The sequence below is a fragment of the Mirounga angustirostris genome, unplaced genomic scaffold, assembly GCF_029215605.1.
Source record: "Mirounga angustirostris isolate CCGP_5_RB_7025 unplaced genomic scaffold, mMirAng1.0.hap1 SCAF_16, whole genome shotgun sequence".
In the NCBI taxonomy this organism is placed as follows: domain Eukaryota; kingdom Metazoa; phylum Chordata; class Mammalia; order Carnivora; family Phocidae; genus Mirounga; species Mirounga angustirostris.
The window spans coordinates 54447165-54513853 of NW_026991724.1; the positions used below are offsets into that span (position 1 = coordinate 54447165).

At 55.5% G+C, this 66689-nt stretch overlaps 7 protein-coding genes and 1 long non-coding RNA gene across 11 annotated transcripts; 2 read left to right on the plus strand and 6 right to left on the minus strand.

Moving 5' to 3' along the window:
- Positions 1-3463: 3463 nt before the first annotated feature.
- On the plus strand, positions 3464-18859 carry IGLON5 (IgLON family member 5). 2 transcript variants are annotated; one of them, XM_045892027.3, is made up of 8 exons: positions 3473-3625; positions 11930-12008; positions 12665-12897; positions 14276-14395; positions 15761-15895; positions 16052-16172; positions 16706-16860; positions 17891-18126. In XM_045892027.3, the coding sequence occupies exons 1-8, from the start codon at positions 3547-3549 to the stop codon at positions 17977-17979; spliced, it is 1011 nt and encodes a 336-aa protein (XP_045747983.1). In that variant the 5' UTR covers positions 3473-3546; the 3' UTR covers positions 17980-18126. The 2 variants fall into 2 exon arrangements, with proteins under 2 accessions (XP_064437890.1, XP_045747983.1); XM_064581820.1 differs by lacking the exon at positions 16706-16860 and having other exon boundaries at positions 3464-3625; positions 17891-18859.
- A 2375-nt stretch (positions 18860-21234) lies between these two features.
- VSIG10L (V-set and immunoglobulin domain containing 10 like) lies at positions 21235-29201 on the minus strand. The gene is made up of 10 exons (XM_045892010.3): positions 28700-29201; positions 27774-28619; positions 27093-27386; positions 26657-26941; positions 25805-26059; positions 24851-25129; positions 24314-24610; positions 23339-23452; positions 22985-23139; positions 21235-22505 (listed from the first exon to the last, which is right to left on the minus strand). The coding sequence occupies exons 1-10, from the start codon at positions 29199-29201 to the stop codon at positions 22434-22436; spliced, it is 3099 nt and encodes a 1032-aa protein (XP_045747966.3). The 3' UTR covers positions 21235-22433.
- Positions 29202-31431: 2230 nt separating this feature from the next.
- ETFB (electron transfer flavoprotein subunit beta) lies at positions 31432-45238 on the minus strand. The gene is made up of 6 exons (XM_045892045.2): positions 45099-45238; positions 36691-36849; positions 36411-36569; positions 34305-34367; positions 32307-32465; positions 31432-31645 (listed from the first exon to the last, which is right to left on the minus strand). The coding sequence occupies exons 1-6, from the start codon at positions 45153-45155 to the stop codon at positions 31475-31477; spliced, it is 768 nt and encodes a 255-aa protein (XP_045748001.1). The 5' UTR covers positions 45156-45238; the 3' UTR covers positions 31432-31474.
- A 704-nt stretch (positions 45239-45942) lies between these two features.
- On the minus strand, positions 45943-47295 carry CLDND2 (claudin domain containing 2). The gene is made up of 2 exons (XM_064581887.1): positions 46625-47295; positions 45943-46398 (listed from the first exon to the last, which is right to left on the minus strand). The coding sequence occupies exons 1-2, from the start codon at positions 47235-47237 to the stop codon at positions 45980-45982; spliced, it is 1032 nt and encodes a 343-aa protein (XP_064437957.1). The 5' UTR covers positions 47238-47295; the 3' UTR covers positions 45943-45979.
- Positions 47296-49168: 1873 nt separating this feature from the next.
- NKG7 (natural killer cell granule protein 7) lies at positions 49169-49967 on the minus strand. The gene is made up of 4 exons (XM_045892056.3): positions 49811-49967; positions 49585-49731; positions 49366-49500; positions 49169-49274 (listed from the first exon to the last, which is right to left on the minus strand). Exons 1-4 carry the CDS (start codon positions 49965-49967, stop codon positions 49216-49218), a joined length of 498 nt encoding a protein of 165 aa, XP_045748012.1. The 3' UTR covers positions 49169-49215.
- A 53-nt stretch (positions 49968-50020) lies between these two features.
- LOC123855940 (uncharacterized) lies at positions 50021-53977 on the plus strand. Of its 3 annotated transcripts, none has more exons than XR_008507360.1 (3): positions 50021-51079; positions 52769-52976; positions 53254-53977. It is a non-coding gene; the product is annotated as an uncharacterized LOC123855940 (long non-coding RNA). The 3 variants fall into 3 exon arrangements; XR_006793600.2 differs by having other exon boundaries at positions 50021-50305; positions 50825-51079; positions 52769-53977; XR_008507359.1 differs by having other exon boundaries at positions 52769-53977.
- A 1450-nt stretch (positions 53978-55427) lies between these two features.
- LIM2 (lens intrinsic membrane protein 2) lies at positions 55428-60998 on the minus strand. The gene is given in 5 exon segments (XM_054511533.2): positions 55428-55719; positions 55931-56065; positions 57101-57263; positions 60713-60785; positions 60787-60998. Coding segments are annotated over 5 exon segments (645 nt in total). The 3' UTR covers positions 55428-55657.
- Positions 60999-61555: 557 nt separating this feature from the next.
- On the minus strand, positions 61556-66661 carry CUNH19orf84 (chromosome unknown C19orf84 homolog). The gene is made up of 3 exons (XM_045892054.2): positions 66361-66661; positions 63644-63754; positions 61556-62744 (listed from the first exon to the last, which is right to left on the minus strand). Exons 2-3 carry the CDS (start codon positions 63676-63678, stop codon positions 62225-62227), a joined length of 555 nt encoding a protein of 184 aa, XP_045748010.1. The 5' UTR covers positions 63679-63754; positions 66361-66661; the 3' UTR covers positions 61556-62224.
- Positions 66662-66689: the final 28 nt, after the last annotated feature.

The following is a 66689-nucleotide window of genomic DNA, read 5'->3' on the forward strand; positions in this document are numbered from 1 at the left end:
ATCATGGAACACTTCATCTAAAACTAATGATGTAATGTATGGGGATTAACATAAGAATAAAAAAAAAAGTGCTCAGAAAGATGCCAGCACGTAGTAAGCACTCCTGTTGTCATCAGGCCTGGCATGGGCCAATCCAGGAAGAGGAATCCTGTCCTCATCCCAAGTTTGGATGGTCCTGAGTTCAAGGGGAGGAATAAATGGTCTTTTGCCAGGGCCACAGCAGATTCTGTACAGTGGCATACTGATACAATGACCCTCCAGAAAAAAGCTCTGATTCGTAGCGGTCGCTAGTTGCCATGGTGTAAGTACTCCCTTCATGGCCGATTTCAATCTAACAATGGTTTAACATCCAGCCTGCAAAATTACTGGAAATCTAGCAGTCTGTTCTCCGGAGCCAGTGCAAGTCATCTTCTGTGTACCCCCAGCTCCCGTACCACCAGGTTGGGTTAACTTAGGTGGATCTCCTCCTCTCTGTGGATCTTCGTCCCTTCCACCTGTCTAAATGGGGCAAGTCATCCAACTCATTCATGCAGTACCGATTTAGTGAGCACCTTCTTTTTTTTTTTTTTTTAAGATTTTATTTATTTATTCATGAGAGACAGAGAGAGAGAGAGAGAGGCAGAGGGAGAAGCAGGCTCCCAAGGAGCAGGGAGCCTGATGTGGGACTCGATCCCAGGACCCTGGGATCATGACCTGAGCTGAAGGCAGACGCTTAACCATCTGAGCCACCCAGGCGCCCCTAGTGAGCACCTTCTATGTCAGTCACTGGGCTTGGCTCTGGAGATGCAGACTTGAGCAAAAGCAAAGAAGACCCTCCCTAGCAAAGATATTCTGAAGGTAGGGGCGGTGGAGGGGGGTAGGGTAATGACTGAAAATAAATAAGCAAGCACATGAAATCAGGGAATTATAAGATCTACGGAGAAAACAAAGCGAGTATGACAGCTCTTGTGTTGGCAGGGGGTTTACTTTGGCTAGCATGATTGACAAAGCATTCTTAAAGGTGACACCTGATATGGGGCGCCTCCGTGGCTCAGTCGGTTAAGCATCTGCCTTCAGCTCAGGTCATGATCTCAGGGGCCTGGGATCTAGCCCTGCATCTGGCTCCCTGCTCAGCTGAGAGTCTGCTTCTCCCTTTTCCTCTGCCCCTCCTCCCGCTCTCTCTCTCTCTCTCTCTCTCAAATAAATAAATAAATAAAATCTTTAAAAAATAAAGGTGACCCCTGATAAAGAGTCTGGTACCAATCTGGTGGGAAGAGCATTCCAGCAGAGGGAACAGCCAGTGCAACAAAGACCTGTGGCTGCGACAAGTTCGGCTTGTTTGAGGAACAGAATGAAAGCCAGAGCAGCTGGAGCTGAGTGAATGAGGCCGGGCAGGGGCATCGGCTGGTTTACGCGTTCAGTGGTTGTGCATTTGAACGCAGAAGCAAAGGTAGACCAGGACACTGGCGGGTGTAGTCAGAGCAGTCCTACAGGGGGCGATGGTGGCGGCTGAGACCGGTGAGAGTACCCAGGACAGGGAGGAGTGGACAGAGTAGAGACCCTGTTTTAAAGGCAGAGCAGGCTGCTCTTGCAGACAGACTAGATGTGGGGGGAAGAAGGGAGGATGTGTTTGTGAGGTAGACTTCAGAAGCTCCTGCCTGCAACTTCCGCAGACATGGAGTAGGTTGAGACTTCTCTTGCTTCAGAGGTCAATACGGGAGACGGGGACAGGGACACCTCAGGCGGGCCCGGAGGGAGGGCCCTACCTGGTGGTGTAGGAAAGACGTTAGGGCTCGAAGCTGACGGCCGAGAAAGAATTCTTGAGACGTCTTTGGTGCAAAAAAAGTGGTTTTATTACAGCACAGGGACAGGACCCATGGGCAGAAAGAACTGCCCTGGGGTCGTGAAGAGTGGCTCATTATATACTTTCAAGTTGGGAGGGGCTTAGGGATAGCGTAAGGCTCCCAGGTATTTTGGAAACAAGGTTTCCAGGATCCTGAAGGGGGCTAGCGGTTAGGAAAAGGTCATTTATTACTGTTTAGTAAAAACTCAGTCATGAGACCCTTCAGATGTATATAGGTGGGTCATATGCTTGGGGGATGGGTTGTCAACATGTCTCTTGAGGGGTGTAGGGGGTAGAGAAAAAGGAAGTTTCCAAAAGAATTTTTATATGTTAAAGTAGATTTACAGGATCCTGGGGATCGGGCTAAGATTGCCTTTTGCCCTTAGCAAAGTATTAACATCAAGGCAGCTGAGTTCTTAAAGGAATGTCACTTTGCCTGTTTTGAGGACTTGTCAGTGGGCTGTAGACAGTAAGGAAACTTAATAATTTTTCTTCTGCCTTTGTTTCCCACATCACATAGCAAGTGGGTGCCTGGTGGGACCAAGAGGAAAGAACTAACCACAGGTTGTTGGGATACTGGGCAGAGCCAGCAGTTTCCCCAGGATCTCTCTTCTCTTCTCAATAACCTTGGGAAATAGAGATGATTCCCTCTTGCGGGGCAGACAGGGAGGTTCTGGGAAGAGAAGTGACTTGTCTAAGGTCACACAGCCAAATAAGTGAAAGAATGGGGAGTCCAGATTTTCTGTGCCTTACCATCTCCTCCCCACTCCCACGACCAGGTCCCTGGTCCTGCCCCATTCCCCCTGTTATCCTGAGGAGGAGGACTGGAGTAAAGAGAAAAAGGAAATTTTACTCCAAGAGGCAGTGTTATTCATGAAAGTAGATAGAGAAGCTGAACTGTGTCCTGCAAGAAAAGGAACTGGAATCCTAGACTCCTGGGTCTGAGAGAAGAGGGACTGAGAGCCTGGACACCTGGGTCTGAGGGAGGAGGGGGCTGGGGGGTTGGGGGCCTGGATTCCTGGGTCTCAGGGAAGAAGGGGCTGGGGGCAGGACTCCTGAGTCTGAGGGGAGAGGGGGCTGGGGGGTTGGGGGCCTGGATTCCTGGGTCTGAGGGAGGATGGGGCTGGGGTCCTGGACTCCTGGGTCTCAGGGAAGAAGGGGCTAGGGGCAGGACTCCTGGGTCTGAGGGAGGATGGGGCTGGGGGCTAGACTCCCGGGTCTGATGGAGGAGGGGCTGGGGGCCGGGACTCCTGGGTCTATGGGAGGAGGGGGCTGGGGACCGGGACTTCTGGGTCTGAGGGAGGATGCTATTGGGACCCAAAGCAGAAGGGAGGTGGGCTCAGGAAGTGTCCCCGACCCAGGGTTCTGGGGATCCGAGATGGGAAGACGTGGGGACGCCCGGGGCGGGAGGGGGTAGGGGCCGGGCCGCAGTAACAAAGGCCTCTCCCTCCAACAAGCAACCCCCCCTCGGCCCCGCCTCCCCGGCCCCCCGCCTCCCCTGATTGGTCGGCCTTCCTGCCCGTCAGCGCCGCCCCCCTCCCCGGGTCTGCAGCAGCTCCGGCCGCCTCGTCGCACCCCCCCAGCCCCCTCCCCCCGCCCCCGCCGCCCCCCGGGCCGGTGCAGCCGCAGGCGGGGTCCCCCTCCCCCTCCCCCTCTTCCCCCGGCCTCGCGCGCCCCGGACCGGCCCCCCCTTTCCCCTCCCCCTTCGCGCCGCCGCTTCCGCGATGCCCCCCCCTGCGCCCGGGGCCCGGCTCCGGCTTCTCGTCGCCGCCGCCCTGGCCGGCCTGGCCGTCATCAGCCGAGGTACCGCAGCGTCGGGGGCGGGGGGGGTCGGCCGGGACACCGGGGTCCCGAGCCGGGATTGGGGGTGGGGGGCTGCATCCCGGGCGGAGAAGGGGGGGCCCTCCGGGCGCTGAGGTCTGGGCCCCGGGGCGGGGGCTGCATCCCCTGGCTGGGAAGGGGGTCTCGGACGTCTGGATTCGTGCCCGGGGGCAGGGTTCCGCGTCCGGGGGCTCGAGCCTGGGCCTAGGGCCGGAGGTCGGCTTCTCCGGGCGGGCGAGAGGGTCGCGGACACCTGATCCCGGCCTGGGGGCGGGAGTCTGCGGCTCGGGATCTGGGAGGGGGATCAAACGCTAAAGTAAGGGTCCCTGGGCAGGATCTCTGAACTGAGTTGGGGTGTGGAGGGGAAGTAGGATGCCCCGTCGGGGGTCTTCATCTCTGAGTGGTGACAGTCCCTGAGGGGGTCCTGGCCTGAGGGCTGGGGTGGGCCTTTCTGGGCAAAGGTGGGGGGATGGTGTCTTCCCAGGGTCTGTAAGAGAAGGCGGCAGGGGTATCCACAGACTTCCATCCCAGGGCCAGGAAAAGAAGAGGGGCTCTGGCCTCCCAGCTGGGTCACCTAGGTGGGGAGAAAGTGTTGGTGTTTGGGAGGTTGCAGTTATGTAGGGGAATGGAGCTGGTGATCCAGGAAGTTGGGGGTGCCGGGCTGGGGACTCAGATGTGGGAAGCTCTGGCTGAATAGCAGGGTTCAGAGGCTGGACTGAGGATGAGAGGAGGCAGATTAAGAAGGGAGGGAAGGGAAGGGTTAACACGGGGTCAAAGGGTTAATCTCAGCCCTGCTGAGATTGGGGATGAGTGGGGCTGGGGGCTGGTGTGTGGAGTGCAGAAGGGGAACCTGGGCAGCCTCTGGAGAGAGGATGTGGATGTCTCCTGGACCCTGTGTCTCCCCGGGGCCCCGGCATGGTCCAGGATGTGCCCCCTGAGGAGAGGAGGAGAGAGCAAGAAGGCAGGAGGCGGGGATCAGGGTTAACTCAGTGCTTCTGGAGGATTCCCCCAGGTCCTGCCCTGAACCAAGGATTACAGTCAGGGACACACGATCAGGGACAACCTAGAGTCTTCACCAGTCTCAAGGAGGCAGCCACTCTCAGCCTCCCACCCACACACACCAGGTCACCCACAGACACATAAATACCCGTCCCCGAGTCTGACCCAGAGCCGCACTCGACGACACCCAGTCACACAAACGCAGCCCCGTGCACGCAGGACCCCCGCCCCAGGGCCTCGGCAGGCTGGAGGGCAGGCTGGAGCCTCAGCGGGTTGGCGGCTTCTCCAGCCTGACCCGTCTGAATCACCGTCTGACACTCGGACTGCCTGTCTGCCTCTCTGTCTCTGTCACTCGTCTCTTTAGGTCATTTCCAGAGGCTCCCTAGCTCTAGGGGACATCCCATTTGTCTCTGTCTCTGGGTCTCTGTCTCTCCATCCCTGCTGGCCTCAGCACAATTTCACATCTGTCCCTCCCTGCCTCAGGAACTGCTTCTCATCGTCACACGGGTGTGCCTGTCCCCCTCGTTCCTAGCCCTCTAGCCCTCTCAGTCCTCGCTCCTTTCACTCCTGGGAATTCACGTCCCATCATGGTCACCGACACCTCCCATTTTTGCCCTTGTCCTTTCCTTGTCTCTCATCTTCTCCTTCTCCTTCCCCCGCTCCTCATACTCTTGGGAGCCCCGTCCTTTCTCGCCTCTCCCTTCACCAACCCTTCTCTTCCTTCAGTCTCAAGATAACTTCCCACTTTCCACTTTGAATCTTCCAGATCCCAGAAACTGCTCTGGTACACACATCCTGGGCTGGGAGCTTCTTGGAGTCAGGAAGCGGCCTGCGACCTAGGTCAAGTCCTCTCCCACTCCTGGGCCTTGGGTTCCCCATGGGCGATCTGGGAGCAAGAGGGAATGGGGCCGGGGGGGGGGGCGGGTGGCCTGAGACAGACCTAGGTGGCAGCATGACAACCCCACCTGCCGACAGTTGGTGCGTTCTGAAAAAAACCCGGGGGGGCGGGGAAGGGGGGCTGGGCCCATATACAAAATTGCATTTTCTCTCCTCTCTGATTCATTTGCTCTTTTCCAAATTCCAGAAGGAATGCATGCAAGTGAGCAATCCTCTACAAATATGTATTAGAGCAGATCCCAGTTTGTCCCGGCCCCACCCCTCCCAAAACGCCCTCGCTGCACTCTCTTGGGAGAGCCCGGGTCACGGCTTTCCCTCACTCAAAGTCAGGCACGCAGAGTTGAACATATGTAAGGTATTGGTCTGTTGGTGGATGTTTTCCCTGAGATAGAAACAAAATAAGCCCATTTCTCTGCAACTGGCTTTTTTTTTTGTTTTTTTCCACTTAACTTTAGCTCCCCGGCATCCAGAGATATGATTCTATCTTTAGTTTCTTTTCTAAATTCTTTATGCCAACACTCACACTCACACTCACACTCACACTCACACTCACATACATATATATTCACTTACAGAGGTTGCTGCCACAAGCTGTCTAGGGTGGCTGCTTTGCTCCCTGGCCGGCCGGCGAGGGGTGTTGGACGGATTGGGGCAGGCAGAACGGGGCGGGCCGGCCACTGGCCACGGCCCTCTGGGCACCCGGTCTGTCCGGACTGGATACTTGACAAATATTTCCTGAGCACAGAGTCTCTGTTCTGGGCACTGGGGATCTATATATACGCGGCCGTGAGCAAGCCAGATGAATCAAGGAGCTCTCAAGGAGCTTCTATCCTAGTGGGATGGAGAGAGATCACAACCTAAAAACAGGCAAATAAGTAAACGGGTAATTTCAGAGAGTGACAGTGAGTAGTGTAAAGAAATTAAGAGTGACTTCAGGGACGAGCTGACCATGGGAGCTCTGGGGGTTTGAGAGAGCCCTCTCTGAGCTGCAGGGAGCGGAGTTCAGACTGAAAGGAGAGAAGTCGACCTTTAAAAGATCCTGAGGAAACAGTGAAGGCAAAGGTCCTGAGGTGGGAACCAGCAGAAGGGAGTAGCCAGCATGTGATGGAAACTGCCAGGGCTCTTGGCTCAGCGTCTGGAGTCCAGGCATCTGTCCTGGGAAGGCCCCTACACTTGGAGGCCAGCAGAGAGGAAGGGGGCTCGGAGGGTTCCAGCCCCTTCTCACCAGCTCTCCCCTGCCAGAGCCACACCCCTCCCCATGCATTCCCCACCCCTCCCTGGGTCCAGCCTCACTTCAGCCTCAGCTTCCCCTCGGTGGGTTCCAGAACTGTGGAATCCAAGCCTTCCCTCGTTGGAGGGTCCCAGCTTCACCGAAGTTCCCCCTCTGAGGGGTAGCAGGAGGTGCTTATCTCTAACCCAAGGCCCTCCATCTTGTGAGAAATCTCTTTCTCTCTGAACGGGAGGAACCTCACCTACCAGTGACCTTCATGCCTTGACTTACCAAGCAGGTGTGAGGGCTACTAGTAGACTGACAGGGACCCAAGTGGTCCTTCTTGTCACCACTGGCCCCCCAGACCAGCTGGGGCACCTGCCACATCATCATCCCTTCAGCCAGCGCACGAGAGGGCTGTTGGCAAGCGCTCAGCTAGCAGGCTCTGCGTTGAACCTGTTGCTTCGGTGACCTCTTTTCATCCTCCCCGCCACCCACAGCGTGGTGCGGGAGGCCCAACGATCGTCCGCATTCACACAGGGAGAAACTTGAGTCCCAGGGAGGTGAAGGAAGTTGTGCAACTAACGGGCAGCGCGGGACTCGAACCCTGGCAGCCCGGGGCCCCAGTCTGTTCTTTCAGCGGCCCGGTTATGCTCGCTTGGTGGTGTCAGAGCAGATGTGGACAGGGCACCAGGACAGGACATGGGTCGCCGACTCAACGCCGGCGGGTGCAGCGCACAGAGCAACGGATGCCCCGCCCCCACCCCAGGGGACTGACACCGAACCAGGGATAGCAATAGATGTTTCTTAAAAAAGAAGGAACAGCTAACATTTATTGGACCCTTTCTGCATGCTAAGCGCTGAGCTAAACATTTTGCTTGCATCTTCTCATGGACTCCCTCACAAAACCCTCAGAGGGAAGGACTGGTTTTTTTTTTTTCTCCTTTTAATAGATGGGGAAACTGAGGCTCAGACTGTCCGGGGTTCACCCAGCCAGGAAATGGTGGGGCAGACATCTGACCTCCTAGCACAGATTCCTCCTGGCTTTCTTATCCAGTCTCTCAAGAGCATTCATTCTCCCTACAAACACTTCCCTGTTCTGGGCTAAGCCCAGCTCTGGGGGACACAGCTAAGATTCAGGCCGGGGGGGCACCCCTGAACACTGTCCCAGCTGAGTCAGAGGGTATCCAGCAGAAAGCGTTGAGACTCTCTGTCTTGAACAGTCAGGGAGGCCCTCCTGGAGGAGGGGGCACTTGAGTTTGGGTCTTGAAGAATGAGTAGGAGTTCAAGAGTTGAAGACATGTGTTGTAGGTATCTATTTACATTCACTCTTTCAACAGATATTTCCCAAGGTCTCCAGCATCAGGCCATATGCTGGGAGATGCTGAGGATACAGACCTGAGTCAGCCCCAGGGTCTGCCCTCAAGAAACTTCTAGTCTGAAGGGGCAGACACAGATGGCCACCACGGTGTGATGTGAGCTCTAATGGAGGTAGTCCAGGCATTGTGGGAATACAGACCAGGCTTAGAGGGGGTAGGGAGGGCTTCCCAGTATTAAGGGAGAGTTTTCCAAACAGAATTCCTACAGAGTGGCTCTCACGAGCCCCAGCTTATTTATTTATACATTAAACATCTTTCGAGGCCTCCTGTGGGCCAGGCCCAGAGCCAGCAATGCTGGAACCCTGGAGGGGGGTCAGACCCTCGCCCCTCCCTGAGGGGCTCCCATCTGGTGAGGGAAGCAGGCTCAGACAGGATCCGGGGAAGAGCTGTGCTCAGGGACAGAGTGGGTGATGGAATGACTAACCTGACCCGTACCTCCACTTACTGAAGCCCAGAAAAGGGAAGGGACTTGCCCAAGGTCACACAGCAGGGAGGGGGGGGGTCTTGATCCTGGAGCCTGGGAATTGTGTGAGACAGGCATGCAGACTCATGACATCCAAATGTATAGACACAGGGCCCAAGAATCCAAGACCCGCCAGAGACGTGGATTCCTTCATCACTTATCTCCTGGGACTGCCCTCTAGCTGAGCCTGGAGCTGGGCATGCTGGGGACACAGATGGTCTGGGCCAGGCTCTGCCCTGGAGGAGCAGGTGGGGGAGGCAGATGACTCCAATCCAAGGTGCCCTGGGAACAGGGCAGGAGCTCATATGTGCTGTCTCTCCTAGGAGAGGCCTCATTATACTAGACCCCTGGGGAAGGAGAAGCATCTTTGTCATAAACCGTGGGACAGAGGGACAAGGAGAAAAGTGGGGAATGCAGAGCTGGGCCACACACCCGCACTAGGGGAGACAAAGCAGGAGAGTGACCCCAGGGCCCCAGACCCAGGTTGAGGGGCTGGGCCTTTGTCCTGGGGGCAGTAGGGAGCCACGGGAGCAGGGGGGCAGCTCTGAGTGTTGGAAAGATCCCTCTGGACGGAGTGTGTGTCTGTCTCTATTTCTGTATGTTAGGACATAGGATTGAGGTCCTGCCTGCCCGTGTCTGTGGGTTTAGCTCCCAGGGCGGCAGCTGGGTGTAGTCCGGGGCTTAGCCCGGGAGCCCTGGGTCCCTGCAGCCTGGGGGGACCTTGGACAGCTCCGTCTTCAACCCTAGGCCTCCTGTAACCTTGGAGGTTTGGGCGTCATTGGGCGAGGAGGGGGGATTGTGCCCCCTGTGGGACATCGGGCAATGTCCAGAGGCAGTTGTGGTGGTCACCACTGTGAAGTGGGCCTCGAGTGGGTAGAGGCCGGGGATGCATCTGGCCCCAAACGTCAGTGGGCCCAACGTGGAGAAGCCTGGGTCTAGCAGTGTGTGAGCAGGAGTATGACAGGTCCTGTGGCATGTGTGTGCTCGGATGTGTGCGTGATCTGATCGTCAGTGACAGCGTGACTGCGTGTGCCCGATTCTTGGCCCAGGGCGGCTCCTTTGTATTTGAGAGGCTCTGAGAGTCTAACGTTTCCTTGCACTCTGTAGCTTTTTTTTTTTTTTAAGATTTTATTTATTTATTTGAGAGAGAGAATGAGAGACAGCACAAGAGGGAGGAGGGTCAGAGGGAGAAGCAGACTCCCCGCCAAGCAGGGAGTCCGACGCGGGACTCGATCCCGGGACTCCAGGATCACGACCTGAGCCGAAGGCAGTCGCTCAACCAACTGAGCCACCCAGGCGCCCCACTCTGTAGCTTTCTGCACGACTTTCCAGAGTGCAGGGGCGGGGGGTGGTGAGCATGGCCCTTGGGCTGGTAGTGTCAGCCTGACTGATGAGGTCAGTGTGTGCGTGTGTGTGTGAGAGAGGGGGGGGGCTCCCTGGATGGGCTGTAACGGGGTGTACGTGGACTGCACCCGCGTGTGGGGGGCTCTTGGTGTTGGTGCAACAGTGTGGGTCTAGTTGTATATGGTGGGGTGACCTTCTGCTGGGGCTGGGCCCTGGGCTGTGTGTCAGCGGGCGCGCGTGTGCACCCAGGCCCCTGAGCAGGCCCCATTGCCATCCGGGTGCTGGAGCGTCGGACTGTTTCCTGGCCCAGCCCGGGCTCCGGGTGTCTCCCGTGGGCCCTGGCGATGTGTCTGTGTCTGTGCGTGTCCCAGGACTGTGCGTGGTAGCGTCCCCTCTGCACAACTCGGGGGAAGGCAGGCCTCTCCCCTGCATCCAGAAGTGACTCCGGCCACGGTGAGGGGCTGCAGGGCCCACCCCAAGCCCCCGGGACCTGGGGGCCCCACCGCACTGGCCCTGCCCCAGCCCAGTCCTGAGGGGCTGCTGATGGAGAGGGCCCCCAGGAGCTGTTGGGGCGGCACGGGCAATTAATTCATTAGATTAATGAGCTCCTCATGCCAGGGCGGGGGCAGGGCAGCCCCACGCAGGGCCCTCCTTCCCCAGGCATCCAAGGTCATCCAGCCTCCTCTCCCCTGCCCGGTGCCGGTGCCGGCTCCATCCGCCTCCGCATGCCCAGCCCCCACTCCCTGGCCCTGGTCCAGCCCGCCGGCCACGGTCCACGGAGATGAATAGGTGGGGGTGGGGGCTGCGCCGGGCGACGGTGCCCGTGAGCTGTGCTGGAGGGTGCGGGCAGGCGTGGGCGTGCGCCTGCGAGTGTGCCCCGTGAGCATGGGCAGGCGGGTGCGTCTGGAGACGCGTGTGTGTGGCTGCACACAGGGCCCAAGGGCGTACCTGTGCATCCGGGACAGGTGTGTGTCCGAGGGGATGCACGCACGCATCTGTGTTTGCGTGCACGTGTTTGCATCTCTGTGTCTGCAGGTCCGTGTACTCATGTGGGTGGCTCTGTGTGTGTTTCCGTGTGTTTCTGAGTGGACATGTGCACATGTATCTGTGTGTATGTATGTACGCACCATGAGCCTGGATATGTGTGTATACATGCCCATGTACGTGTGCATGTGTGTGCACCTGTGTGTTCTTGAACTTTGAGCGTGTGTGTGTGCGCATCTGTGTGGACACGTGTGCGCGCGTGTGTATCCCTGTGTACACGTGTATCTGTGTACGTGTGTGTGCATCTGTGTGGACACGTGTGTGCACGTGTCTGTATCCCTGTGTACACGTGTGTGTATCCCTGTGGACACGTGTGTCTGTGCATGTGTGTGGACACGTGTGCGTGCGCGTGTGTATCCCTGTGTACACGTGTGTCTGTGTACATGTGTGTGCATCTGTGTGGACACGTGCGCGTGCATCTGTGTGGACGTGTGTGCACATGTGTGTGTATCCCTGTGTACACGTGTGTCTGTGTACGTGTGTGTGCATCTGTGTGGACACGTGTGTGTATCCCTGTGTACACGTGTGTCTGTGTACGTGTGTGTGCATCTGTGTGGACACGTGTGCGCGCGTGTGTGTATCCCTGTGTACACGTGTGTCTGTGTACGTGTGTGCTGTGTGTACATCTGCATACACATTTATGCCGCTGTGGATCTGCGAACGTATATGTGTGTGAATCTGTGTGTGTGCGCGCACACGCGTGTCTGTGTGCTGTACCCGGAGTGGCTCTGGAGGTGTGTAGGCTTGTGTGTCCCAGTCTGTGCGTCAGTGTGAGCTTGTGGAAAGGAACATGTTGCGTGTGTCTGCTCCAAGCGCGTCTGCCGTGCATCTCTGGAAACATCGATGAATGTGTGTGCCAGGGAGTGTGGGGAACGTCCGTGTGTGCGAGGGCATGTGCGCGTGCGTGCAGACGCGTCCAGTCCCTGCTGAGCTGCCCCTCCCGTCCGCAGGGCTGCTGTCCCAGAGCCTGGAGTTCAGCTCTCCCGCGGACAACTACACGGTGTGCGAAGGGGACAACGCCACCCTCAGGTACGTCCCATCTCGGGGACTCTGGAATCACCCAGTCCTGCTCCTTGGCCTTCCTTAGGGGAAGACACACAGCCCAGCCCCTGTCGGTCAGGAAAAGTAGTTAGAGGCGTGGACTCGAGGCCTGGTTCTGTGCCTGGGCCTCAGTGTCCCCATCTGTCAAATGGGTGGAGGAATGATAACCACTGTGAGGGCTGTCATGGCGATTCAAGATTTTGTACTCACACCCCGAGTTCAGAGAGCATGGCACACTGTGACCGCTTAGCAGACGAGAGTCAGGCTTATTTCCTCCGGACGATGCTGCCCCCCACACTGCGTCTGCCCCTCCCTCTGGTCTCTGTCCCCCTCTCCCTGGGTCTCTCTCCCTCATCTCTGCAACTCTTTCTCTCTTAGAGTGCTCCAGATACTTTTCCAGTCTCTAGCACACATCACTCAGTAACCATCAGCTAACCTTCCGCTGTGCACTTGGGCTCAAACTTGAGGCTCAGTTTACCCACTTGTAAAGTGGGCACAATCCCCTCTGCCTCACAGGGCCTCCGTGGGAATTGGCAATGCAGTAGGCCTTCCTCTCCCCACCTCCAAGCCCCTACGATGGCGGAGCCTGGAGGGCCTTCTGGGGTGGGGGAGAGAAGAACCTTCCTCCCTTGTCTTTCCTGAAGCTGCTTCATTGACGAGCATGTGACCCGCGTGGCCTGGCTGAACCGCTCCAACATCCTGTACGCGGGCAATGACCGCTGGACCAGTGACCCGCGGGTGCGGCTGCTCATCAACACGCCCGAGGAGTTCTCCATCCTCATCACCCAGGTGGGGCTCGGCGACGAGGGCCTCTACACCTGCTCCTTCCAGACCCGCCACCAGCCGTACACCACTCAGGTCTACCTCATCGTGCATGGTGAGCCCTCAGCCGCGCCTTGGGTGGCAGAGGGGGTGGAGGGCACGAGGGAGAGAGAATCCTCGCATCCTCACCAATGGTCTGATCCCCGATCCCGGGGATACATGGTGTGGAAGGCAGGCACACACCCTGCCCTCACGGATTTCAGCCAAGCAAAAGGAGGGACAGTCTCCCAGAAAGTGACACTTCAGCGTGACAGCTTCTAGGGCAGGAGAGCTGCAGGGGTGAGGGGGTGCTCAGGGAAGACTGCAGCCATCCACTTGGCTCTGTTTACTGAGCACCTACTATGTGCAGGCATTGCTCTAGGCCCGGGGGATGGAGAAGGAGCCAGGCGGGCTGTCCCTGCCCTTTTGAAGCTGACTTTCTAAGGAGGCGGCTTCCCAGACATAATGTCTGAGCTGAGACCTTCAGCTGGGGGCAGAGCTGGTACTGGAAACGGAGCGGCGCTGCAGGGGCCAGGGGAGAAAACGAGTCAGGTGTGCAGAACAGGTCCCGCGTGGCTGGATGCCCCAGAATTCAGAGAGCGAGAGGTGGGCAGGAGACAGAGAGAGCAACAGGGGACAGAGCTCAGGTGGCTGGAGGGCAGGGAGCAGTTGGAGAGACAGGGAACCAGAGACAAAGACAGCCCAGTGGGGCCATGACAAGCCCCGACTCGGGAGCCAGACCACCCAGGTGCTGAGGGACCCTGAGCAAGCAGGGCGGCCTCGGACTCCTCATCTGCAAAATGGGGATGACTCTGTCGTGCATCAAATCCAAGACATGGTCAACTGGAAGGGGCATCTTTGTTTTCTGCTCTGCCAAAAAAGAAAAGAAAAGTAACCCTGCCAATTAAACTCCAGCATCCTATGTTGTCAGGCCATCCTGATTGGAACGATGTTCCGGCGGGTGCGGGAAACTGCCATGTGTGTTAGAATTGACGAATATAGCAACATCTACCCCAGGGGGTGGCAGGGTGGTGAAGGTTTAATGAGCTAATGTGTATAAAACACTTAGAACAGGGTTACCACGCTGGAAGCACCATATGAGTATTTGTTATAGAAACTAATTGTTTAAAATAAGAATAATAACAATAATTAATAAAAGTGGACAGAGATAAGGTGGGAGGAATTCAAACCAGAAGGCAGAGAAACCAAGTTAGGATGAAGGGAGAGACAGAGACAGAGACAGAGACTGAGAAAGAACAGGAAAGAGAGAGACTAGCAGTTAGACAAGGAGCCAGACCTAGAGGGGCAACGGGGAAACACAGAATTCTTAGAAAGACAGAGGGCATGTTGGCTGGACCCCTGGGTCTAAGGGAGGAGGGGCTGGGGGCCAGGGTTCCTGGGTCCTGGGAAGCCATATTCAGCCTCTCACTGACCTCTCCCCTCCCGGCCTGCAGTCCCCGCCCGCATCGTGAACATCTCCTCCCCTGTGACGGTGAATGAGGGGGGCAACGTGAACCTGCTTTGCCTGGCTGTGGGACGGCCAGAGCCCACGGTCACCTGGAGACAGCTCCGAGGTGAGGACCCCACCCCTGGCCCAAAGCCCCTTTCCCCGCTCCACAATCTGGGCCCCTCGATTCCCCATATCCCTAGCTAGATTCCCAGAGTCCCCCCCCCTTCCATGACTTGCTTCCCTCCCTCCACCCTGATCCCATTATGTCACCAGCAGCCCAGAGCCTTAGAGCCTTCACCACCTGCAGGCCTGAACCATTTCCTCTAACTCACCTGCTAGACCCCAGCCTGCACCCTGTCCCCACGCCAGGAGCCCTGGTCTCTTCCCCACCGGCTCACGTAATTCTGGGTTCTGAATCCCTACAACTAACCCTAAGTCACGTTATAACCAGTGGCCCCTGCCCCTGTTCCCATCTCCTGGTCACCTCACTACATCTCCTCTGCGGGACGCTCTAGCTCAGCAGTTCTCAAAGTGTGGTCCCCAGACCAGCAGCATCGGCATCACCGGGAGCTTGCCAGAAATGCACATTCTGGGCCCATCCCAGGCCTAATGAATTAGAACCTCCCTCCACCCACGACCCCCACCAATCTGTATTAACAAGCCCTTCAGGTGATTCTGGTGATGGAGCTGAGAACCACTACTCTAGGCTTCCCCCAAACATAGCACCAAGATACCTGAACATGACATCCCAGATCCTGGACATCCACCACCCTTTTACGTGGATCTCCACCCCTATCCCCCAGATCCCTAGACCCTCATTCACTGGGTCTTTAGAGACCAATGGTGCCAATCACTCTATCCCCCGAGACCCCAGAACCCAATAACTAGGTCTCAGATCCTGGATCCTTTCCCACCTGGTCATCTGAGCCCCACAATCCTGGGCTTGAGACCCTGGGTCCCTGGATGCCTGTAGTCCCAAAGGATCTTCTGAACCTGGTGATGTGTCATGAACCCCCAGGTATCTGGATTGCTGATCCCAATTACTAGATCCTGATTCCTTGAACCCAAGAATAAGATCCCAGAACTCTGGACCCCCCACCCCACCCCTTGGGTCTGTATTATCTGGATCTTTCTGAGCTCCAAGATCCTGGGATCCTCCCCACTGGGTACTGTGAGCCTCATGATCTGAACCGTGAGCTCCCAGATCCCTGGATCTGTTGCATCCCCAAATTCTAGGACCCGCCCCATTGGGTTCTAGTTACAAGCCCCAGACCCTCATTCCCTGCCCCACACCCCTAGCAGGAGATCCCAGGCCGTGGATCCACACCCCCGCCCCAAACCCCTGCAAACCCCTCCTGGCTCTCACTGACCCGGGCACTCCAAGCCCTGCGGTGCCTGCCCCGCTGATGTGTGTCCGTGTTGTGCCCGTGTTGTCCCGTGTTAAGTGTTTGTGTCCGGCCCCGCCCCCTCCCCTTCCCTCCCCGCACAGACGGTTTCACCTCGGAGGGCGAGATCCTGGAGATTTCTGACATCCAGCGAGGCCAGGCCGGGGAATATGAGTGCGTGACTCACAACGGCGTGAACTCGGCACCCGACAGCCGCCGTGTGCTGGTCACAGTCAACTGTGAGCCCTTTGGCACTGGGCGTGAAAGGGGGGCAGGCCCTGGGTCCCTGGGGAGGAGGATGGGGGTGCTGGACTCTTGGGAAGGAGGGGGATGGGGACAGAACCCTTTAGGCCTCACCTCGCTAGGAGAATTCACTAACTCTTGCCCCTCGCCAGATCCTCCGACCATCACGGACGTGACCAGTGCCCGCACGGCCCTGGGCCGGGCCGCCCTCCTGCGCTGCGAAGCCATGGCGGTGCCCCCCGCGGACTTCCAGTGGTACAAGGATGACAGACTGTGAGGACAACACCGGGGCGGGCCAAGGGGGAGGTGGGGAAGGTAGCCGAGCCCTAGGTCCCGAGAACTGGGGAATCCAGCTTCCAGGGAATGGGGTCCGCTGGGCCCCAGCGAGATCGCGGGGGCTTACTGGAAACTCGGGTCCCACAATGATGAATGTTGGAAGCTTGGTCTCTTCAGGCTATTCAGGGAGATGTTCGGGGGTCGATGCTGAGGGTGTGGCGGGGAAGCTTCAGAGGACCATTGGGGTGCGGGTCCAGCAGGGTCTGGGAGGCTGTAGAGATTGGGGGCACACGCTGGGAGAGTCCAGTGACCCTGAGGGGCAGGGGTGCCTGGAGAGGGGTGTCTGTGGGAGTGGTCTGGGGACCCATGGGCAGCTAGAGCCCGAAGCCAGGGATCTCTGGGGTAGGGGGCAGAATGCGGGGTCCCCGGGAAATCGGGGAGCCTGAGAGTCGGGGGGAGTGGGCTCTGCGCCCCGAGGGGGTCCCGGGCCAGGGTTCCACGGCCCGGTCCCTGACCCGGATCCCCGGCAGGCTGATCAGCGGCACAGCCGAGGGCCTGAAGGTGCAGACGGAGCGCACCCGCTCGATGCTTCTCTTCGCCAACGTGAGCGCCCGGCATTACGGCAACTACACCTGTCGCGCCGCCAACCGGCTGGGCATGTCCAGCGCTTCCATGCGGCTCCTGCGTGCGTCCGAGAGGCAGGGGCGGGGCCGGGCGGGGGGCGGGGCCGGGACTATCCCAGACTGACTGCGAACTTGGGAAAGTGACGGACGCTGAGACCCAAGCAGTGGGACGGAGCGAGAAACCCATCCCTTCCATGAGTGTCGGTTCATTGAGCGTCCACTAGGGGGAGGAACTGAGACTTGAATGGTAAGAAGCAGCCAGCCCTGCCAAGATCTGCGGGAAGAGCTTTGCGGACGGAGGGAACGGTGTATGTATGCAAAGGCACAGCAAGGAGGCTAGCATGACCTGAGCAGAGTGATCGCCGTGGAGCCTGAGGCTAAAGAGGAAGGGAGAGGCAGAGTTTCATGGGCCCCGGAAAGGATTTTGGATTTTATTCTACTGTAGGGTGAGGCCGCTGGAGGCTATTAAGCAAGGGACTGTCCACGCGGTTGACGCTTCTAAAGAGAATCACTGTTTGAGGAATGGCCTGTAGGGGGCGCAAGATGGAGGCAGAGGGACCAGGGAGGAGGTCCTGCCGGAATCGAGGGCCCGAGCGGCGGCACAAAGTCGCTGTATCGCGGAGATGTTTTGAAGGTGGAGGCAAGAAGGAAGTGGAGTCGTGGCGATCGCAGGTGTTGGCTCGAGTAGCTGGGTGAATGGGGATGTAGCAGTAAAGTACTGAAGTGGAGAGATATTGGGGAGGGGGCAGTAGCCAGTCTCGGGGAGAAAAGTCAAGAGTACCATCTCGGCCGCGCTGACTGCAAGACGCTTCGCAGCATCCTGGATAGACGTAAACGGTGCAATGCGAAGATCTGAGAAAGACGGGGAATAAGAGAGAGGGACTGAGTGGCAGAGAGAAACAATGTTCAGCAAGATGCTAAGACTCCGAACAGAGTGGGGAGAGCAGGCACACCGAGCGAAAGCCCCAGAAAGACCCCTAGAGAGGGAGGCTCAAAGACACCCTCAGAGACAGGGCGGACACAAGGCACCGCCAGACACACATGGGGTCTCCCCTCCCCAGGCCACTCCCGTGACCCTCTCTTTTTCCCCAGGCCCAGGATCCCTGGAGAACTCAGCCCCGAGGCCCCCGGGGCCCCTGACCCTCCTCTGGGCCCTGGGCTGGCTGTGGTGGAGGATGTAGGAAGAACCCAGTGCAGCTCGCCTCCCCCTGCGCGGGGCCTGAGGCCGGGAGCGAGAGAAAAAGGGAGAGCAAGCGCCGTGGGTCTCGAGGGGGCGGAAGAGCTCTCTGCCACCGAGGAGGAAGAAGAGAGGAGGAGGAAGAGGAGGAAAGCTCTTTAGAGAACCCATCACTGTGAGGGATAACGCAAAATTATGCATCTTTCTACAGCCATTTTCGCCGCCGTTCACGTTTCCGATTGTGACCCAGCCCCGGCCACCCCACACCCCTCTCTTAGCTCAGGCTGTCAACTGGATCGTGTGTATGTAGTGGGTGTGTGTGAGCATGAGCCTGCACGTGTGTGTATGTGGGGGGGGGGGAAGGGGCTCAGCAATCTTCCCTCCCCCCAAACCCCCACGCCCACCGCCCCCAATGCTGCTGCCTCTCACCTCTGGCTGGAGGTAGGTATGTGGGCTTCTCGACAGAAGCTGTGAGGAGAGGTTTTCCAGGCTCCCCGGGGTCCCAGTATATGCACGCACACTACCCCCGCCCCTCCCTGTTGAAAGAGTGTCTCCTGGCCAGGTTGGGAGTGAGGAGGGGTGTCACGCACTCACCTGTCAAGCTCTCATTCAGCCTTTGTGAGCAGGTGGGGGATCTCCATCTTGGCTCTGGGCCTCCTTGCTGTCAACCACCAGCTGCCTGTAGCCGGAGGCCCCATCACTGGCTCAGCAGCCTGAGACCTTCCCACTCTCTCTGCCCCCCTCCCCTACCCCGACTTTCGGGCCCCATCTGGGCCAATCGGTGCTTCCATCCAACGGTCAGACTGGTGCCTGTGCTCACCTGTCTGTCTCAGTGCTTTGCCCTACCCCACCCCCGCCCGACTCCCCTCAGCCCCCTGCAGCCATCCACAGGTGTGGGCTTGCCGGTCTACCACTCCCTGGCCTCTCCACCAACTGCACCTCCCAAAGGCTGACCTGACGGCCCTCACACACACTCCGATAGACACACACACACATATCAGCGACTGGGACCAGCAATAGCCCCCTGGCTCCAGCTGACCTATAGCTGGTGACCAGCTTGTAGTTCCCCTGAGGGTGGGCAACTTGTCAGGAGGGGGCACTGAGAGGCTGTAACCTTAGCTCTGCTGTAGGAATATGCGATCCTGGCACACCACACCACACAAAGTGGGGAAGAGAGAGGCATCACAGATATCCCCAGTCCAGACCAAGATGTCAAGTCACCAGCTCTGACTCCTGGGAGACCCGCTAGAAACACCCCAAACCACACTACCCAGAGCTTGGGGAGGAAGAACTCAGAGCAGGGGCAGGGGGGCAAGGGGCAGTGACTGTACCTCAGACGGGGGCGTGGGCCCCATCCCACATTGTCTTCCATCCCCAGGGTCCGGGGGGCTGGGGAGGGGTGGGGGAGGGATGCCAGGGAGGGGGCGGGGGGCCCTGGGGGCCGTGTGTTCCGATTCATGGGGAGTGTTGAGACCACCACACCAATAAACGCCTTTTTCCAAAGTCTCTGCCTGCCAAGCGTCAGGGTCATTAAGGATTTGGGTGAGTGGAGGGCAAAGGGTCATTGGTGGTACCTCCCCGACATCATTTCTACCCTCTCTCTCTCTTTCGGTAGATTTGGAATTGATCCATTACACAGTGATATGAGGCCTATCTAGATCTGCACAGTTGCTTTTCCCCATTACATGGAAAATCTTGGGTCCGTGGGGATAGTGGTGGAGAAGATAGCATGTACAGGCTGAGAATGATAGAAACACTACGGAGTTCAGAGAGGAACGTCTAAAGAAACTGAGTCCATGCTGACATCGTTTGAGTAGCTGGATCAAAATGTACGTGCCGCCCACCTTCATTTACATAAGCAATACAGTCCCCTGAATGTACAAGCCAAGTTGTGTTATGTTTCTTACTAGTGATTAAAAAGAAATGAAAGGTCTAACTGATATAGAAAAGATATAGAAGATCCAGGTACCCAGGACCCCAGCCTTCACCTTTCCAAAAAGATCCAAGAGCTCTGTTTCCCTAAAGGCCTCTTTCATCCCCATCTTTAACCAGAATACCTCACATCCTTCCCTTCCCTGGGAGACGGATGCATTAGTTGTTTCTTCCTTCTTTGCTGTCAGACCCACCTCCCATGATATAGGTTGAGATGTTTGGTTTCCCAGCCTCTCTTGCAGTGATGTGGCTAATTTGGGGTCAAAAGGGGAAGTTTGCCGATGGGCTTCCAGGAAAGTTTTTTCCTCACTCATGAGGTTGGTTGAGGGAAGGAGTGTGGGAAGGGAACCTTGCTCCCTTCCTTTTGTCTTCAGATACAGTTGTGTGAAGAGGTGATGCCTGGAGCTCTAGCAGCCATCTTGCCACATAAGACAATATGCCAACCCACTGAGGGTGGCCGAACAGAAGGATGCAGAGAGCTCAGGTCCTTCACGGGGTTGCTAAGTTGCTGAGCCAGCCTGAAACCACCATTTATTTTGCTACCATTTATTTTGTTACTTGCAGCCAAGGGAATCTTCATTGACACACTCCCGAAATTTCCAGTGAGAAACCCAGCTAAAAAAGAAAGGCATCGTGCTGGGGAGAGCAGCCGCAAGCCCAGCCTTCCACTGGCGCCACAATATTTGCTCAGTCAACCAATATTTATTGATTACCTGCTGTGTGCCAGGCTCTGTGTTAAGTGCTGGAAATAATGACATGGTCTCTGCCTTCCTGACATTCTCAGTTTAGAGAGGGAGGCAGAGGTTAAACAAGTACATACAGATTTCAGTGAGAGAAGCCAGAGGTTCAGAGGCTGTGGGACCAAACCCATGACCACGGCAGCCTCCTAAGCTGGTAATGGTTACATTTTTAGGGTTTCTGGACCTGATTCCAACATTGGAGGGTTCCCTCCCCCAACACAGTATTTCTATCATTCTCAGCCTGTACATGCTATCTTCCCCAACACTGTTATCCCCACAGACCCAAGATCTTCCATGTAATGGGGAAAAGCAACCTGTGCAGATCTAGATAGACCTGAGAATTCTCAACACACCAGGTGTCTGAGAACTCAACTCCAATCTGACACTGTCTCCCCAAAGACAGCAGGAGATTCTAAGATTCATGGTGCAGTCCTACAAGACTGCCACCCCCATTCCCTGCTTCAGACACCAGCTGCAAGCCCCAAACTGCTACCCATGCTTTTGACCAACTCCCTACAGCTGGAGGTTCCAAAGACCTCTTCCTTGGATTTGATTAATTTCCTAGACTGGCTGGCAGAACTCAGGGAAACACTTATATTTACCAGTTTATTAAAGGATATGAGGAAGGATATGAATCAACAACCAGATGAAGAGATACACAGGGCAAGCTCCCAAACAAAGGAGCGTCTGTTCTTGTGGAGCTTGGTGGTACAGGGGGACATTCTGGTTCCTCCAGCGTGGAAGCTCTCCGGAAATGGACCCAAGGCTATCCTCTTGGGATTTTATGGAGGCTTCATTATATCGTCATGATTGACTAGTCACCGGCCATTGGCTGATTCAACCTCCATTCCCTCCCCCTCCTGGAAGGGGGGGGGCAGGGAGGGGTTTGGGAAAGTTCCAGTCCTCCAATCACAGGTTTGGTCCTCCAGGCCACCAGCCCCGCCTTTGGGTGGGATCCAAAAGTCACCTTCATTAATAACAAGACACCCATTTCACCTTTATGGCTCTGAATCGTTTTCAAGAACTGTGGATCAAGCAAGGTCAAAGATATCTGAGAAACATATTTTGGTCATCTGAATGACCAAATATATATTTCCTATAAATCATTGTAGCTCAATTACCATTATACTTGAGAAGTGAATAACCTGGGGCAAAGAGTGGTGTTCCAGGCAAAGCAAACTCTGGGGCAAAGCCCCGGAGGCAAAATAGAGCTGTGTGGACAGAAATTGAGTAGCAGGGGTGAAAGTACAGGAAGGGGAGGTCAGAGGTCAACAGAAGTCAAACCACAGGGCTCTGAAAATCATAGTGAGGAGTCAGGACAATATCTGAAGAGCAGTGGACATCCCCAGAAGGGTTTAAAGAGGAGAGGACGTGGTCTGAGGTATTTTAAGCTGCAGACGCTGGGAACTGGATGGGGCATGGCCTGGAGGAGACGAACGGATGTAGGAAGACCTTCTGAGAGAAAGAGGCTGGGCCCCTCCTGGGGCTTGGACAAGCCCGGCCTGTCCACCAGCCTGTCCACCACCGAGCCTGCAGGTCCTGCCTGCCTGGAGGTTTTGCAAACCACACGGGTAGATCAGCAGGAGTCTCTCCCAACCCAGAAGCCACAGCTCCTTAGCTGCACAAATACAAGTAGTCTTCTGCGCTGAGAGGGAGACAGGAAGTCTCATGTTCAGGGGCCAGTCTTCAGTCACAGCAGGACAGGAAGGCCCTGCCTGCTGTTGGGGTGAAATAGGAGGTCCTACCAAAAAAAAAAAAAAAAAATCCTGCGCAGAGCGGGCCCTGGTCACACCTGTGTGGCTGCCCGAACAGTCCTTGGGCCCCCACCCGTAGAGATGACTGGACTGGGGCCAGTGGCCTAGAAGAGAAAGGGAGGGAAGGGGACAACCTCAGGGATTACCCTGAATGTGACATGACTCACGCTTTTCTAATGCTAGCTCACATCAGTCAGACATTAGCGGGGTTCCCTCCATTTACAACAGGGAAAAAAGAAATGTCCGCCCACCCTTGGGAGAGATAAGACATGTGGCAACCCAGCTTTTATGGGGAAGAAGACATTCCATCCCACGTCTGATAGAAAATATAAGTTTTGCCAATTTTTATGGAAAAGAATAAAGGAGTTCTCCCTCCTTTGGAGGGAAACTGGAATTTCACTCTTAATATGACAAAAATTGGATGGGAATTCCTGTCCCAATTTTATGTATTAAAAGGGGGGGGGTGTTTACCAACTTTGTAAATCAACAAGTAAACCTGGAGGAAGAGGACTCAGACCATCTCCTCTCCCTAAAACACAAAAAGTTCTCCCCCCATTCCAGGACATGGGGCACCCCCAGTCACCTGGTGGGCCCTGTTTGGGCTAGGGTCCTCCAGTGGGACTTTGAGGGGCAGAAGCTGTAAGGCCTGCACTGGGGTTACGCTCTGCATCTTTTTTTCCAGTGGGGCAATCACAGAGGTCAAGGAGGAGGGATGCTTCTTTTTCTTAAAAGAGTATCCTGGAAAGAGGAGGAAGAGAAACAGAAACACGTGATTGGCTGTTCCAAGCTGAGGGGCGGAGCCTTACTCTGATTGGCTGATATGGAGGTAGAAGGCGGGATGAATGACCTGTGGCCGTTCTGACTGGTTCAGCCAGGTCTCCAATGGGCCTCTTTCTAGGGACCCTCCCGGGGTGGGGGTGGGGGGCCCCTCACTTACCCCTAAGGCTGCACAGGCAGCAGATACACAGGTAGAGAAGTGCTGCCAGGAGCGCCAGGCCAAGTAGGGAGCCCAGGACGATGCCAGCAATGGCCCCAGAGCCCAGGGTGGGACCTGGAAGAGACAGAGAGATGGAGGATAAGGAGCCGGGGCTGGACCCAAGTTTCCTAAGCAACCTGCTCCAACTATTTCGGAACCCAGGCATCTGGGACCCCAGACTCTCATTTTTATTTAGCATTTACTAAGTAACTGGTGCGACTGGCATTCTACCAGATGGTAACAATCCCCTGGTGAGCAAACCCGGATACCCACTCTCATGGGGATTAATTTTTAGGGAGATCAGAAATGAATGCACAAATTAATAACATAATCACAGGTTGCACTAAGAAGAAAAATAAATGTGCTATGACAGAAATAATGTGTTATAGAAATAGAGTCGGTCTTCTGCAAAGACTGTTTTCAAATAAGGTCACATTCACAGGTCCTGAGGGTTAAGATGTCAATATATCTTTTGGGGAGAGACACAATTCAACCAATCAAGTCAAGATGAGAGCATTAGGATGAGCCCTAATCCAATATGACTAGAGTCCTTACAAGAAGAAGACAGACACAGAGAGGGAGGAGGAGGCTGTGGGAAGCTGGAGGCAGAGACCACAGCAATGCAGCTACAAGTCAAGGAAGGCCACGGATTGATGGCCACTATCAAAAGCTGGAAGAGGCCGGCAAAGATTCTACCCCGAGTCTCAGAGGGAGCACGGCCCTGATTTCCCTGAGATGGAGCACTGACACCTTGATTTCTGACTTCTGGCCTCCAGAGCTGGGAGAGAATACATTTCTGTTGGTTCGAGCCACCCAGTTCATGGTCCTTTGTGACCGTAGCCCCAGAAAACGGATACAAGCAGACAAGCAGGAAGGATACAAGGAAACAGACTGAGGGAGGCAGCCCAGGAAAAGACTCCAACAGCCCCAACTCACTGGCCTGGTAGACTCGGCTTTGTGATGGGGTCCCTGGCTGGCCCCCCAGGGTGGGCAGGATACGGAAGGCCCAGGTCCCGGGGTTCTGACGAGGAAGGGGCACCACAGCTGACCGCTCCTGAGGCCCCAGGATGAACAGGGAGATCCAGTCCTTGTAGGTAGTGGGTCTACCCAGGTCAGGGCCCTCTGGTCGTGCCTGGATCTCAAAACCACTGATCAGGGCCCCATGTTCCACATCCCAAGTCAGCACTGCTGCATCCTGGGCTCTCTGCAGCCTCCATGAGGAGATGGAAGGTCCTGGGGGGATTAAGGTGGGGGTTGAATTTATGGGTCATAGAGGGGAGAGGGAAGGGGGCTGCAGGCCTGGACTCAGGTCCGGGGAGCAAAAGGTCTGGGGAGGCTTCTAGGCCTACAAGAGGAAGAGACTGAGGGGCCTGGACTCTTGGATCTGAGGGAGAAGGAGCTGGGGACTGGGTTTGAGGTTAGAGAGGGCTGGAGGACCTGGACTTCTGGGTTCTGGGAAAGAAATGGACTCACCAGTGAGCGTGATCTTGTTGCCCCCAGCACCCAGAGCCCCGCTGCACAACACGGAGTAATTTCCCAGGTCCCAGTCCAGTCTGAAGTTGCTAATGAGGAGCCTGTGCCCATCTTGGCTGAGCCGCAGGCGACCCCCACCTCCTGGGGCCACGGGCCGCCCTTCCCGGGCCCAAGATGCTCTCGATGGTGGAGGGCAGCCAGTGGCCTCGAGCGCCACCTCTGTCTCCCCTGACTGTGTTTCCTCCACTGTGGGAAGCAGCAGTACCTCCCGAGGGGTCTCTGCAGGTAGAAGAAACCCAGCCAAGTCAAGACCTCACCCTGGAGTCAAAGACCAAGTCCTGCGCCCTTTGGTGAAGTAAATCGCTGTGAAACTTTAGCAAACAAGGAAGCACTGCCCATTCACTCACTCTCTCATTCAATCATCACCTGATGTCCTTAATAACGACTTATTAGGGCGCCTGGGTGGCTCAGTTGGTTAAGCAACTGCCTTCGGCTCAGGTCATGATCCTGGAGTCCCGGGATCGAGTCCCGCATCGGGCTCCCTGCTCAGCAGAGAATCTGCTTCTCCCTCTGATCCTCCCCCATCTCATGCTCTCTCTCCCTGTCTCATTCTCTCTCTCTCAAATAAATAAAAATAAAATCTTTAAAAAAAAAAAAGAACGACTTATTAGATACATACTATGCACCAGGTTCTGAGCCGGGGAACTCATTATTATTCCAGGGCCTTTATTGCTCTGGACACGTAGGAAGGTGTCAGCCCTCTTCCTGGGTCCAGGAAAGAAATTGTGGCCCTTCCCCTGCTTCAGGTATAGGAAAAACCTTGGTCCTTCTGTAGGGTTTAAGGAAAAGGAAATCTCTTTTCCTGGAGTCAGAAGTCTGCCTTGCTCATTTCCTAAAGGAGCTAAGAAATACCCCCTCCTCGGGAAACAGGAAAGAAGTCCCGCCGGCTCTCACCCGGGGTGACAGTGCAGGTGCGCGTGGTCACCAGGTGGCGAGCGAGGCAGGTGACGGGGACGCCGCTGAGTCGGGGGTGGGCGGGGACAGCCACCTGGAGCTCAGAGGGCACCGGCCCCGCGCGGACGCCTTCAGGGAGACCCTGGAACCGCAGGGAGGCTGCAGGGACCCCTCCGGGCCACGCGCAGCGGAAGCGGAGGCTGCGGTCCCCCGGACCGCCTTCGACTGAGCACTGTGGGGACCCGGGAGGCAGATCTGCGGGGCGGAGGGAGAGATCAAGGGGTCAGCCTCTCTCCCCTCACCCCTCCAGCCCCGCCTCTCCGCGCTGTCACGCCAACCCTTCTGCACCGGCCCGTAGGCGCCGTCCGCGCCCCGTTCTCTTGCCCCCCAGCTCCCTTTCCCAGAAACTCCGGGCTAAGTGGGCAGCTGCAGCCCCACGGACCGCCTCTCTTTCCATCTCCGTACTGATTTCTTTCCTCGCAAACCTAACCCCGCCCCTTCCTCTGTAGTCCCACCCCTTCCACCAAGTAACTCTGGGCCTTCAGCCAGACATCTAGGCCCCTGCGGTTGCGCCCCGCCCTACGTCTAAGACAGCTCCGCCCATTTCCAGAATGACCCAGCCCCCTTTCTCTTGTAGCCCCGCCCCCTTCCCGGGTAATTTCTTTATTTGCTCATCCCACTTACTGGCCCAAGCGCCCTAAGTCCCTTCCGTTTCTGGTCTCCACTCTTCGCCATTTGACCCTCTGCTTAATTTGTTGAGATCGCTTCTTGCCCAGGAGTCTCCGCCCTGTTAATCTGGCCCCGCCCCCCGTTGCGGCCCCCGCCTTCTCCGGGGACCCCGGCCGTGCTCACCCGCCACCGTGAGGTGGAGCAGAGAGCGGCGGCGGTGGCCGGTGTGTGGGTTCGCGGCGAGGCAGGCGTAGGTGCCGGCGTGGCCCCGCCCGACCGCGGGCAGCAGGAGACGCGGGCCGGCGGGCACCGCTGCCTCGGCCGGGTCGGCCAGGCTCCACGCGATGTCGGCGGGCGGCCGCGAGGCGGCGGTGCAGCGCAGGGTCACGTTGCTGCCCGCGGTGACATAGAGGGCGGGGGCGGCGTCGCGATCCGAGGAGACCTTGATGACTGGTGCATCCGGGCCGTCTGGATGAAGGGGTCCGGACCGGGAGAGCCAGCGTTCCCCGGGACTCCGCCACGACCCCTGGGCGCTGGACCTCCAACCCCCCTCCGCCTCGGACCAGGAGCCTGAGCTCCCAGATCACCGCCCCCCAGCCCGAGGCACACCCCCACTCACAGAAGACGCTGACGTCGGCCGCAGCCTCCGTGTGGCCGAAGGGGCTGCGGACGCGACAAGTGTACCGGGCCTGGTCGCTGCGCACAGGGCGCATGATGAGCAGCTGGTCGCCCTCTGTGCGGATCCGGGGTGCCTCTGCTCCCTCAGGGTCCGTTGCCTCGAGGGTGCGTCCGTCCCGGCTCCAGCTCAGCTCCCCGCGACCCGGCCGCCACCCCAGGCAGCGCAGCCGGAGCTCGGCCGCCCCCTCCTCTGTCTCGGGGGTCTTGGGCTGCACGGACAGCTGGGGCAGCGGCTCTGGGAGAGGGAGACGGGCTCAGGACCTGGTCCCCGGCCCCCTCGCCCCCTAGATCCAGGACTCCAGGCCCCAGCCTTCTCCACTCCTCCCACCCAGGACTTCCGAAACCAGCCCCAGGAGTCCTCCTCCTCACAGACCCGTAAGTCTGAGTCCCCCACTCTCTCCTCTCAGAGACAAGATTCCAAACCCCCAGGGGTCTTGATCCCCAGGTCCAACTTCCCTCAAGAACATTTGTCTTGACCCCCAGCCCCTCTTATCCGTCCTCCCTCCAACCTAGAAGTCCTGTCTCCCCTGCCGAGGGACCCCCTTCCTTAGGGGAGAAAACACCGTCAGACGGCAGCCACCTGCCCAAAGGGCCTGCACTCTGGACCTCAGTACCCACTTACCATACACACCCACCGTGAACTCCCAAATCTGCCGGGAGACCCCAGCCCTGATAACCTCGGCAGTGTAGACCCCAGCATCCTCCAGCTGGGCAGAGGCAAGTTCCAGCCCGCCTTGGGCCTGGTCAAATCGTAAGCGGTCTCGATGAGCAGGGTCCAAGCTGATCAGGGGGGACCCTGGCCCCAGGCCTCCGGCTGCCAGCACCTTGGAGCCTCGGCGCCAGACAACCAGAGGAGCAGGAGGGCCAGGGCTGGGAACCGGAACTAGAGGGAGCTGGATGGTGGTCCCCACTAGCACTGAGAGAGGCCTCCCCACTTTCTGGGGGAGGCTTTCCTCTGGGTGGGCTACTGCGATGACTTTGGATTCGGGGTTCTGGGCAGATATTTCAAGATCCCGATCCTCAGGCAAGAATTTTGAACCTGGGGTCTCAACAGATACTTCAGGACCTGGGACTTGAGCTGAAATGTTTGAAGCTGGGGTCTTAACAGAGGAGGAGGCCTCTGAGTCTTTGGCAGGAACTTGAGAACCCAAGACATCAGAAAATACTTTGGAATCCGGGATTTCAGAGAAGGTAGGATCCAGGCTCAGCTTTTGGTCCTCAGCAGAAACATCTGACCAGACGGACCTGGGCACATCGCTAAAATTCAAGGCCTCAGGAAACCATTTGGAATGAGGGACAGCAGCAGTGCTTTTTGAACCTGGAGACTGATCTGGAAATTTCCAGCTGGGGGGTTTGACGGAGGAGACTTTTGAACCTGGGCCCCGGGAAGAGCTTTCTGAGTCCAGGGAGAAATTGGTTTGCTGAACTCCAGAAGAGGCTCTGTGGGTGAGGACCCCTCCTCCAGAGGCTGCAAGGAGAGGAGGGGAGGGCGTTGAGGGGCTGCTGAGAAGGGGAACCGGTGGGGAAGGGGCCGAGCAGGGGACTTACCCAGGAGCAGGAAGAGCAGTAGAGCCCGTGAGGTGTCCATGGTGCTGGCCACACCCATGAGGACACTGGAGCGGGCCTGCACCTGTGCCTCCCCGGTTGACGAGTCCGACAGGACTGGTAGCTTCCTAGGCGGGGAAGGAAGCCAGACCCAGTGGGAGGTGCCAGGAGCCCCCACCCCCAATCTAGTGGCAGAGCCAGCCACGCCACCCCACTGGTCCTCCTCAGCTGGTCCCATCTGACCCCTGCGCTCCCCACCCCGGGATGAAGATGGTGAGAGGTGGGTCCCAGCGGAAACGTGGTAGCAAACCCTTGGGGAACAGAAGCCAGGAAGACTTCTTGGAGGAGGGTGAGGTGACCCTTCAGAGAGCCTCACCTCTGATGGCCTCAGCCTCAGTTCAGGCTTCCTCCTCACAAGCCTCTGAACTTGAATCCACTCTGTCCTGCCTGCAGCCTCAGATACCTGCATTTGACCCTGCTCCCACTCTGCTCCAACTCCTCCCATAGCTCCCTGCTGCCCTCAGAACAAATCTCCACTGGCTGTCTCCCACCCTCTCCTGAGACCCAGAGTTGCATCTCCGTGCCCCGCTGGGCCTCAAATGCCTTGCATCCCATCAAACTCAGCATCTTCCCTCCAACACAACCCCCTTCCTGGGTTCTCCATTTCAAGTGTGGTTCCACATCTGTGCAGAGGTTGGGAGCCTTCTTCCCTCCTCTCCCCTCCTCCTGCTCTGCCCCTTCCTCTCCATTTCCACTGGGCAGAACTGTCCTCTCCCCTAGCCTCCTCCCTCCAGCCTCCAGCCTCCGCCCAGTCCCTGGATCCACACTTGGCCCCTTTCTGCCCCTGCCCCTCCCGTGGCTCCCCTGTGCCATCAGGAGACATCCAAGGTCCCTTCTAGACCCAGAGTGGCCCAGACCTACCCACTCCGGCCATACCCTCCACCCTCTTACTCTGAACATCCAGCCATTCTTATGCCCCATCTCTCCCCTCCCTCCCAGATTTGCAGGCCGTCTCTCCTCTTCCTGGAATGCTCTGCTCACTCCCTGTCCGCACCCCCCACCCCCCACCAACAACTTGTCCTGCAGCCTCACCTAGTTAAGAATCATAATAATAATTACCACTTCTCCTGTGCCAGGAACAATGCAAAATGCTTCCCAGGCATTATCTGCCCGAACACTTGCAAATGCCCTATGAGCTGGGTGTCATCATCCTCATTTTACAGGCCAGGGGACTATGGCTCAGAGAGGTCAAGGGACCTGCAGGAGGTTGCACAGCCAGAGGGCAGAGCTGGGCTTTGGCTCAGGGCAGTCAGACTGCTCACTCCTTCGGAAAGCTCCTACCACCACATGCTGGGCTCAGCTCAGTCCTCTGAGCTTACCCGGAGAGTCCTCACCACGCTGATGGTAACAATGGTAAACATACAGAGTGAGCACCTTCCTTGTGTCAGGTGTGGTTCTGGCGTCGGGGGGGGGGGGGGGGGCTACATTAATGGGGTAAGTTTTATAGCTTAAAGATGCCTGCAAATTCGACCCTCCTCCCTTAAGGAGCAGGGTCTATGTCCCTTCCCCTCAGATCCGGCTAAAGAGAGTAGAGAAGTGACCCCACTCCAGCGTCTGCTTCTTGGCCTGCAGACTGGCATATTCCCCTTCATGTGTGGTAGAACGCTCCTTCTTGGAACCCAGCCGCCATGCTGTGACAGAGCTCCAGCAGCCCCCCCGGAGAGCAATCGTGGCCCCTGGTCAACAGCCAGCTCAAGCCAACAACCCCGGCCAGCTTGCAGGCCGCATGACGGAGTCATCTTGGATGTCGATCCTCTGGCCCCACTTGAGACCCCAGCCGATGCCACCTGAAGAGGTGAGCTGTCCTGCCAAGCCCTGCCCAAATTTCAGATTTATGGGCAAAATAAATGATTGTTGGCTTAAGCCTCTGAGTTTTGAGGTGGTTCGTTATGCCATGCCAGAACCAGAACACGGGTTTTATTACGAACTGCACCTGAGGGAGGAGGAAATCCATGCTCAGAGAGTGGGAACTTGCCAGAGTTCTCCCAGAGCCAGGAAATGGTCTGGCCACAGCCTCGGGATCCAGACCCTGAGCCCTTAACCACTACAGTGAGCCCTTCCTATTTTGATCAGTCAGATAGGAAACTGAAGCCCAGACACGGGATGTCACTCACTCAAGATCCCACGGCCGGTAACTGTGAGCGAGGCTCTAAAATCACCAAGTCTGACTCCAGGCCCCGGCTCTTCATCCCCACATGAGGTTTTGACTGTTGTCTGTCTTCCCAACCAGACCTTGAGCTTCCAGCTTCGTTCCCTCTTGTACCCTGAGTCTCAGCAAGGGCCTGGCACCTGGGAGTCCCAGGGAGTCCCCGGCAAAAACTCTGCAGATGAAAGCCCTTCTCCCCACGTCACGGATAGGTGTCTTTCAGGACTCAACCGAGATGCCATCTCCCTGGGAAAGCTCTTTGGCCCCATGTGCCAGGCCAGGTGCCCCAGGTGGGCTCCCAGGTGCATGGTGTCACCTCTGCTTAGAGCACATAGCACCCTACATACAGGTGCCTCTGCACGTGTCCATCCCCCACCACTTCAGCCTGGAAGCTTCTCAGGGACTGGATGTGACTCACCTGGGTCCCCGGCATCACCCAGCACAGGGCCTGGCACACAGGAGATTTAAGTAAATGTTTGTTGAATGAATCAAAGACCAGGTCTCCAGGGAATGAGTTAACAGACAGTCATTGGAAGGGTCATGGTTTTATTGCTGAGTTTCAGGGAAGGGGCTCAAATCCGCCCAATCTCCCTCAGCTTGGCCACCAGGTCCTCCGTGGTCTCCACCTTGACGCCGGCCGTACGCTGGGGCGGGTCCTCCACGCTAACCACGGAGAGCTTGGAGGTCAGGTCCACACCCAGGTCTCCGGGCTTGATCACCTCAATCTTCTTCTTCTTGGCTTTCTGCACATGGGCAGCCACAGTTCACGGGGCTGCTGGAGCCCTTGCCCCCTCTCCGGCAGCCTCCTCCCCATGACTGCCACGTCTGCAGAACCAATCCCATTGCCTGAACTTGTCTGGACCTACCCACTAGCCAGGACATCTGTGACCTCTTATGAGGCCTGGTATAGATCATTTCTGTGGGCAGGAATGGCCTGGGAAGCCCCTCTATTAAGGGTCCTCTTTTAGTCAGCTTCCTTGGAAGCCCTTCACTAGCTGAAATGGATTGGCAATGTCAATCTTCTGGCAGTAATGACTCAATGGACTTTTGGCCAAGCCGACCCACTGAACCCACCCTACTGGAGGATGAGATGACCCACTGAACGCTCCCTGTTGGCTGAGCTAACTCATTGAACCCATCCTACTGGATGAGATGATCCACCTTACCCTTCCTCTTGGCTGGGATGGCATGCTAAACTCTCCCTGTTGGCTAAGATGACCCAATGAACCCATCCTACTGGCCATGATGAACAGCGAACTCTTTCTTTTAGCCGGGTGAGCCCTTCCTTTGGATAAGAAGTCCTTTGGATCCTCTGTCCCTGCATCTGAGCACCAGGGAGGCACTGGGCCCACAATGCTTTCACCCATTCCCGGGCCCTCAGGGACCCATTCGCTAAGCGCTCACCATGATGTTGGGCAATGTGGCGTAGCGGGGTTCATTGAGCCGCAGGTCGGCGGTCACCACGGCAGGCAGCTTCAGCCGCAGGGTCTCCAGGCCCCCATCAATCTCCCGCTCCACTTTCAACTTGTCTCCTTCCAGTGTCACCTGGGAGGCGAACGTGCCCTGGGGAGATGGGGGGGGGGGGTGAGGTTAACTCAAGACAGGCACAGAGTGGCAGGAGTGCATGCACAGGTGAGCAAATGAAGAGAGAGAGTCCCTCAAGGTAACCTATAGACATCAAGTTCATATACAGGAGGAAAACACAGAAAGGGATTTCATAAATCTAGGGCCGGGTATCTGTACTTTCACTGGCTCCCTTCCAGGCCCCTCTGCTAGGCTGACCCTGGAAAGGTCTGCTGGGGCCCCATCTTCCTCGCTTGGTGCCCATGCTCTGGCCAAGCCCCCTCTGCCTCTCAGTGCTGAATCAACATTTGCTGATGTACCTACACCCTCTTTGTCCAACCAGCCTGTTCTCTCCATTCACTTACTCACCGGACAAACCTTTCAAGTCTTAGCTGGAATGTTCCGTCACTCCCAGTCTCATCCGAGCACCCCAAGAACCAGCCCTCGGCTACACTGTGACAATGACCAACAAGGCCCTGGCTTTCATGTGCATTTATCCTGGCCAGGAAAACCGCCAGGAACCAAATACATACATAGCAGCCACAGGACTCAAAGTGTCTTCTGAGCGTAGGGAACATGGCTAGCGCGATGGAAGGATGGAATTTTCCATCTTATGAATTAATTTAAATTAAAAGACCAAGGGGCGCCTGGGTGGCTCAGTTGGTTAAGTGCCTGACTCCTGATTGCAGCTCAGGTCATGGTCTCAAGGTCGAGATCAAGCTCAGCGGGGAGTCTGCTTCTCTCTTCTCGCCCTCTGCCCCTCCCCCTGTGCTCTCTCTCTCAAATAAATCAATCTTTTAAATAAATAAATAAATTTAATAATTTATTAAATAAGCCAAATATATTATATATATATATATATCAATAAGCCAAATATACCAATAAGCCAAATATATTATCATGATTGTGATGACGGCTTCATGGGTGTATATGTATGTCCAAGCTTATCAAACTGTACATTTTACATATGCACAGTTTATGGTAAGTCACTTAATCTCAATAAAGCTGTTTAAAAAAAAAAAAAGATACTCGATTCAGTCCCTGGAAAACTTTTAAGTCTGTTTGGAATAACTGGGGTGTGTGAATCTACTTTTTCAACTGTGAGTTTTAGGAATCTAAACTAAGTATTTCTGATGGAAATTCAGCATTTAAACTGAGATGTGCTGTAGATATAAAATCCACACTGGATTTTGAAGACTTCATACAAAAAGAAAAAAGAATGTAAAATAGCTCAGTGTTTTTTATATTGATTATAGGTTGAGATGATCATATTTTAGATGTGTCCAGTTAAATTAAATATTATTGCATTAATTTCGCCTGTGTCTTTTTACTTTTTTTATCTGGCTATGAAAAACTGTACACTTGATCTTAGCCAAAAGGCCGAGAAGCAATGGCTATGAAAAATTATAAATCACCTAGGTGGCTTGCATTTCTATTGGACCGGCATAGGTGGGAAGTGGGGCATCTGGAATTTCATACAGGGTGGGCAAGGAAGGGCTCTCTAAAGAGGTAACAACTGAGCAGACCTAAAGGAGAGAGCGGGAAAGCCACGAAGCAATCTGAGGGACCCATGCCCTAGGCTGAAGGAACAGCAAGTGCAAAGGCCCCGAGGCAGGGATGAATTTGGTGTGGTTGTTGGGTGACAGGGCTGATGAAGACAGAGCACCAAAGGCCCAGATGAGGCCTGGTGTCCCGGCTGTACACGTCTCCTTCCTGCCCGCTGGAGTAGCCAGCCTGTCTTACTAAGCCTGCCTCCCTCCAAAAGGGCAGGGACAAGGGTGGCCCTGTTCTGAGCCCCCAGATCTGGCCCCCAGCAGGCGCTCCCCACTCCAGCCTCACCTGTGGCCAGTCTAGCAACCCAGCTGTCATCTGCCCCGTCTGGTTACAGTCATCATCGATGGCCTGAGTGGAGAAAGAGAGAAGACTGTATGACAATGGGTCTTTTCACATACCATTCGGGCCTTTGTCTAGATGGGGGTTGGCCAACATTTTCTAGATTCCATGTGGTCTGTCCCAGCTCCTGAACTCTGCCCTGGGTAGCACACAAGCAGCCACAGACTATGTGCTATATAAAGCAACCAGGGTGGTGGCATTCCAATAAAACTTTATTTATAAAATCAGGGGTGGCCATGGCCCACAGTTTGCTGACTCCTGGTCTAGAATGATCCCATCCCCCAACCTGAGCCTGGAGACAGGCAGTCACTTGTCCAGAGGCACATAAAGACATCAGCATCTCGATGCCAAATCTTTGCCCCTATATAAATATTCACAGAAGCCTCCCATGAGCCAGGACCTGGGCCAGCCACACTGGGGAACTGAATGAACAGGATCTGGGCCAATAAGAATGTTCTATCCCCTGACCCTAGTGATTGGTGCAGGGATGGGTACTTGACTCAAGCTGGACCAATGAAGAGTCAGCTCTGAAAGCTTTGCTGGAGCCTTTGGGAAAGAGGCTCTTTTTTTCCACTGGGGAGGCTTGTGGGATATGAGCCTAGAGATGCATGAAGTAAAGACAAGACAGAGGAGCAGAGCCTAGAGCTGACATGTGACCCTGGATGAAGCCATACCTGAAGCTTGCACTGTATGAGCTAAGAGGTTCACTTTCCGGCTTAAGCCTGTTTGCTTCTGACTACCACCTACAATGAAGAGTGTCCTGTCCAGTTTATCCTGTACCTTCTCAGTTGGAGGCCCTGGCCCCAGGAACTGTCCCTGACAACCAGGACAGGCAGGACATGAGTCTGAGACCCACCAGTGAATGCAGGAGGCTTCCATAGGCCATGCTGCCAGCACCAGTGTCCTGGGGAGCTGGTGTGAGACCTGGGTCCCCAGAGCCCTGAGCCCGACCCAGACCATGCCTTTTTGGCCTGTTCTCTGGTTAGGCCCTCTGCCTCAGCTTACTGACTTGTACTGATTCCTTTGCTGTTTGTCATCTCTCTTGTTTTCCACTGCCTGACTTGTGCAGGGCTGGGTAGGATACCCAACAACCTACATAGACCCATCAGCCTCCCCTTCTCCTCAGGGGCTGATCCAGCCTGCCGGAATCCCTGTCTTTTCCAGCCAGCGCCCTGGCTCTATCTCTGAGCCTCCTGAGCCAGGTCTGTGCCCTATCTTATCTCTCAGTCTCTGACATTCTTTGTCAGCCTCTGTTCCTAAGCCCCTGTCCCTTGGTCTGTCCCCTCCCACTGCTGTCTATCTCTGGCTCTTCCGATGACCCTCAGCCCCCACCCCGAGTGAGGCCACAATGTCTGTCCTCAAATGGGAGGGGGTGGGCAGGCTAGCCAGAGAAAGGGTGTCGCCTCCCCAGTCTCCTGCGGAAACAGCTGAGGCCGACTCACGTATGCCTCAGGTGGGGGTACCATGTGGTAGGCAGGGTTCTAACTCACCATTAGCCCCCAAGCTCCTCCCAAAACTCCCAGCCTCCAGTCTCTCCCCTTCCAGTCCATTCCCCATGGCCTCAGAGAGGTCTTTCTGAGGCCAGAGCTGATCCCCTCCCTCCCCTGCTCACAGGCCTCCCGAGGCTCCCCGACACCCTCCAGAAGCCTCAGGTCTCTGTAGTAGCCTAGGCTGTTGGAACTACACAGCTGTCTTCCCCACACACCACCTCCCCATGTCTTCCTGGGCTCTCTACAATTCCTGACTGTTCTTCCAGGAGTTCCCTCCCTGTGTCTCCCAGCCAGACCCCAGCACTGTCTCGACCTCCTCCCTCCCCTCACTCCCTACAGCTCAAGCCCCGCCCCCTAGCCATGCGGCTGTCCTGTCCACTCTGTCCATTGGCCTCCTCTTCTCCCACACGGACCATCACTGTAGCTCCCGGGGCTCCAATCTCACCCCATAGGACCCCAGGAGTCTTTCTGACGTCCACAGTCACCCTGCCCACCCTGCTCTAACTCTCCACTCAGCCTGGGCCCCCTCCTCCCCAGTCCTGAGCGGGGGAGGCACACTCACCTGCTTGCCCAGCAGCAGCAGATCTACCTTCTCCTTCTCTGCCAGCTTGGCCAGGACCCGGGCCACCTGCAGGGGACCCAGGCGATCTGCCTCTGCAGCTGGCACCTCCACGTGGATGCCTCGGTCTGCACCCATGGCCAGAGCAGTGCGGATGGTCTCCTGCCAGGAGAAGGGACTTGACTTGGCTTCTAGCCCCAAGGGACCCAGGAGCCTGGTCCCAGGCCCTCCTCCCTCAGACCCAGGACTCAGGGCCCTGGCACCCTCTCCCCAGGACCTGCACCTGGCACTGGGTGGGCCCGCAGCTGACAGCGATGACCTCTTTCACCAGCTTCTTCTCCTTGAGCCGCACGGCCTCCTCCACGGCGATCTCACAGAAGGGGTTCATGGAGTGCTTCACGCCATCCGTGACCACACCCGTCTTGTCAGGCTTTACCCGGATCTGCCGGGCCAGAAAGGGAAGGGGCGGGGTCAGGGGAAACAGGCAAGAAGGCAAGGGCTGGATGGGGACAACAGGGACCCGGAAGGGGCAGGGCCTCGTCCAGGGTCCCACAGCTCAGGCGACACAGCAGATGAGAAGTCCCAGGTAGGTAGAGGATCATCCGCTCACGATCTCATTCAGACATTTGTGGAGCATCAGGGACATAGGACATGCCCCTCCGACTCTCCCTGCTCCTGGGGCCTGAAACAATGTTCCTCAAATGTTTGTTTACCATAAACCACAGTGTGACATATACTTTATGATACTCCTGAGCATATTACAAATACACAACATATACTTACATATCAACAGAAATACCCCTGCAACGCGAGGTTCGGGTAACACTACTTACCCTTACTTCGTATACCATAGCCTGACATTTTCTGCTCTTTCTTTAAATGTCAGCCCTCTACATGGATCTTATGACTGACATATGGTCATGACCTATTTGCAAAAACACTAGCATCAAAGGCCTACTCTGCCAAACAGGCAAACCCCACTCACTCCCTTCCGCACATGGTCTGTCTTCACCAAGCACTCACTGTGTGCTGCCGGCCGGGAGCCGGATTCTGGGGACACCACCATGAGCAAGGGAGTGAGGCCTGCCGGCCCATGAGCTCCCAGTCTAGTGCAGGGTCTAGCGCAGTATGAACAGCTAACCACCCCCCTATTAGTTTCCCGTGGCTGCCATTCCAAATAACTGCTAACGCAGTCGCTTGCTGTCTCACAGCTCTCGAGACCAGAAATCCACAATCAGTTTCACTGGGCTGCAAGCAAGGTGTTAGCAGGGCGCAGTTCCCCTGGAGGCTCGAGGGGAGAATCCATCCCTTGGCTCCCCCAGCTCCCTCTGCCTCTCTCTTATGCAGATTCTGGAGATGGCATTTAGGGCCCACCTGGATGATCCAGGATAACCTCCCCATCTCAGGAGCCTTAGCTCAGGCATAAATGCAAAGACCCTCCTTCCAAATTAGCTACCATTCACCCATGGATCGGGGCCTGGACAGCGTAGGGGGGGCCACTTCCTAGCCCACCACATTCCTCTTTTTTTTTTTTTTTTTAAAGATTGTATTTATTTAACAGAGAGAGACACAGCGAAAGAGGGAACACAAGCAGGGGGAGTGGGAGAGGGAGAAGCAGGCTTCCCGCCGAGCAGGGAGCCCAATGCGGGGCTCGATCCCAGGACCCTGGGATCATGACCTGAGCCGAAGGCAGACACTTAACGACTGAGCCACCCAGGCACCCCTTTTTTTTTAAAAAAAGATTTTATTTATTTATTTGACAGAGAGAGAGATAGTGAGAGCAGGAACATAAGCAGGGGGAGTGGGAGAGGGAGAAGCAGGCTTCCCGCTGAGCAGGGAGCCTGATGCAGGGCTCGATCCCAGGACTCAGGAATCATGACCTGAGCCGAAGGCAGACGCTTAACGACTGAGCCATCCAGGCGCCCCCCACATTCCTCTTAATAGCCCACGGGGAGAATGTTATTGGCCACCAGGCACTGCAGGAGCCCTGTCCTAAGCAATTATCCTAACTCATTAATCTTGGTGACAGCCCAACGAGGAAGGAGCAGTCACTGTCCCTGTGGGCAGAAGAGGAAACTGAGGCACTCAAGCAAAGTAGCTGGCCGGTCAGTAGTTTCTAGGACCCAAGCACTCAAATCCCCTGCTATGCCACCCGACAATGCATGAAGTCTGGGGACCTCTGAGGATGATGGGGGCCTGTGACCTAGCCTGTCGGATGTTGGAGGCTGTCAGGGAAGGCTTCCCTGAGGCAGTGGCACTAGAGCTGAGACCTAAAAGATGAACTGGAGTGGTCAAGTGTGAGAGAAAGGGTTCGGTGGGGCGAGAGCATGTGCAAAGGCCCTGAGGTTTAAGGAGTCCAAGGAGGCCGGTGTGGCCAGCGGAGCAGTCTGCCATCAGGCCACAGAGGCTGAACTACTGTGACAGGCGCAGTAATGAGTCCTCAAAATGTCCTCATCCTCATCCCTGAAACCTATGAATGTCACCTCCAGGGCAAAAAAAGGACTTTGCAAAAGTGATTAATTTAATGACTCTGAGAGGGGGATCATCCTGGGTTATCTGGTTGGGGGCCCCATGTAATCACAAGGGTCACTCTAAGTGACAGAGGTAGGTGGGAGAGGGGAGGGGTAGTATCAGGGTCAGAGAGACCGTGAAGATACTCTGCTGCTGGCTCTGAGGCTGGAAGAAGGCAAGGCAAGGCACGCAGGTGCCTCTGGAAGCTGGAAATGACAAGGACACGGATTCTCCCCGCGCCACCCTCCCCATCCCCGAGGGAACGCAGGGCCGAAGACACCTTGATCCTAGCTCAGTAGACTCATCCAGACGTCCGACCTGCAGAATGGGAAGAGAACCAGTCTGCGTTGTTTGAAGCTGCTGAGTCCACCACAGCAGCAAAAGGAAACTAACCGCGCAGGGCCCAGCGGGCTCCGGAAGGGGAGCTGGGTCTGGATCCAAAGAACAAGGGCGACAAAGAGGCGAGTGGATGCAACTTAAGTTTTTGCAAGGTCGTTCTGGATTCTTGGTGGGGAAGACTGGGAGCACAGCAAGGGCGGAAAGTGGGGAGACAGCTGGGTGGCTGTTAGTCAACGAAATGAGGAATGATAGTGGCTCGGACCACCGAGCCAGCAGAGATGGAGAAGCGGAGGGACTGGAGGGGTCTTTGGAGGTGGGAGTGACAGAGCTCTGGGCTCGGCAGGGGCAGGGGCGGGGAGAGGGAAGAATCCTGCAGGACTCTGGGGCTTCTGGTGGCTACATCCTATGAGCCGGGGGGCAGGTGGGTTCTGTGTCTAAATAGCCCATGAGATGCCCAGAGGAACCTTGCTCGGGCGCCTGCACGATCCAGCCCAGGACCTGGCTTGCCCCTCTGCTCTGCTCCCCTGTGGCTGCCGCCAAGGGCTCAGCCGGCACAGATGCAGATGACAGCCTGGCCTGGCCGGGGACACTCACTGGAGTCTCCTCCTACCTCCCTGCACATTTCTCTCTTCCCAGTCTGGATGCGCCTCATGGACCTGTGACACTGAGCAGGAGAAGGAGGAGAAAAAGGACAACTATCATTTTCTATCACTGTTATTTCATTTTTTAAAAGTCATTTTAAGATTTTATTTATTTGTTTGAGAGAGACAGAGAGCACAAGCAGGGGGAGCGGCAGGCAGCAGAAGCAGACTCCCTTCTCAGGGGCTCCATCCCAGGACCCTGGGACCATGACCTGAGCCGAAGGCAGATGCTTAACTGACTGAGCCACGCAGGTGCTCCTAAAAGTCATTTTAGCACCAAAAATAAGGCTCAAATCTCAGAACTGAATAAATTCACCTTACGAAAATACAATTGGAGCCAATACCATGTTCTGAATCCATGCTTTTTCACTAGAACCTACCCTGAGCATGTTGTACATGATCCCCAGAATTTGCCGGAACATGCCCTTGCTCAACCCCCACTTCCTCTGCTGTCCTTCGCCTCCTGTGTAAACCCCATCCCTTCCAACTCTCCCGTTCCCACTCACCCTGTTTAACTCTCGCCGTAGCACTGCCCACCCCTGACGTACCACACACGCGGGACTGATTTAGAGTGACTGATTTTCAGTCTTCTCCCCACCAGAAAGTCAACCGCCCGCGGACAGGCATTTCCATCAGCTCTGTTCATGACTGTACTCGCGGGCCGAGCACCTGCCAGAACCACGCATGAGAACCTGCACGAGAACCACTCAAACGCTCGGAAACAGCAATGGAAACTGAAACACAAAAGCCCTCTCATTACAAAAATAAAATCCAAGTCAGAGGTCTCCCGTTTGCACAAGAAAAGCAGCCCCCACCCGGTGAGCCAGCAGCCGGTGGAGGGCGCCGAACCTGCTCTTGGTCTGGCCAGACGCCTTGCACTAAGCTCCTGACCCCCAAGGAGCAGGGATGAGAGCCCTCTGGCCCCGGGGAATGTGCCAGAGCGTCTTCTCCGTGGAAGACCTTTTAAGCCTGAGTGGATTTCAAGCTTCAAAAACACTGTTTAGTTAAATTACATAAGTCAGGAAACAATGGTTGGTCTGAAAAATCAGACCAGTGTCTTTTTTTTTTTTTTTTTTAAATAATGGGGTTTTATAAATCAAAGGAGGTGATTCAGCATGGAGCTTTCATTCTTTCTCTTCAAGTTGCAAAAGATGAACCTTCAACAGAAACAGCCGTGAGCCAGATGGGCATCGCTCCAAGGGCTTCACGTGTATTACCTCATTTAACTGTCCTAACCACTGAGGAGGTTAGTTGCTGCCATCACCATCCCCGTTGTACAGATGGAGCAACCGAAGCACAGAGAGGCCAAGCGCCTTGCCCAGGATCACACAGCAGCAAGGAAGTGGCAGGATCAGGAGCCTAACTCCAAGTCTGACTTGGGAATCATGAGACTCTAGGACACCAAATGGGCCCTCAAGAGGTAGGGGAGCTGGTCCCTTTATTCATGGCCCACTGTCTCAGAGCAGGTGTTTATAAAGTGACTTCTGCAAGCTCTCCCTGAACTGTCGACACAGCTCAAGGACTCCTCTGCGGTTCTGTCCTCTAGTTTTTTCCGTCAAGCGAGTCACTCACTGGGCATGTGCTGGGGCTCTGGGCAGAGCACAGTACACCCAGGACACGGAGTGACCGGGACAGCCAAGGCCAGACAGGGAGACGGTGGCCAGGGAGTGACGCCAGGGACAGATGACTAAGGCAGTGGTCAGCGCTCGGAGACCCTTCTACAGCAAACCTCATCTCGGGCAGGGAAAGAGTACCAACACCCTCACGGAGCTGACACGTGTGACATGAGGGACAAGGAGGGGCCAGCCCTGCTGAGAGCAGGAGGGGTGAGTGAGGGGAAAAGGCCGGGCGCTCCCAGAACCGAAGGAAGGCATGGCTGGTTGGGGTTAGGCCCAGAGCTGGATACAGGTTTTCTGGGGCCTGAAGTTTCCAGCCTTTGGGGGAGCCTCTTTAGGAAAATGCACACCAAATCATGAACGCAAAATTGATCCAGTCTCTCCCTGGGCCTTGAAAGAAACGCTGACATTGACAGCCTCATCGGCTCATGGAGAAGGTATCCCTGGCCAGAACTGAGTATCCCTGGGTTGCCAAATGCTTATGAATTAACACCCTAGACACACAATCATACAGACACACACACTGAGCAGAGCATTTGTTGTGTTCTGAACGGATGAGTAAAAAAAACTTCCATTACCAGTTCTACCAATAATAACCACACTCCCTGAGTACCAGCCCAGGCCAACACTAACCATGAGCCAGGAACTATCCTAACAGCCCATTTAATACTCACTGCCATCCAATACAGGAGGTATTAGTGTTATCCCCACTGTAGAGAGGAGGACAGTAAGGCTCAGAGTGGTCAAGCAACTGCCCCCAAGGCCACAGAGCAGGAAGCAGACCCAGGGGACTGGCCTGAAGTGGGCCCTGAACCGTAGAGCGTAACCGTTATCTAAGACAGTGGTGACTACGTCAGACAGACTCTCCTCCAGACCCTGGAGCTTGAATTCTGGAAGGAGAGACAGACACTAAAGCAAGCGATCAGAAAATTACACCGTGGATTACAAAGTGATAAGAGTATGGAGAAATTACAGCAAGGGACGGCACAGGGATGATGGGGGCTGCAGTTTTAAGTCAGTGTCCAGGGAAGGCCTCACAGAGAAGGTGACATCTGAGCAAAGGTTGGAAGGAGGTGAAAAAGCCCCGCTGGGAACAGAGTAGAGACCTGGCACTCACCCCAAGGAGCTGCCATTCTGGGGGCGGGGGTGACACCTGGGTGAGCAGAGGATCCCAACCCAGTGTGGGCGCAGAGCTGAGAGAGGCAGGCCCAGGGGGCTGCAGGAGTGTCCGAGGACAGATCAAGAGGCCTGAGAGGGTTGGGGTAGGGGGGCTTCCTGGAGGAGGTGATACCAGAGAATCACTAAACTTTTGATACAATTGACAGATCAGAGTTAGGCAGGATAAGGGAGGTACAGGAAGCAGAGACGGAGAGGGAAGGGTGCCAAGGCAGAAGGCACAGCGGGGGGCAAAGGTCCAAGGCAAGAAGCGGACTGGTCTATCAGGAAAGATCAGGCGAGGGAGGGACAGGGCACCATGGATGGCACAGCAGGGGCCACGGCCAGACCACGAAGGGTCTCAAACACCAGGCTGAGGGGCTCAGACTTTGTCCTGAGGGTGCTGGGGAGCCTCAGGACAACTCGGGGTGCAGGAGGAGCCCTGAGGCTGGGAGAGGATGGACTGAAGGCAACACTGAGAACCAGGGAGGAGACTGCGTTGTGGGGCCAGGTGGGAGGAAGGGAAGGCTGAAATGCGGGGCCCATGAGGATGGACAAAGGGACCAGCTGCCAAGTAACAGGTGGCGGGGTGGCAACAGAAGGAGGGCAATGGTGCTGGGGGTCTGGCCCAGTGATCAGGTAGTTGGCAACGTTTGAACCATTTATTTCTTCAGAAAGGGCACCCCCACACACAGCCAGCAGACAGGATGCAGTGGAGGGGGCCCCGGGGCCGCGTGGCAGGGACAGGCAGCACATATCCCTGGGATAGGACAGCGGCTGATACCCTCTCTTTTGTTCTCTCCTTCAGCGCACACCCGTGTGCCAGGCCCTGTGCTGGGTGAGGCTGGGACCAAAGCCCGTCAAACTCGGGCCTGCCGGTGGGGGAGACGTATTCGACACAGGCGTATCAGGCCATGGAGACCAGGGCTGGGGCACAGGGAGGCCCAGGGGGCGACAGAGCCCAAAGCAACAGCTAGAAGTGGGAGGAAACCAGGAGAGAAGGTCCCAGGACCCCAGGAGCAGCTGAAGACAACACCCCTGGCCTTTGCTGTCAGGGCTTTGCTGCAGCTGTGGAGTGAAAAGGGGAGGAGGGGCGCCTGGGTGGCTTAGGCGGTTCAGCTTAACCGGCTGCCTTTGGCTCAGGTCATGATCTCAGGATCCCCGCTCAGTGGGGAGTCTGCTTCTCCCTCTCCCTTTGCCCTCCCCGGCTTGTGCGCTTGCTCTCTCTCTCTCTCTCTCTCTCTCTCAGATAAATCTCAAAAAGAAAAAAAAGGCGGGGGGGGTAGCAGAGACTGGTGCAGGACTTGCCCTGCACTTCGACCTTGACTTTGGCTGCCTGGAGCTGGGTGATCCAGCAAGTAACAGGACCTCCGCGGGCCTCACTTTCCTAACCCGTCCAACGGCATTCATAAAATCAAGAGGGTACTGAAAGCACTGAATGAGTCGGTCTCTGTCAAGGACTTGGGAGTGCTGTTGCTTGCACAATAAGCACTCACTAAACGTGAGCAGTTATGATCACTGAAGTTTCCATGCCAAGTCCGGCTCCCGGGACCTCCTCCCCACCTCACTCCCCAAGCCGTCAGGGGCCCTGGTTTCATGCACCCCAAGGCCTCTGGCATGCCAGGCCCCGTGCTGGGCAATGCTGGGGACACAGAGGTGGAATCCCAGTTTGATGGTGAGGACAGACATGGATGGGCAGTCACCATCTTCAGTCTGCTTTAAGCCAAGTATTTTGAGAAACTGGCCAGAGAGCCTGTGTCTGATTCACGTCTGTCCCGACCAGCTTCTCTCCGGGGACAAGCCAGGACCTCAGAGACGTTGCCCCCCAGCCCCGTCATGGGGGATGGGAGCCATTCCACCAGCTCAGTCAAACAGGATTCCATCTCTAGCAAACACTTCTCCCTCCCTTCCTGGCTAGAGCCTCCTCACTCACCCCGCGGCTTTGCAGGGTGAAAGCTTCTGGGTTCCCCTGTTAACGGCCAACTGAGTGTGCAATGCAGCCTGACAGGTGAAAGTGTGGCTTGCGTTGCAAAGCACTAGTTGCGCTGAGGAGTCAGACGGACCCGGAGGGGCATCATCTCAGCTCTACCGCATCCTAGCTGAGTGACCTCTCTGGGCCTCAGTTTCTCCAAATGTTACAGAGGGGCCGTGGCACCTCCAGCAGGCAAGAAATAGAGAAACTAACTCGTACTGCACAGAATTATTAAGACAGTGAGTCCAGAACTTGAGAAAAGGGAACGGGGTCATGACCCCAAAGGGGCCGGGTTGGAGCGAGGAGGGATCTGAAGTCTGACCCTCACAGTCCTTGATCCTTGCCCTCAGGTGTGACTTTGACGTTTGGGAGGAAAGGCGGCAGAGATCAGATGTACGAGCAGACCCCCCCATACAGTTTCGGGGTTCGGGGGAGGTGGAAGTGGGGGCCCGGTCACCTTCACGGCAAAGTCGATGACCCTCTTTACAGCCACGAGCGCGCGCAGCTCCGCCATCTTCCTGCCGCGGCCACCTGCGGCCTCGGTCCGCTCGCTCGGCCTCTGGATCCAGACGTCCCGCCCCCCCTGCCCTGCGCCTGCGCCCCGCGCCGCCAGCCAGTCAACCGCGGCGGTGCCCGCCTCCGCCCTGACAAAGGACCAATCGGAGGCCCGGAGGGGAGGGAGGTGTGGCAAGAGGATTCGGACCAATGGAGAACGGATTCTGGAGAAAGAGGCGGGAGCTGAGGGGAAGGGAAAAGGACTTAGTGAAGGGGGCGTGGCCGGGAACTAGGGGAAAGGTCGTGCGCAGAGGGAGGTGCTCCCGGAGTGGAGCTCCTCCCAGGCCTCCTAAACTTTTCCCAACGCCCTCGATTTATCCCTCCCCCAGTTCCCCACGTTTCCCTCGCTTCTGCAAGTCGCTATGCCCGCATTCCCTGCGTCCTCTTGTGTCTGTCTCCCCATTCTCTTCTTGCCATGTTCCTCGTCCCACGATCATGCCTCTTAGGTTCCCCTGTATCCGTTTTCCCGCGTCCATGTCCCTACATCCTTTCCAAGAGCCCATGTGCTCTCCTGACCCCACCACCCCTGTGCCCCGTTCCCCCTCCGAGCCCATGCGCCTTGTCCACTCCATCCATGCTCGTGTCCCCGTGTTCCTCGTTCCCTACAGGTTAATGTGCTTATGTCCTCCCTGAACCCCCAGGTACCCCCGTGTCCCAATCCCCCCTCCTCTTCATATCCATGTTCCCGCGTGCGTTCGTGTCCCCCGTGTCCTCACGGCCCCCAGAAAGGCACGCGGAGCCGCGGCGGTGAAAGCCGTTCCTTTATTCTGCCCCAGGCTGCGGTCACAAGCACACGGGGAATCCGCTGATGGCATCCGTGCTCTGCATGATCATGTCCGCCAGCAGAAAGCTGAAGCCTGGCGGGAGGGGAGCGGAGGGCGGGTGGGGGACGGTGGGTCCTGGGGCAGATGGCCGGGAGCGCCCCGGGGACTGGGGTTTGGGGCCCCGAGGGCGCCCCTGCCGGGTCTGCGGGAGTCGGGAGCGGAGTGTGTTGAGGAGTCCCTGGGAGGGCGGCTGGGAGTCTGCGGGGAAGGGGCTCCTCTGGGCAGTCTCCTCCACCCTCTTCCCGCTGTCCAGGTTACCCGCGAAAATAGAGAAGGGTAAAGCCAGCCACCCCGAAAAATAGGACCACGAGAAGAAGACGTCGTTTTTCCACGCGTTCTTCACGGTGTAGCCTGTCAAGGCGATCAGCAGCAGCAAGCCTGGGCCCCGCGCACCCCGTGAGCTTGGCCGGGGGGCTGCAGCCAGGCCCCACCCAGACCGCGCCCATCGCCCGGGCCACGCCCCCTCCTCCCAGCCCCGCCCCCTCCTCTGGGTCTCCGGCCCCTCCCCCACCCGCGTCCCCGCGCCTGAAAGCGCGACCCCCGGGCCCCTGCCCCCTGCAGCCCCCAGGCCCACCCTGTGCCTGAGGGCCCGCTGCCGTCTCACCGTAGAGGAAGAAGATGCCGCTCGTAGTCTGGCCCCGCGAGTCGCCCTCGTGGCACAGAATCCGCAGCCCCATCACAAAACCCATGACGCCGGAGGCCGCCGCCAGCACCATGCACGCCCCGGTCACCGCCAGCATGGCTGGGGAGAGCGGCCGCCTCAGCCCCGCGCTGGCTCCGGCCCTGGCCACCACCCCGACCCGCCGGTACGGGGCTGGGAGCAGAGTTGACGGTTTGGATGGGAACTTGGAAGTTACTTCATGAGGGGCAGTTAATGTCGCAACAGGGAAGTAGGTCCCGAAGTGGGGGTTCGTGTCGCGGGGGAGCAGGTGGACCTGAGACTGGAGTGGGAGGGGCGAGGGTGGGGGCGCCGCAGGATGTGCCCAGCTGTGGCCTGTGCTGGGGGCTGTCTGTCCAGTGGGGGACATCAGGGCGGGCAGGGCCTCACTCTGGCAGGGGATGTTGGAGCAGGTGCGGCCATTACACTCCTGCCAGAGACCACTGTGGCCCCCGGGGTAGCGGATCCAGTAGTTGGTGGCAGTGGAGAGAATCGTGAGGATTTGGGCCAACAAGCCCAGCAAGGTGCCCCCGCTCCGAAGGCTCTGCTTCACCCCCATGCCAGGGAGGCTGCTGCCGAGGGCCACACATGCAAGATTGGCCAACACCCCTCCCGTCCCCAGACCCCCCTCCCGGGTCCTTCAAGTCCTTGAGACCCCCTCCCACATGTCCCTCCATGTCTGACTGCACCCCAGCACCGCTGTCTGGGGGCCCCTCCTTCAGGCCCTCCCCAAACCCAACACCTTCATCACCTACTGCTCCTATTGGGGGCCTTGAGACCTCACCCCCAAGGAATCACTGCTTAGAGACCCTGTCTTTCACCAGTGTAACGTCCCTTTAGCCTGTCCAGTGCCCTCCCCACCCCCATGCACACACCCACCTGGATGACTCACACCCAGCTCCCAGGGTTTCTTAGACAGAGTCCAGAGGGGTGGGGGAAGGGAGACTGGGTCTCTGTGAGGCAGGAGGAGTTCCAGAATCCCCTCTCCCATCAGCCATTTAAAGAGATAACCACCCACCCACCCATACACACACATACGCACACACCTAAGCAACTCTTCTAGCACAGAGACAGCTCAGAGTCAGATGGCAGGTCTGGGGGGAGCCGAAAGGCCATGACATAGTAGACCATAACCTTGTGAAAACGCTTCCCTTGATCTCATAACCTCTGCAGGTCCCCAGCTCTCCGACTGTGCCCCCTTGGGTCCCCACACAAGCCCCTGCTCCTCCTCCTCCCTCCACTTAGTGCCCGTTTCCCTGGAACCTCCGTCCTGCTCCTTCTTACCAGAGGAGCTTCCTCACTGGGTCTCTCTCCCAGACCCCCGACAACCATATCCCCAGCTGAGCTCAGCATCTTCCACCAAACCAGGGATGACTCTACCGTCTCACCCGGTTGATTGTGCCGCACCCCTGGGCACTATCCTTGCTCCCTCTTGCCCATCACTCCACAAGGCCCTTGAATCCCTGAGTCTGGTTCCTTCTGCCCCCTCCCCCCGAATCTCTCTGGCTCCTTCCCTCTTTCCCACCTCATGCCCTGGTCCCAGTCGCACCCATTGCGTTGCCAAGCTCCTCTCTCCCTTTGGGCCTCCCTGCACGTCCCAGAGGGGTCTTTCTGGCACCTGGAACTGGCGTTGTCCTTCCCCGGCTCACAACCTCCTCCTAGCTCCCCATTGCCCTCAGGAGAGATTCACTGTCACCGTCGGGGCCCTTGCTCCCACCTGCTTCTCCATCCTCATGCCCCACCACCCCTGCGTTCTACATTCCACCACAAAGCACTGTTCTCTATCCCCTGAAAACTTCCAGGCTTTCCACACCTCCACCTTTGGGTCCCTCTGCCTGGATGGCCTTTCCTTGGCCCTCGAGAAGCCTCTAAACACCCTCACCCCAGAAAGCTCCCCCCAACCCCCCACCCCTGACACAGTCAGTCTTTCTCCTCACCATCCTGGGCTCTGCCTGCTGTCTCACCTCCCCCACCAGACTTGCAGCCCCCAGTGGGCAGGGCCCGGGTCAGACTCCCATCGGCATCCCCAGTGAGACCAAGCAGAAAGGATGAGCTCAGGAAAAGCCAGCTGAAGGAGTAAATGAATTAATGAAGTGAGCGAGGAAGACCAGAGTGAAGACAAGGGTGACAAAATCAGGGAGAGGGTGAGAAGGAAAGAGCACTGAAGTGGGAAAGACCAAGGAGAAAAGAGAAAGGATGGGGTTTCAAGGTAGAAACACAGAGAAAGACAAGGGCGGGAGAAGGGGGCCAACATGGGGCCGTGCCTGAGTCCACCTGATGGCAGGTGGGGGCTCTGACTCCTTTCTAGGCGCTTAGTGTCGCCCACCAGGGAGCTGGCTTGCCCTCAGCTAATGTCGTGGCTGAATTAATCTCAGAATAACCAGATCCCGGCAAATTTTTGTTGAATGGATGAAGAAACAAATGGAGGGGTTGCGGGAGGGCTGGGGGTAAGGGCTAGAGGGAGGGCTGCGGGGGCCTGCGGCTCCTGATGAGGTCTTCCGCGGATAGTGCTTCATCCTGCCTGTCTCGCCTCCGGCTCACAAGGCATCATAGCCAGGCCGGGGGCCACTACAGTAAGCCCCCAGACTCAGGCTACCTGGGGGTGGCAGAAAGAGGTTAGCATTAGCCCTCACCCTGCTGTCTCAGAGCCCCCAGCTGCCCTCTCCAGGTCCGGGAGGAGCAGTAACCTGTACAGAGCAAGAGGACAGCTGAAACCCAGCCCAGGTAGAAGGACCAGGAGAAGAAGGTCTGGATCTGGGGGTGTTGAGGCTGGTTCCACCGCTCGCTGGTGTAGACCACCATGGCCACCACTGCAAAAATGGCTGGGGATGAAGACAAGAGAGAGGGCTCAGGCCCTCTGCGGGAACCCACCAGTCCCCAGAGCCCAAGTGCAGCCCGGAGTCTACCTGCAGCAAAAGCCATGGTAGAAGAGACGAGGGGCCCGTAGCCTCGAGCGGACAGTGAGGGGATGCAGGACGTGATCAGGAAGATCACCGACATCAGTCCCAACAGGGTGGCCAGAATGCTGAGGCTCTGCGTCGCACGGATGTAGTCTGCTCGGAGGTAAGACGTCGGTGCCTGCCCCTCCGGCAGCCCACCACCCCCAACAGGAGAGGGACCACTATCCCTTACCTGGTACCTCGGTGTGAAACTCCTTTGGCCAGAGCCCCGAGTGAAATGAAAACCCGGGCCCCTTAGCCACAAACCAGAAATCCGTGCTCAGAGCAATCAGGATGGACACCAGGCCCAGGGAGCCAGTGAGTAGGGCCAGGGACCGACAGAGCTCCATGGAGGTGAGTACTGGGTGTCTGGGTCCTGGGGATGAAGAGGCTGGTGATCTGGACTCGGGTCCTCTGAGCTCAAGAAAGAGAAGCCTTTAAGACTTTAAAACCAGGCCAGTTTTGTTTCACTTAGTTCCGGGGAGATGAGTCTTGCCCTACACCCTCCCTTCCTGGTTGCCCCGACAACATCCTCCTCCCACAGAGGTCCGGTTCCCCTCACAGTGTGTGGTGGGGAGGGTGTCACATCATCAGTGGTTTGGATGGTGGTTCAGAACTTGCCTCTGTTTTAGGTTCTATACCTCCCACCCTTGGAACCCTCAACATCAGAGGAGACTTCCTGGAAGAGGTGTGAGAGAGGCTTGGGGGCCCCATGGTGGGAGGTGATAGATGAGACCAGGGTGTGAGTTAAACGGGGGGATGTGGCCAAAGGGGACAGTTGGGGGTTGTGTCATGCTTTCCTGTGGGTTCTGCAACCTTCCATTCTGGAAGAGGGAGGCCCCAATTCTAGTGTCTCTGTGGAAGGAGGGGACTGGAGGCCGGGATGCTTGCAACTGAAGGAAAAGAGGGCTGGATGCCTGGACTCGAGTCCTGAGGAGGAGGCAGGCAGGCAGGGGCTCAGACTCCTGGATCCCTGCATGGAGCTTATCCCCAGGGCAAGCAAATGGTGGAGAATCACAATTCTGGAAGTTTGTGGAGAGCAAGACACGTCCACATCCTCCTCTGATAAAAGTTCACAGACAGCTCTGCCTTGAGAAGGGCCTCCCGTGTGGTGGGCTTCAGTGCCAAAATCAGGGTACCTGAGGGGCAGGGGCAGGCACACAGGACCGTCCCACCCTCCCAGCACTGGCCTCCTCCTCCCATACAGGGATCGGGATGAGCAGGTGTCAGGTGAAGGTGTGAAGGTGCCACAGCCCAGGTAGAAGGTGCAGGCACATGTGACCTCTATGAATAGGGGAAAGGCCTGGAAGAGGACCTCTGTCACGAAGATGACCTGAGCCAGCAGTCCCACCACAGCTGGTGAAGGGGAGACCCAGAGGGACTCAAGAGGCCAGCGCCTCTTCCGTTATTGGAGACTCCAGTTTGCCAGCCCCCATCTCTCACCCAGACCCTCACCACCGAGGTAACTGGCCACTCCTGAGAACATGCTCACGAGGACAGGCTCCCAGGGGCAGATTCAGGTCATAAGCAGCAGGGACACCGACACAAAAATGGTGGTGCGTGTAGGTCTAGTGAAGAGCCGCGGACAGGCTTCAGGAATCTGGGCCATGGGTGTGTGGTAAAGGGAGTGCCAGAGCACAGAGCCCATCTGCAATCTCTACCCCATCCTTACCTCCAGAGAGAGCACGAGCAGGGAGGGAGAGGGAGAGAGAATCCCAGGCAGGCTCCATGCTCAGCCCAGAGCCCAGTGCGGGGCTCCATCCCACGACCCCGAGATCATGACCTGAGCCAAAATCAAGAGTCCAACCCTTAACCGACTGAGCCACCCAGGCGCCCCTAGAAACATTTGACTCAACCAGCACTTCTTATAGGTCAGGCACTATGCCACGCCCTGAGGGAATACCGGTGTGCAAAGCACATGAGTCCCTCACCCTCGCCGAACCTACACTATACACACTATGGTAAAGACGCGAATGCTGCTTATAACCAGTTATTATGGAAGGCACCCTCATTTCTATTGAGGCCTACTCTGTAATAATATTTAACGCAGGGGGCGCCTGGGTGGCTCAGTCGTTAAGCGGCTGCCTTCGGCTCAGGTCATGATCTCAGGGTCCTGGGATCGAGCCCCGCATCGGGCTCCCTGCTCGGCGGGAAGCCTGCTTCTCCCTCTCCCACTCCCCCTGCTTGTGTTCCCTCTCTCGCTGTGTCTCTCTCTGTCAAATAAATAAATAAAATCTTAAAAAAAAAAGAAGAATAATATTTAACGCAGTCTATCATGATGATAAAAATGTACTAAATCTTTTAGTCTAATTGTTGTCTAGTAGAATGTAGCTTCATGTATCCACTCTGGTGTAAAAAAAAATAAAGAACGTTAGATGGAAACTATCAGCTAAGAATAGTGAGCTGAGGGGCACCTGGCTGGCTCGGTCGGTGGAGTATGCGACTCTGGATCTCAGGATCGTGAGTTCGAACCCCACGTTGGGTGTAGGGATTACGTAAAATATTTAAAAGCAAAACAAACAAGTGGGAGAGGAAGTGCGTTGTGATTTCAGATAAGGTAGTCAGTGGCATCTCGGTGAAAAAGGTAACTTTGGGGTAAAAACCTGACAGACATTTGGAAAGAGCCGTCCGGGAGGGGCAGCGCACCCCTGTGCCAGCCTGGTGGCCAGCAAGGCTCAGAGCAGAGTAAGTGAGAAGCCAAGCATTAACCTTGACAAAGGATTAGAGTGGCCTGTCCCCTGAAAAGGAACTTTTTTTTTTTTTAAGGTTTTATTTATTTATTTGACAGAGAGAGAGACAGCGAGAGCAGGAACACAAGCAGGGGGAGTGGGAGAGGGAGAAGCAGGCTCCACGCAGAGCAGGGAGCCCGATGTGGGACTCGATCCCAGGACCCTGGGATCATGACCTGAGCCGAAGGCAGCCGCGTAACAACTGAGCCACTCAGGCGCCCGAAAAGGAACTTCTAAATCCTTGGCATGTCCTGCCTGATAAGTGTCTTTGAACACCTGGGGTCCTTGAGCCACACTAGATAGTATGTCCTGTCTGTGTGGTTTATGGCGGGGGCCCTGGGCCACGCCATGTCAGGATGGCCCCTGAAGGGGCCGAAGACTGAGTAGCTGAGGTCAGCCATGTGATTTCTCCATGCCTACAGAACTGCCTCAGACCCTGGACAGTGAAACCCCTGGACGCCAAGGCTGGACTGAACTTCCCCAGCGGGCAATCCTCTGTGCAGATCGTCACACATTGTTGGTGGACGCGGTGAGTGCTGTCCGTGTGACTCCACTGGGAGAGGACAATTGGAAGCTCACACCTGGTCTGGACGCTGCCTACGAGCCTCTTCCCTTGGCTGATTTGCATCTGTATCCTTTCTGCTATGATCATCTGTAATCATGAGCATAACAGCTTTCCAGTGATTCCTTCTGGCGAACCGTCGAAACTGAAGGCGGTCTTGGGGGCCCCTAAGCTGCAGTGAGGGAGGGAGGATTGAGTCAAAGAGTTAGCGGGGATCTGGAACACGGGGCATCTTGTATGACCTTGATAGACTAGCTTTTCATTGGAGCTGGGAGCCACTGGGGGGTTTAGAGCTGAGGGGTGATGTGATTTGAATCATGCCTTAACGAAAATCCCTCTGTGTAGAGAATGGACTGCCGGGGGAGCAGAAGGAGGGAAGGGGCACTGGCAGAGCCGGTTAGAAGGCTGAGGCCATAAGCCCAGTGAAACAAGATCAGGGTGGTAACTGGATGAGCAAGGAATCAAATTCTGGGCACATTTTTAAAAATCTTTTTATTGTTATGTTAATCACCATACATTACATCATTAGTTTCTGATGTAGTGTTCCATGATTCATTGTTTGTGCATAACACCCAGTGATCCATGCAGAATGTGCCCTCTTTAATACCCATCACCGGGCTAACCCATCCCCCCACCCCCCTCCCCTCTAGAACCCTCAGTTTGTTTTTCAGAGTCCATTGTCTCTCATGGTTCGTCTCCCCCTCCGATTTCCCCCCCTTCATTCTTCCTGGACACATTTTTAAGGTAGGAGCCAACGGCACTTACTGATGAATCAGATGTGGGACGCAACAAAGCAGCTGAGGACGATCCCAACACTCTTGGCTGGAGCAGCTGAATGACAACGGGGCAAGATGGGGAGATATGGGAGGAGTTGGTGTGGGATGTGGGAGAGACTAAGACACGGGAGATTTGAGATGCCTCTTCTTTTCAAGTGGATATCAGAGATGAGTCTGGAGTTACCACATAATTATTATTGCTAGAATAAACTCCTATAAATATGATTCCTGGAGGAAGCCTCGGTAAATATGTCTACTTAAATAGACCTCAATAAATTACGATTAGAGAAGGCCTCAATTGCCATTGTTAGTAGAGTAAGCCTCTATAAATATGGTATTATTGTTATTTGTGGAGTCCCCAGTAAATATTTCTAGGGAGTAAGCCTCTATTAATATGACAGTTTTAGCGTAGGTTGTAATTAATATTCTTATTGTTAGAATGGGCCTTGCTAAATAGTCTTATTATTTTATGATAGATATCAGTAAATCTCATGGCAATTGGGCACAGCTTATTGAATGAAGTAATGAATGAGTGAATGAGAAGGTCAAGGTCATGAATGGTGTGTGAAGAGTCAGGAGGGGGTGCAGATCAGAGATCTGGTGCTTCCAGTTGGAGAGGCCCATCCAGGGAGGGGAGGGGCGGTTAGGAATGCTGACTGGAGACGATGTGAGTGGACGGCGAGGTGGTCTTTTCCACAGATCTTTTCATTTATTGTATTATCCCACTGATCTTATGATTCATAAGAAATACATATTTGGTCTTTGGTCTTTGTGCTGTTCCTGGCACAAAGCTGCTAAAAGCCTTGGAATTTCACAGGTGATGAGGGCCTTGAAGGTGTATTTGCTACATTAATGAAGCAACTGGGGGCCCAGGGTAAGCACTTGAGAGTAAGGGCAGGTTGCCAGGGGAACCAACCAGGTGTGGAACTTTCAGTCCCAGTCCCCAACCTGGGGAGGGAGGGGCTGAAGACTGAGTAATCACCAGTGGCCGATGATGCACTCAAGGATGCCTGTGTGTAATGAAGCCACCATGAAAACCCACAAAGACTGGGTTCAGAGAGCTTCCAGGTTGGTGAATGCATGCATAATGGGGAGAGTGGCCCCCTGGAGAGGGCACAGAAGCCCCTTGCCCTCTTCCCACACCTTGCCCTCTGCGTCCCTTCCATCTGGCTGTTCCTGAGTTATATCCTTTTATAGTAAACTGGTGATCTAGTAAGTAGAATCTTTCTCTGAGTTCTGTGAGCTGCTCTAGCAAATTAATCAAACCCAAAGAGTGAGTCATGGAAACCTCCAATCTACTGCTGGTCGACCAGAAGCCCAGGCGAGAAGCCGCACTTGTGGATGGCATCTGAGGTGGGGGTGGGGGGCAGTCTTTAGGACCGAGTCCTCCACTTGTGGGATCTAACACTACCTCTGCATAGATAGTGTCAGAACTGAGTTGCTCGGTGATGTGGGATTAGGAAAAAACACACACACACACACACACACACACCAAGAATTGGACCTACACATCTGTTTCCTAGAGGTCATAGTTAACCCCTGGGTGGGGACTGTGTGATTCATGTCTGTCCCCATCCCTACGGAGACCGAGCAGGTTGGCCTGCAGTAATCCAACCACCCCCACCCCATCCACCACTCACACCTGTTTCTCATCACCCCAACCCCTCAAGGACCACACCTTAGTAGTTTCATATCAGTTTTATTAGGCTCTCAAAAAGTCGCTCTAACTGGAGATCCCATTTCTCTAACACCCCCTCTTCGTGGGCTGGGCCTTGGGTCATCTCAACTGCCTCCCACCAGGCCCCCTTCTCCCTCCTTCCCCCTTGGGACGCAGGAGTCAGAGGCCCCCACCCAGAGTCCAGGACTGAGCCCCCTCCTGCCCAAAGGAACCAGGACTTCAGGCCTCTAGACCCTCCCCCTCCTTTTCAGTGGCCCCATTTTAACTTCCAGATGAAGTTGGGGGTACATTGGGCTCAGCGGGGAGCAGACGGGCGCCGACATTCATGCATCCGGTAGGCACACATGTAGAAAATCCCTGCGTGAGAAGAGATCCCACTTGGCCCCCAAGTCCTCCTAACCTGGGCTCCCAACCCAAGACCCCAAAACAGCACTCCCTCTCTCCCTGGGTGTCTGTCTTCTGGCTCAATGCTGGGGGGAGGCCCTGTGGGATACCCCATCATCTCGCCCTCTGGAGTGCTGCCCACTCTGCCACGGACGCTGAACTTCCCACCCCCAAGCCCTCGTACCTGCGAAGAAGGTCATGAGCAAGGCCACCCAGCCCAGGATGTAAGACCAGGAAAAGCGCCAGTCCCCAAAGCGGCGACCGAGGAAGCTCAGAGTGACTCCAGTGTAAATGGCCAAGGCCAACAGGACAAAAAAGGCTGGGGAGAGAAGATGGGGGGAGGTGGGTGGGAAAAGGGGTGGGGGTGGGATTTTCCAGATCAGGGTGGGAGTGAGATTGAGGAAGGCAGAGGGCCGGGTAGGAGTGGGAAGGGAAAAGGGTGAGGGTGCCTCGGGAGTAGGGTTGGGGTGGGGATGGGACGGGGCTGTGCTGTGTAATAAAGAATTTGAACGGGCTGGTTTGGGGCTCTGGTTCCTGGGAGGGAGACGCTAAATCCTTGGAATTTCCTGATCAATACGGGTGTCTTTGTTATTGTTGAGCCTCTTGGATTTATGTTGATGAGCTGAGATGACAGTGGGTAGGACCTGGTCACCAGAAGGACCAGCCACGGGAACAGAACAGCCGGTAGGGGCTTTAAGCCACTTGGTATCCTGGGAAGGAAGCTAGAGATTAAGTTCAGTCACAGGGTCAACGACTCAGTCAATGAAACTCCAGCAGGAACTCCGGATACCGAAGTGTACGGGAGCTTCCTGGCTGGTGAACAGCTCAGTGGGACACCATGGGGGGAGGATGCAGAAGCTCTGCCTTTAAGACCCTCTCCGGCTTCACCCTATGCATCTCTTGATAAAGCTGGTGCTGAGGTGTGCCCTTTATAATAAATCTGTAATTGTAAGTGGAATGCTCTCTTGAGTTCTGTGACTTCTAGCAAATTTTTGAAACTGGCTGGGTCCTGGGGACCCCTGAACCACCTGTAGCCAGGGGTCAAAAGGGCAGATGACCTGAGGACCCCTCTTGCAACTGAAGTAGGGGCAGCCTTGTTAGGAATCACGCCCTTAAACCTGGGCGGTGGTTAGTGCTGGCCCCGAGCCACGGGACGGCGGCTGATGTGAGAAGACGCTGGCATTAGGCATTAGAACCAGTCTTGGAGTTGAGGTTGGGGTTGGGTGCGACTAGGATGGCCATGGAGCTGAGAATGAGGAGGAACCCCTCCCCCCATGAGAGTGGTACTGGGGATGGAAATGGGCAGGGACGTTAGGGGTCGGGGTGGGGAGACGGGGAAGGTGGGTCCACTCACTGGAGGCGAAAAACATGATGCCCGCGGAGAAGGGCCGGGAGAGGCGGGTGAAGGTGGGCTGCTGAGCGAAGGCCAGGATGCCCATGATGATGCCCGATGTCGCGCACAGGGAGGACAGGATCATGAAGGCCCGGGTGGCATTCCAATAAGCTGTGGTAGCACCGAACGGTCACTCCCATGCCAACCCCTGCCCTCAGTGGCGAAAGCTGCTACCCCTGAGGGCCGGGATGCCTTGCCTCTCTCCACGTCCCTGACCCACCTCCTCCTTCACCTCTGCAAACAAATGCTCTCTTCCCCTGGCAAGCTCCTATTCATCTTCCACAGCCCAGCTCCCAAATCCCCTCTGGGAAGTACCCTTTCACCCCTCAGTTATCATCCTCATCCCCTGCTCTGGGCTGTGGCTCTTTGGATTGTTTCCCCTTCCAGCCTGATTGCTCCCTGAGGCCAGGATTCTACCTGGAGAACATCCTCAGCACAAGTTTGGTCTGCAAACAGGCCTGGAGAAATGTTTGGTGGATGGATGAATGAATGAATGAATGAATGAATGATGAATGAGTGTTGATTCCCCGCTATCCTCCTGCTAATCACTTCCTACCCTCTCTCCCACCACTCCCTTTCATTTCCTTGATAACCACTTGCCCATACCTGAAAATGACCTATTTATTTATTTTTAACTTATTTATGTCTGTCTTTCCCTGCTGGTTGCTCAGTTATGTGAAGACAAAGGTCTTGCTTTCTCATTCACTGCTGCATCTCTAGCACCAGGCGCATGGCGCATAACGGGTGCTCAGGGCACATGCTGAGTGAATGAACGTGGAGCACTGAGAATCATTCGTCTCTTGTGCTTGGCTCTGGGCTGGCCCTTTAGGACATGCCCTGGGAATAATAGTTATGATCTCATCTTGCTGTATGTACTATTTTTAATCCCCATTTTTCAGGTGTGAAGAAACTAAGGCTGAGAGAGGTAGAGTGATTTATCCAGGGTCCCATAATTGGCACTATGACTGGCGTTGACAACCAAGCACCAAAGCCCTTGTTCTTAACTGCTTGGCTATTCTGTCTCTCAGAGGACCCATGACACCTGTGTACCTGGGACAGAGCCTGGATCCTGCCACTGAAAAATAAAAAGTCTGGATCTTTGCAAAATGCACTCTTTTGTCTTGTGTGAACCTCAGTAAGAAAAATTGCTGGCTGTTTCTCCATGGCTGTTGTTACGGGTTGAACGGTGTCTCTCCCCCAACCCCCAAATTCATATGTAGAAGTTAAGATGAGGTCCTACTGGAGCAGAGCGGATTCCTAATCCAAAACGACTTAGTATCCTCACAAAATGGGGAAATTTGGAGAAAGACAGACATTTAGGAGGGTGGGGGGTACCATGTGAAGATGGAGACAGAGATCAGGATGATGCATTGACATGCCAAGGAGTGCCAAAGATTGCCAGACAACCACCACCAGAAGCTGGGAGAGACGCAGGCAACAGATTATCCCTCATAGCCTCAGAAGGAACCAACTCTGCGACACCTTGGTTATTAGACTTCCAGCCTCCAGAGCTGTGAGACGGTACATTTCTGTTGTTGGAGTCACTCAGTCTGTGGTCCTTTGTCATGGCAGCCCCAGGAAACTACGGATGCCTCTGGGTATTTAAAAGTCTGCAGGGGGGCGCCTGGGTGGCTCCATCGTTAGGCGTCTGCCTTCGGCTCAGGTCCTGACCCCAGAGTCCTGGGATCGAGCCCCACATCTGGCTCCCTGCTCAGCGGGAAGACTGCTCTTCCCTCTCCCACTCCCCCTGCTTGTGTTCCCTCTCTTGCTGTGTCTCTCTCTGTCAAATAAATAAAATCTTAAAAAAATAAATAAAAGTCTGGAGGACTTATGGGGCATGTTTTCGCCTATGTCCTTCCCCTGGTTGTGGTGAGGTGGGAGTGGAAAATGCAAACGCCTCTGAGGCTTGCCTGTAGCTGCAAAAAAGAGCAGCTTATCTGTCCCCCAGCAGGCTGAGGTGGGGGCTGTGGTGTCCCATCCCCAGTTACCCATCACTGCCTCTCAGTTCCATCTTCAGAGAAAACTCTCCCTGTTCAAATCACGGTGTGCTACCTGTCTCCTGAGGGACGCTGACTGGGAGACCACCTTTGAAGGATGCAAAACTGGATTTTTCAAAGACAGCTACAAGTCCCGATTTTTATACCTAAAATCTCCAAATTTTAAAATTCTGGCAGAGACGTAAGAAACTTTAAAAACGCTATACACACGCGTCTGCGGCTGGGTTTGGCCCCTGCAAGTTCATGTCTCCTGCTCGGAGTCTGGTGAACAAGTTACAATTGATGTGCACGGTGAGCCAGCTGCTTGAACACATACCCAGCAGTCAATCAGGGTGAGGTATGTCCCTGAGGATTTCGGTTTTGAGGTCAAATGAACTTGCAGACCTCCATCATGCCTCCTTCTCCCCCCATCCCCAACAGAGAGAAGACAGAGGGGATGTCCTTGGGGCCTTCCCAGGCTGAAGCGGGAGAAATGGTAGAAGCATGACGAATGAGACCTCCGGAAATGAAAGGCATGCATGAAGTCAGGAGGCTGACTGGGCTCGGGAGCTGGCGGCTGGGGCATGTCTTTCCACTGCTTCCTGCCTCGGTTTACCCCTCCTGCACAGGGGCATTCTGCTGCCTCTCCCCAGGCAGGTTCAGTGAGATGGAGTGGCTGAAATCTGGCCGGTCGCGGGGCTCAGGAGGGTTGGCTCCTCCTCCCAAAACCCCCTGGAGAGAATGTTTGGAGTTTTGAGGGCAAGTCTCATGCTTTATTCCTAGACACAGTGGCACCACTCTCAGTGTTGCTGGGAGACCAAGGGCATTAGTCCACATCAAGCACTTAGAATAGCATGTAGGACTCAATAACAGTCAATAAATGCCAGTCGTTATTATTATTACTCCCACTACTCCCACTACACTATTTAGTACATATAAAATATGTAATATTGTATATTATTAATTTATTAATATATAATACACATTGTATATTATTAATTTATTACTGTATATGCATATTGTATATTATTGATTTATTAATATATAGTGCACATTATATATTATGATATAATATACAATATATGTGAGTATCTTTCCACATATATGTATATATGTATGTATGTACATATGTATATGTATATACATATGGAGCGAGATACATAGAGATATATAGTATATTAGATAATATATGTCATCTTATATATAATACATATTATAATAATGTAGCTTGCAAGAACCTTATGCTGGAAGAGCTATTTTTCTCCATTTTTACAACATATATTATAATATGCACATATATACATATACACATATAGACATGTACATATAGACATATATATTACAAAGCCTGGCGCACAGCAGGTTTTAAAAACTCCCATCCAGTATTTAGCAAATTTAGGGTCCGTATCGCTTCTGTATCCCACAGTACCCAGCCGAGTCCTTGATACGTCATCGATATTGAGGAAAGGCTATTCGGACAACCCCAGCCCCACCCCCAACCGCTCTACCTGACTCCGTGCCAGGAGTAATTGTACTAGAAAAAAAGCCTGAAATCCCAGTTCTGCCTCTTCTGTGCTGAGCAATCTTTGGCTGGTCCCTTTCCCTCTCTGAGCCACAGAGTTCTCCGCAAGCCGAACAGGTGGTGAGGTTGTGCCCTGCGGGGGGCTCTCACCCCAGGCCCGGCGCAGACCCCGCCCCGGAGCCTTACCGATGCTCTCTGTTTGCAGGTAGCACTTGTTGCCCAGACAGTATCGCCACAGGCCCTGGTGGGCGAAGGACCCCGACAGTCGGTACTGCATCCAGTGGTCTGTCGCTGTGGCCACCACCAGGAGGATGGTCCCCACCCAGGCACAGAAGAGGCCGCCACCCATGAAGCTGTACATGGTGATCTGTGGAGACGGGGAGAGATGGGGTCAGGATCTGGACTCCCAGTTGAGGAAGGAGGAACTGGGGACCTAGACTTCAGATCCCAGGTGAGGAGGGGGCTAGGGGCTGGGACCCCACCAGGCCCCCCGGGAGAGGAAGGACCCTTAGGTCTTGGTGGAGGAGGGGGCCTATAGGTCCAATGCCTGGTCCCTACCTGAGTGGCAGAGCCCGTCACAAGCCCTCTGTCTGCCTCGGCCCTTCTGTGCGGACTGAGCTGAGCCAGGTTGCTGGCCTCTCTGCTCCCTGGGTCCCCCAAATCCCTTAAGCCTCCCCACACAATGGCCCGTGGCCCAGCAGCTTCCAGCAGGCAAAAATGCCATGGTGGCAGAGGCCCCAAATGGAATTCGCTGAAACAGGGATCCAAGTGCTCCCTCCCTGCAACCCCTGGCCCCACTGGCCTCTCTCTGTGACCCTCCCAACGACCCTACCACCCTTTCACAGGCCTTGCTCACAGCACCCGCTGGGTTAGCCTGAGCTGCGTAAGCACACACACAGAGACACAAGACATGGGGCAGTCATCCATTTATTGTTCAACCAAGGCTCCCCACCCCCAAGGGCAGGAAACGGGGTCGGGGGGGTGGCAGGTGTCTGGGTATGTTGGGCCAATGGGGTTCTTTGCAGGTGGGTCACAGGGCACGTCATGGTTGGGGCTGGGACCAGAAGGAGGATGGGATGGGGTTGGCTGGGGTTGAAGATGGGCTGGGTTTGGGGTCAAGTTTAGGAGGCAGTTAAGGATGAGGATTGGGTTGGCCTGAGGTAGGTAGAGGAGGAGGGTGCAGAGCTGGGACTAAGGGTGGAGATGGGGATGGAAATGGGAATGAGTGGGGTTGGGGATATGATACTGAGAGTGGGGACAGGACTGGGGCTACAGAGGCAGGGGGGATGGGGTTGGGGCTGTCACTGTAGTTGGAGGTGGTGCTGGGAATGGGGAGAGGCATGGCTTTGGGCACAGATATGAGGCTCAGGGCTTTTGCTGGCGTGGGATCCTAAATCAGCTCCAGTTTTCATGGGGTGACTCGCAGGACCCACTCCTGAGGCTGTGGTTTTGGGAGAAGAAACACGGGAGCAGGATGTTTCTTGGGGTATCTCTGCCATAGCTGAGGTCACCCTGGGCTCCAGGAAAAGCCTCCTGGTGACCCTGGGGGCCCCTCTCAGGAGTCTGGGGAGCTGGACCTTCAGGGTCCTAGTACTCTGTCTCCCAGTCTTCTGCTGCAGCAGGCGGCGTCTCCTGGGGTGGCTCCTGACCTGGGGCTTCCTTCTTCCCATCCTGGTCAGGCAGCGTTGGTGGTGATGCTGGCATCACCGGCGGAGTCTTGGGGCCAGCCCCAGACCCCCCCAGCCAGCCCCTCTCAGCCCTTCCGGGTCGCCATCGCTGCTGGCCCTGGCCCCAGCCTGGCCTGCGCTGGACGCCCCAGCCCCCGCGTCCCCTGGATGGCCTTGTGGCTGTGCCTGGCTGGGTGCAGCATGTCTGGGGGGTGCAGGGGCAGGAGGGCAAGGACTGTTGAAGGGTGTAGGCCCCCAGCAGGGCACTGTGCAGGAGGTAGGAGAGGGCGTCCAGACGGATGGGGACGGTGACAGAGGCCAAGCTCTCAGGGAGCCCCAGGTGGGCTGGATCTGGGGTGCCCAGGGGGAGAGGTGGCAAGGCTGGGAAAGGTGCAGGGGTCCACGGCTCGGTCCCTGGTGATGGCAGGGACAGGTTGTTCCTGGAATGACAAGAGGACAGGTCAATGGGTCTCACCATCTCTTTCTGTCCTTCCTACTGTGGTCCAGCCCTTTTCCTGGGAGTCCATTCAGCTCTGCATCCACCTCTGACTTCCTTACCCACTTCTCTCAATCTCTCTCTCTCTCTGTTTCTCAATCTTTCTCTCATTCATTCTTCCCATCTCTCTTTACAGAGAGACAGACACCTCAGCCAGAACTTCAGCATCAGACAGAATGAAATTCCAGCTCCAGGCTGCCTCGCTCAAGGTGTGTTTCCAGGCCAATCACTTCCCTGTGCTGAACCTTAATTTTTCAAACCAAAAGATGGCTCTTGGTGGTACCAAAGGTGCATAGGAAAGGCCTGGGTCTGACAATTATTATTATTATTTCCCCAGCTCTATGGCTGTTCCTGATACCTTTGATTCTCCTGGCTCCTTCTTGAAATTTCTCCCTGTTCCACGAATATCTGTTTCTAGCTGTGTCCCTATTCCTAAGTATCTCGCTCAACTCTGTCAATAAGATTGCTGAGATTCTGTTTCTAACTGATGATACTTGAGACTTTTTTTTTCCTTTTTTTTTTTAAAGATTTATTTAGTTATTTATTTGAGACAGAGAGAATGAGAGAGAGAGAGAGAGAGAGAGAGCACATGAGAGGGGGGAGGGTCAGAGGGAGAAACAGGCTCCCAGCTGAGCAGGGAGCCTGATGCGGGACTCGATCCCGGGACTCCAGGATCATGACCTGAGCCGAAGGCAGTCCCTTAACCAACTGAGCCACCCAGGCGCCCTTTTTTTCCTTTTTCTGACACTCTCCTTGAGTCAGTCCACTCTGTCTCTGTTTTTCTCTGTCCCCTTCCCTCTCTGGTCTCTGTCCTCCCCGGGGGGAGGGTCTTGCGTCTCTTACCCCTCGGGCCCAGTCCCTTTCTCTTGCTGTTCCATCTTTACAGGGGTGTCTCAAGTCGCTTCTGGCACCTTCCACCCGGTTTCTCCAGGGCGCAGGGCGGCGCGGAGGGGTCTGAAAGAAAGTAGACGGGACTTTGTCCGGGGTGGGGCGTGGCCCTTGGGGCGTGCGGAGCCGCGGCGAAGTACGCTGGGGTCGTGGGATTTAATTCCTCAACCCCACGTATCTCAGGCTGCAGCACCCATCTCCCCGAGACCCGGGAGTCTGGTCGCAGAGTTTCTTCCAAGCTCAGACCCAGCAATCTGGGCCCCCAGCCCCCTCCTCCCTCCGACCCAGGAGTCAGGACCCCAGCCCCCTCCTCTATCTCCATCTGTATTTCTGGCCATTTCCTCAGTGGGCCTGATGATGTTCTTTAGGACTAAAGGGATATTTAGATAGGGCAATCAGGACATCTGGATGCTCCTCAGGGCAGAGGGGAAAGTAGATGGGCTGGAGTCGAGGCAGATGCTTAACCCACTGAGCCACCCAGGCACCCCTCTGTTGGAATACCTTTGTATTTACAGAAAAGTTACAAAGATATTACAGAGTTCTCATACAGTCCTCACCCAGCTTCCCCTAATGTTATCTTCTTACATTGCTCTGGAACCTTTGTTGCAACTAAGAAACTAACATGACTATTAGCCAAACTCCAGACTTTATTTGGAATTTACCAGTTTTCACACTAAAGTCCTTTATTTTCTGTTCCAGAACCTGATGCAAGATGCCATTTATCACCACATCTCCTTTGTCTCCTCTGTTCAGCAGCAGCTTCTCAGTCTTTCCTGGCTTTTCCCAACCTTAACAATTTTGAGGAATACTACTCAGTTATTTTATAAAATAGAGGTCCATTTTAATTAATAATTCTAATTTATTTTTTTGAGAATTCTAATGTACTTAATCCTCACTTCACATATTATCAAACTGTGCCTCAGAGTCTAAGTAAGTTGCTCAAGGTCACAGAGCTACGAAGTGGCACAAGTGAAATTTGAACCTCAAATCTGTGCTCTTTACGGAGACACAAGTAGGAGCCAGATTATGTAGGAACTGGTAGGCTGCACTGAAGACTTTGGGGTTTTGGGGGGGGGTTTTGTTGTTTGTTTTTGTGTGTGTGTGTGTGTGTGTGTTTTTGTGGTTGTTTTGTTTTGTTTTAGTTTTAGAGCATTGAGATGACTTGGAGCATTTGTAAGCTGAGGTGTGACATAATTTGATTTATGTTTTAAGAAAAGCACTGTGTCAGCGGTTTGGAGAACAGGCTCTGGTGGAAAGCAAGAGTGGTCACAGCAAGTCCAGGGAGGATGCTGCTATCACTCCAGGCCAGGGGTGGTGGTGACTCCCAAGGTGGGTGGGGGTAGTGGGGATGGGAAGATGTGAAAGGATTTAGGATGTATTTTGGAAGAAGAACCATCAGAATTTGCTGTAGGGCTTCTGGGGGTGATTAATGAGGAATCAAGGATAATGCAGAGTCTGGGATTCCTGGGTGGCTCAGTTGGTTAAGCATCTGCCTTTGGCTCAGGTCATGATCCCAGAGTCCTGGGATTGAGTCCCACGTGGGGCTCCTTGTTCAGCGGGGAGCCTGCTTCTCCTATGCCTGCAGCTCCCCCTGCTTGTGCTCCCTCTCTGACAAATAAATAAATAAAATCTTAAAAAAAAAAAAAAAAAAAAGGATAACGTGAAGTTTTCAGCCAGAGCAGTATTTTTTAATATGAATTTTTTTTTTTTTAACGTAAGTTCACAACATCCCACTTTAAGGATGGAAACGCCCAGATAGGACCTTTTACTTTTTGAGTTCTCTGGAATCTAGGCCGTGTGCTGGATGTTGCTGGTGACTCAAGAGATGTCACCGGCCCTCAAAGGAGTCTGTCTTGACGGGTGGGGGCCAGACACAGAGATGGGCAGTAACATTCCAGGGTGATCAGAGCTTGCAAACAGGAACAGGACAACAGCTCCAAGCGGGGAAAATGCTGCCAAGGGCAAAGGGGTGAGTTTGGGAGCCAGGAAACCATTGTTGCCTGCAGGCGGGGCGGTTCTTTGGGGAGTTTTTTTTTTTTTTTTTTTTTTAGGAGAGGTAGCCTTTGGGCTAGGTTTAGAATGAGTGGGTATTTGATGTAGAAGAAATGGTGTGAGCAAAGGCCAGGTGGCTGGAATCGAAAGACTTTTTTTTTTTTTTTTTTTTAAGATTTTATGTATTTGTCAGACAGACACAGAGAGAGAGCACAAGCAGGCAGAAAGGCAGGCAGAGGGAGAGCGAGAAGCAGACTCTGAGCAGAGAGCCGCTGAGCAGAGAGCCCGTTGCAGGACTCAGTCCCAGGACCCCGGGATCATGATCTGAGCTGCAGGCAGATGCTTAACCAACGGGCCACCCAGCATCCCTGGAATCGAAAGATTTTTATCACAAAGCAGAGGCCTTCCTTTCCTGGCGAGTGTGATTAAGATTCGGGTCTCATCCATCCGTTTCGTCGTATCCCAAAGAGGCAGGACTATTTTGTCGGAAACGAGGGTTCGAATCCCGGCTCCGCTACTTAGAAGCGTGGGACCTAAAGCAAGCTGTTTAAGCTTTTCGAATTCCCGCTTTTTCGCGATTTGGCGCTTCCTGCTCGATTCCTGCATAACGGAATTGCTTCCCGTTTTGTTCTGTTACCGTTTTCTCCTATTTCTGCGATCAAGGTCGGACGTCAACTTACCAAGCACCTGGCTCTTTAAGGCCCTCCTCCCACACTAGAGAGCGGAGGCGGGCTCTTGGGTCTCTAAGGGAATGTCCTTCATCCGTCTTCCAAAATTGACAGGCAAGTTCTGAATGTAACCAATCAACCCCCGAGTCGGGGGCAGCGAAACTTCCGATTCGCTGGGGAACTCTGGCGGCCGTACGTTTGAGCTCCGCCCACTCCGTATTACGTAGGCAGCGCGAGACAGTCATCCTTGGCTCTGATTGGCGAGTGAGTTCGCGTTGCTTTCGAGTCCCCTGCCGGCGTCAGAGCCGCGAACCAGCACCCTCGCTCTTTGATTGGCTACA

Bases quoted from the DNA above. Each gene is read 5' to 3' on its own strand.
- VSIG10L (XM_045892010.3), bottom strand. From the start codon at position 29,201: ATGGGAGGAGTTGGAGCAGAGTGGGAGCAGGGTCAAATGCAGGTATCT. The intron at 28,620-28,699 runs GTAAGTCCCCTG...CTCTCCTTGCAG, and splicing joins ACTGCTCTTCCTGCTCCTGG to CCTCTGGAGGAGGGGTCCTC. The intron at 24,611-24,850 runs GTGAGTCCATTT...TAATCCCCCCAG, and splicing joins CAACAAGATCACGCTCACTG to GACCTTCCATCTCCTCATGG.
- NKG7 (XM_045892056.3), bottom strand. From the start codon at position 49,967: ATGGAGCTCTGTCGGTCCCTGGCCCTACTCACTGGCTCCCTGGGCCTG. The intron at 49,732-49,810 runs GTAAGGGATAGT...ACCTCCGAGCAG, and splicing joins GTTTCACACCGAGGTACCAG to ACTACATCCGTGCGACGCAG. The intron at 49,501-49,584 runs GTAGACTCCGGG...CTTCATCCCCAG, and splicing joins TACCATGGCTTTTGCTGCAG to CCATTTTTGCAGTGGTGGCC.
- ETFB (XM_045892045.2), bottom strand. From the start codon at position 45,155: ATGGCGGAGCTGCGCGCGCTCGTGGCTGTAAAGAGGGTCATCGACTTT. The intron at 36,850-45,098 runs GTGACCGGGCCC...CTGGCCCGGCAG, and splicing joins TCATCGACTTTGCCGTGAAG to ATCCGGGTAAAGCCTGACAA. The intron at 36,570-36,690 runs GTGCAGGTCCTG...TTCTCCTGGCAG, and splicing joins GCGGGCCCACCCAGTGCCAG to GAGACCATCCGCACTGCTCT.
- IGLON5 (XM_064581820.1), top strand. From the start codon at position 3,547: ATGCCCCCCCCTGCGCCCGGGGCCCGGCTCCGGCTTCTCGTCGCCGCC. The intron at 14,396-15,760 runs GTGAGGACCCCA...CTCCCCGCACAG, and splicing joins CACCTGGAGACAGCTCCGAG to ACGGTTTCACCTCGGAGGGC. The intron at 16,173-17,890 runs GTGAGGACAACA...CTTTTTCCCCAG, and splicing joins TGGTACAAGGATGACAGACT to GCCCAGGATCCCTGGAGAAC.
- CLDND2 (XM_064581887.1), bottom strand. From the start codon at position 47,237: ATGGGGGTGAAGCAGAGCCTTCGGAGCGGGGGCACCTTGCTGGGCTTG. The intron at 46,399-46,624 runs GTGAGACGGCAG...CGCGGGGCCCAG, and splicing joins CGGCATCTTCTTCCTCTACG to GCTTGCTGCTGCTGATCGCC.
- CUNH19orf84 (XM_045892054.2), bottom strand. From the start codon at position 63,678: ATGGAACAGCAAGAGAAAGGGACTGGGCCCGAGGG. The intron at 62,745-63,643 runs GTAAGAGACGCA...TTGTCATTCCAG, and splicing joins AAAGGGACTGGGCCCGAGGG to GAACAACCTGTCCCTGCCAT.